At 40.6% G+C, this 63,762-nt stretch overlaps 4 protein-coding genes across 4 annotated transcripts; 2 read left to right on the top strand and 2 right to left on the bottom strand.

The window, feature by feature from the left end:
* Window positions 1-20,130: 20,130 nt before the first annotated feature.
* Window positions 20,131-20,662, bottom strand: SODALDRAFT_146705 (hypothetical protein). Its single transcript, XM_028606824.1, has one exon. It carries the CDS (start codon window positions 20,457-20,459, stop codon window positions 20,187-20,189), a length of 273 nt encoding a protein of 90 aa, XP_028467935.1. The 5' UTR covers window positions 20,460-20,662; the 3' UTR covers window positions 20,131-20,186.
* A 46-nt stretch (window positions 20,663-20,708) lies between these two features.
* SODALDRAFT_339414 (UTP-glucose-1-phosphate uridylyltransferase) lies at window positions 20,709-22,838 on the top strand (the record flags this gene model as incomplete). Its single annotated transcript, XM_028612856.1, has 4 exons — window positions 20,709-20,840; window positions 21,193-21,288; window positions 21,346-21,422; window positions 21,548-22,838. 4 exons carry the CDS (start codon window positions 20,709-20,711, stop codon window positions 22,836-22,838), a joined length of 1,596 nt encoding a protein of 531 aa, XP_028467934.1.
* A 21,687-nt stretch (window positions 22,839-44,525) lies between these two features.
* On the top strand, window positions 44,526-47,455 carry SODALDRAFT_358647 (hypothetical protein; the record flags this gene model as incomplete). Its single annotated transcript, XM_028614115.1, has 4 exons — window positions 44,526-44,534; window positions 46,485-47,150; window positions 47,251-47,336; window positions 47,368-47,455. 4 exons carry the CDS (start codon window positions 44,526-44,528, stop codon window positions 47,453-47,455), a joined length of 849 nt encoding a protein of 282 aa, XP_028467933.1.
* A 138-nt stretch (window positions 47,456-47,593) lies between these two features.
* Window positions 47,594-48,463, bottom strand: SODALDRAFT_332288 (hypothetical protein). The gene has a single exon (XM_028611669.1). It carries the CDS (start codon window positions 48,439-48,441, stop codon window positions 47,773-47,775), a length of 669 nt encoding a protein of 222 aa, XP_028467932.1. The 5' UTR covers window positions 48,442-48,463; the 3' UTR covers window positions 47,594-47,772.
* Between the last annotated feature and the right edge of the window lie 15,299 nt (window positions 48,464-63,762).

The following is a 63,762-nucleotide window of genomic DNA, read 5'->3' as shown; positions in this document are numbered from 1 at the left end:
ATTATTATTATTATTATTATTATTATTATTATTATTATTATTATTATTATTATTATTATTATTATTATTATTATTATTATTATTATTATTATTATAGTTATAGTATAGCGTATCTTTTATATTTATTAAATCCCTGGTATTTCTGTTTTCAAGTTCTGTTATTTCAGCTACTATAGCTTCTATCCACTTATTTGTATGAGAGCAGTTCATAGCCTATTTATAAGTAGCTAGTTCGTATAAAGAATTTATAGTGAAGAAAAAGTGGGGATTCTCTTAAAACTTTAGATTCCTGAGTATAGTATCTTCAGTTATATATAATAAGCGCTTATTATCATCGTCGATATAAAATCGTTAGAGTGTTCCTTCGAAGATTTAGAAGGTATTTGAATTTCTAACCTGGATTTAAGAACTTTACTAACCGTGTCGGTTATAGTATTATTATTCTTATTTTCGGCTAGAATAATACTGCCCGCTGCTAGAAGACTCTTACGTCTCTATGTATTATTATTATTATTATTATTATTAATAATATCTTCTTCTTCGGTTAGATAGACCTAAACGTACGTTTAGTATTATTATAGTACTCGCCGAAGAGCCACGACTCGGGGTTAGAAACCCGTCATGCCTGCGGTATATTTAAAGTAGGAGACTTATTATTTATATAAGCAGCAGGGTTATTTTTATTAATTATAGTATCTGAAGAAGAAGTGAGAAACTGGTTTTCTAATATATAGACGTCACGATACCAGGTAGTCTTCCTGGATTAAGGGTTATATATTTTATAGTTATATTTGTTATAACCTACTAAAGCACCCTAAAGTGCACGTGGATCCAGTTTCTTAGTTTTTTGGGTCGTTGTTTTTATAATATATAACAGAACTCCAAACCCGAATATTATTTATATCAGGTTTACGATTTTCTACTAACTCATAGGGCGTTTTAAAGCCTACTACTGAATTAGGTGTTTTATTATATATATAAACGGCTAAATAAACCGTATCCCCCTAAAGGTATTTAGGAAGGCCCGAGTGGAAAAGAAAACAACGGACTTTTTCTATTATAGTCCTTATAACCCGTTCTATCGAGCCTTAAGTCTCGTGGGTATACGGGGGTTTTATATTATAATTTACACCGACGAACAGTCTTTTAAACAAGGCATTTATAAATTCTTTTCCGCCGTCAGTATTCACTTCTTTCATTTTTATATTTTATCTACTATTTTCCCCGGGGCTTTCCACTCTTTTATAGCCTTTATAACAGATATTTCTGATTTATCTACAAGCAGTTTTGCCTATAGATACCGTGTAGAACGGTCTATTATGAACAGAATCCAACGCTTTCTATTATACGTTATAGGGTCGATAGGCCCGTATAAATCCATATAAATGTTTTGAAGGTAAGAAGAATCCTTATATTTATCAATGGATTCTTTATTAACGAGCATGGCTATCTTGGCTTTTCTACAGGCTTTATAGGCCCGTATTTCTAGTATATCTTCTTTAGATATATTTATAGTATCCTTATTTATATATTTTAAAGCAGTAGGGTTAATATAACCTATCCTGGAGTGCTATAGCGTTATAATCTCTTTGTTGTGTATTTTTTTCCGACGGTTATTTCGGTCTCTTGATTCCACGACCTATGCCCGTAAAGAGTGGGTCCTTAAGTGGGTATTATCTGAGACCGTATTCTTTATGCCTGACTGTTCCTTTGGTCCTGGAATCTGTTCCTTTATTTGTTTTAGAATCTGTTTCTTTATTCCTTTTCTTTTATCTAGAACAGTCTTCTTTATTCCTAATATATTTATAGCACTATAGAGCTGCGAGGACCGTGACAACGGCTCTATTACTCCCCCGTACGTTAGGGCCCGTGCCGAAGCCCAGTAGAGCCCGTTATTTAAAACGGCTCTAGTAAAAACGTCGGTGGTGTTATTGTGGTTACTTTAGAACAGAATAAGCTGGTTATTTCCTATAAGGCCCTAGATTCTCTTTCTATCTAGGACGGAAAGGCTGATGATATTAGTACCTAGTTCGGGTATATATAAATAGTTCTGTAGTAGTAATATTCTTCCTGAATCCCTGAATTTAATATAATAGTCACCAGTACCTGTTATTTTTATTTTATTTGTATCACCCTAACTAGTAGTACTTTAAGTAGTTTTATACGTGGAAAGGAGCGTTTTATTTGCTACTACGTGTGCTATAGCACCGCTATGAATATAAAAATTCAAATTCAATTTTATGTCTAAAATCCTATTAGTCTTTTCCACTACCCGTCCTATATTTATATTAGTAGGGGTTTTATTTATTTATAGTTTATTTTAAAGGATAAGTACCTGTTCTATATCTATCAGGTCTTCCGTGTGGGGGTCCGGGCGACGTGAGCGTTTAGGTATAAGAGGAACGTCTTAAAAAAGGACTTTGTTATACGAGTCTTCTTCTTCTTCCTGATCCTCTTTTTCCACTTTTTCTTCTTCTGATTCTTGTTCTGATTCTTCTTCTTCTTCTAAAAAATACTCCTCTATAGGAGGTAAATCCGAGATTAAATTTTCAGTCGCGTCGTTGCTTATTTTCCCTGGGAGCTTTTATTGCTCGCAGTAACGGAAGAAATTAAGTATTTTAGTCTCTCGTAATAATAGCTTCGACGGTTCCGTCTTCTTCATCGGAGGCTCTTTTTTATTTATTTACCCGATTTTAGGTATTTTTCCTCGAACCTAATTTTCCCTAAACTGCTTAACCTATAGGGGCTTTTTTAGGATATAAAAAGTAATAGTTCGTCGGTCGATATCCAGGCCTTTTAAAGATACTATGGAAGACGTTCTTCTAACCGCTATTAGACTATTTTCTCTAATTTTTCTATGCTTTTATAAGTAGGGCCTTCGAGGTAGAAGAGACGATTTTCCTCGACGCGTTTATTAGTTCCGTAACGATTTTATCAAACGTATAACTATCGATATTATGCCGAAAAGCCTGCGCGGTCTATATATGACTATGTCGTAACGCTTATATAGGCGGTTTAGAGTCTAGGTAAAAACCACCTTATTAGGTACAATAATATCCTTTTTTTAAAGGATAATTAGTCTTTATTAGACCTTATATAGAAAGGCCTCGAGAGTAGGGAATTCTAAGATATCTAGGTTAAAAAACGACGTAAGGACGTCGTAGTCTGCTTAGAACCACTTTTTCTTATATGGAGATTTTAGCTTTTCCAAGATTACTAAAGCAAAATCGAGGTCCTAAACCTACGTTAGGGGCCCGTCCTATAAAGCGGAGAGTAAATCTCTAGTAGTCTTTAAATCTTCTTTTTTTCCCTTATTAAAGGTATCTAGAGGCAGGGGTTTTATAAGCTTTTCTAGAAGCTTTCCCTTACGTGCAAAGTAGGTATATATAGCTATCGTCCAGGTCTAGTAGTCTTAACTACCCTTAAGCTTTTTCACGTTAATATCTTTAAGGTTTGCCTAAGCGGGTATCTTAAGAGCTTCTAAACGGTATTTACTTTGTTTATTTTGGATAAGAACTAGCGAAGTTATAATATAAATAAGGAGAACAGTCCTTATTTTTATTCTTTTCTTTATTCTTTACACGCGTGGTCACTATAGCGATACTCTTATTCGTGGGGGTCTATAATAGAGCCGGTATATAGTTCTTTATTCTAACAGAGGAAAAACAGCTTCGTAGATAAAGAAAACGATACTCGTATATACGGATAACAGACTTCCTTTATTTCTAAAGATAGTATTCCTTTGTTCCAATAGGTCTAAAGTGGAGCCGGTATAATTCCTTTATTCGCGAGGATTCTAAAGTGGGTCTTCGCGGAATAAATGGATTCACGGTCGCGTAGAAAACACGATATTTATATAGAATTCCACGGTCGGAAAACACATAGGTATAGAAGTCTCGGGTAGAACCAAAGACTTATAAGCAACGAAAAGTATCCTAGTAATAAAACTAGTATAGCCCTCGTAGTGTAGTAGTTATAGTATTCGTACGTAAATAATACAGAGTGCCCCTATTCAATTCACGTAATCGTAGCTTTTATAATTTTTCTGATTTTGTTGATTTATAAGTGTATAACTAAGCCGACCGATCGTTCGAACCGTAGGATCGTAGATATAGGTATATAGGTGTATAGGTCGGTAAGGAGGTAGGTAGGTAGTATTAGTAGTACGTGGAGTAGAATGTCAGATAGGAATGGGGACTATTATTTGGAATGAGGGGATTCTCTTTTTGGCTTGCGACCGTAGGTAATTAAGGAATATATTGTTTCGAGACTTTAGTCGAGCTTTCCCGGGCTTATAACCTTTTAAAGATTGCGGACAAGTGGAAGGGACGAAAGTCACGAAAAGCAGCGGAGAAATAGATAGTAATAATAGGATTGTAATAGTAGGATTTCTGCACGCGTGTGGATTATATAAAAGCGATTAAGAAGAAGAATAAAGAAAGGAAGAACCGAACCGAGGGGACGGGTTAATATCCTTTGTTCTTTCTTTCTTTGTAAAGGGATTAAGATCGTAATAATAACGTAATCCTTTGTCTAAGACGTAATCCTTTATCTGACTCGAAAGAGAACGGTCTAGGCTTACAGGGAGTATATCTATTATTCGAGTACGAAGGTACTCGAAGGATATTATTAGTAATATCAATAGTTAGTTTTGTAGTACGTAGTTCGGCTGACTCTTAGAGGCTAGAGGTGACTTATACTATTTCTTTGGACATATTTATATATATTAAGGAATCTAGAATTTTGCGTAGTAGAGATATATTAGATTATCTATCTAGAAAGGGTTTAAGTAGACCCGGAAGACCGAATAGAGGGTGGTGGAAGACCGGTGCTCTTAATTACACCTCTACAGGGCTTAGAAACATTAGCTCGAGACTAGCGCTATACCCAGCTTAATTACTGGATTATACTACTAATCCGTACCTTTACACCTATTTTATATAGGTATGTATAAAGAAAAATATTGCTATTAGCCTAATATTAGGCTAATTAAAGCTATTATTAGATTTATTAAGTGGCTAGATATTCCGACTATACTATTTGGATATTCCGACTATAGTTCTAATATAGACCTATAAATCACCTCTTTTGGAATACTACGTATACTGTACTACGTATAATCGTTAATTACTATAATAGCTTTTTTAACGTTTTTAACGTTAAATTAATTTCATCCCTCGAATTAAGTAAAGGAAGTAGTTAATATAATTTTGGTGACTTGGCTTAAGACCGCTGGTTCGTTCTTTACTACTATCTAAGGTCTCCTTATAGAATCTCGGTCCTTATACCTTATCTCTTAATATATCTAATCTATTATTATCACTGCCCCTGCTGTCCTTACTATTATAAATAACACTCCTCTAGGTTCTATTTAGAGGCACCTAGAGTATACGCGCTTTAGCTCTATCTCTATAAATTACGACTAGGAGGGATTGGCGAGGGATTAACACTACTAGGATATCTTCGGGCGTAAGATAGGGCCGACCACAGCCTATAATTACAATAAAAGGGTTAATAATCCGCCGTATATCGTTCTCGTGATACTAACTATACCTAAAATACTAGTAAGGGTAGAAATGAGTATAAAAAAAGGGGGTATTACCTGATTCCCGTGTTATAATTTTCTACTAGTAAAGAACGCTAGACTACTATCTAAACTACCCGGTATACGGCGTTACTAGCGTTCGTGATTTAGCTACGATAATAGCGTAGTAGAACTATTGTAGTAAAAGCTTGAAAATAACCTTGCTAGTGTATTACCTTATATTACCTATCTAATTCCGTGTACGATAATCCTTAATCTAACGCTAGGCTTAATTTAACTCTATCCTTTTATACTCCGTCTTATTATTAGTAAATATTAACTTAATCCGCTTAGTAAGGAACTTAATATCCATACAGGAATTAAGTAGATATGCTTTAATTAAGCTATAGTTTACCTCGGATTAAGCCGTTATATAATAGCCCTAATTCTTATTCTTTGTAATCTAGTAAGTTATAAATTACGTTAGCAAAGGTAGCCACGTCTAAAGGATATACTAAATAATATTATCTTATTTAGGAAATTACTTAAGAAGATATAGCCACGCTTACTTACAATCCTCTTTAGTCTTCGCATAGATAACTATCTTCTATATTACTAGAAGACTATAAGGGTTATATATAATATCTGCTAATCTTAGGATAGTAATGCACTAAGCTTCCTCTTAGTCTATAAGGGTAAGTTCGGTAAAAAGAGGTGCCTCGCAAGACTCGAACTTTTACCGTTACTATTACTATTTTTAGTAATCGCCTTCCTATTAGTATTATCCTTAACTTTACTAGTAACGTTCTTATTAACATGCTATACATAGATCTATTACTCTATATTATCCTAAATACCCCCGATAGCGTTCTAGTAACTATATGCACGTTTCTTCGTCTTTCTTATTCACCAAGGTGAAACCAATATTAAATATAGACCCGATATTCGAGACTCTATAATATCTATTAGCGGTATCTTAAATTGGTGTATTTCATATATATTATCTATAAAGAGAACCTCAGGGTTATGTTTCTATATCTCTTTACACTATAGTATCGTCTAGATTAACCTTATAGCGCCGCTGTCTAATTACCAGATAAAGTGCTTAATCCCGCGGTCGCGGAACTCTAGAATAAGAACTTATATAGACGTATACTCTATAAGAGATTTATTACGAGCTTTAGGAATTTTATTACGAATATCGTTACGTACCTAGGCCTAGTAAGGGTATGTCTCTCGTATAAACGCTATAATATCACGGGAGGAGGTCAGGCTTATCTTAAGATATTAACAGATCTTTTCGGTTTATTCGGGAGTCTAAGGTTATTTATAATAGATCGGATAGAAGGATATATTAAAGGTAGCATTATAGCTAGAATTAGGGTTCATAATATCTATAAACGAGCGGTTATCCTTAAAAGTTACTATAATCGTAAAAGAATACTTAACCCTTGTAGAGGAGGTATTTAGCCAAGCGCTAGTAGCTTATAAAGTATGCTCGTTTCCGCCGTTATCATAATAGAGCTCCTTTCGACGATATTAGCCGCTTTTATCTTTATTAGAGGAGCGTTAGACTATAATAGCGTATACGTAATCCTTTACGTGGTCGTTCGCGGTAGCTAATGGATCGTTAAAGTACTTATAGACTGAGGTAAAGATAATACGTGGTAAAAGCGCTATCACGGTTATATTAACTTAATAAGATTAAGCTGAATTAATACTATAAAGGTGGTTAAATTAACGATCTATATCAAGGTAGTTAAATTAACGGGTGGTATGGTAAAGAGCGTGACTAGATACTGAATTTTGATTAGTTGGAAAAGTGGGTCCGAGGGGAACTATAGTCGGAATATCCAAATAGTATAGTCTGAATTGTTGATAGTATTATTATTACTAATAATATCCTTAATATCCTTTGAGTATATCCTTCGTACTCGAATAAAGGATATATTCCCCGCAAGCCTAGACGGTTCTCTTTCGAGTTAGTTTATCTAATAGGAGTTAGATAAAGGATATAATAGATTACGATAGTATTACGATATCGATTCTTTTACGAAGAAGAAAGGATATCTAAAGGATATTAACCCGTTCCCTCGGTTCGGTTCCTTCCTTTCTTTATTCTTTATTCTTAATCCTTTATCTTCATCCCTTCTTCGATCCGAAGAAGATATAATACGCGCGCAGAGATCCTACCTTATAATCCTATTATTACCTTTTTATTTTCCCACTACGTTTCGTGAGTTTTGTCCCTTCCGCTTATCTGATACCGTTAAAGATCTTTAAAAGGTTATAAGCCCGGGAAAGTTCGACTAAAGTCTTAAAATAACGCATTCCTTAATTACCTACGGTCGCAAGCTATTAAGAGCATCCCCCGATTCCAAATAATAGGCCCTATTCCTATCCGATATTCCTCTTTATATACTATCGACACTACTTATCTACCTACTTACCGACCTACCTACCTACCGACCTACCTGCCTATATACCTATATACCTCTATCTACGATCCTATGGTTCGAATGATCGGTCGGCTTAGTCGTACGCTTATAAATGTATAAAATCAGAAAAATTATACAAGCCTACGATTACGTGAATTAAACGGATGTATTATTCTTTACGTAAGGATATAATAACTACGATACTACAAGAGCTATTCTAGTTATTAATACTAGGATATCTTTTATTCCTTATAAGTCTTTAGACCCTAGATTTCTATACCTATATATTTCCGACCGTGGAATCCTATATAAGTATCGTGTTTTCTACGCCACCGTGAATCCCCTCGCTCCGCGAAGACCTATTTTAGGATCCTCGCGAATAAAGGAATTTAACCGGCCTTACTTTATATCCACCGCAATAAAGGAATACTATCTTTAGAAATAAAGGAATTCTATTACCCGTATATACGGGTATCGTTTTCTTTATCTATAAAGCTATTTTTTCCTTTTTTAGAATAAAGAACTATATACCGGTTCCACTTTAGACCCGCACGAATAAAGGTATCACTATAGTAACCACGTCTATACTTAAAATAAAGAAAATAATAAAGAAAAGGACTATTTTCCTTACTTATAGTATAGCTTCGTTAGTTCTTATCTAAAATAAATAAAATAAATACCGTTTAGGAGCTCTAAAGATATCCGTATAGGCTACACTGAAGGAAATTAGCGTAAACAAGCTAAAGGGTAGTTAGGACTACTAAACCTAGACGATAGCTATACCTGCTTACGTTGTACGTAAAGGAAAGCTTCTAAAAGAGCTTATAAAACCCCTGCCTAAAGATACCCTTAATAAGGTAAAAGAAGAAGATTTAAAGACTACTAGAGATCTACTCTCCGCTCTATAAGATAGGCCCCTAAGACAGGTTTAGGGCCTTAATTTTACTTTAGAAATCTAGGAAAAGCTAAAATCCCTATACGAGAAAAAGGGTTTTTGAGCAGACTACGACGTCCATACGTCGTTTTTCAACCTAGATATCTTAGAATTCCCCACGCTTAAGGACTTTCTATATAAAGTCTAAGAAAGGTTGATTATCCTTCGAGGAAGGGATATTATTCTACCTAATAAGGTGGTTTTTGCCTGGACTCTAAACCGTCTAGACGAGTGTTATAACGTAGTTACCTTATAGATCACGCTGGCTCTTCGGCCCTTATCGATAGCTATATATTCGATAAAGTCTTTACTAAACTAATAGATATATCGAGGAAAATCGGTTCTTCCACCTCGAAGGCCTTACTTATAAAAGCATAGAAAGATCAGAAAAATCAGAAAGAATAGTTAAACGGAGGCCTATAGCAGAAGAACCTCTTCTATAGTAACTACAAAAGATCTAGGTATCTACCGACGAACTATTTCTTTTTATACCCTCTGAAAGCCCCTATAGGCTAGGTAGTTAGGGGAAATTTAGGATCGAGAAAAAATGCCTAAAATTGGGTAAATGAGAATAAAAAGCCCCCGAAAAAGAAGACGGAACCGTCGAAGCTATCGTTAGGAGAGATAGAAATACTTAATTTCTTCCGTTAGTACGAGTAATAAAAGCTCCTAGGGAAAATAAGTACCGACGAAACTATTAATTTAGTTTCTGATTGACCACCTATAGAGGAGCCTTTTTCGGAAGCTAATACCGACGATAAAGGTAAAGATCAGCAGCACGAAGAAGAAGAATCAGAAAAAGAAAAAGAAAAAGAAGATTAGGAAGAAGAAGAAGAAGACTTGGATAACGAGGTTCTTTTTTAAAATATTCCTATTATACCTAAGCCTTCACGTCTCCCGGACCACTGCGCGGAAGACCTAATAGATATTGAACAGGTATTTATCCTTTAAATTAATAAAACCCCTCAAAATACTAATATAAATATAGGACGGGTAGTGGAAAAGGTTAACAGGATTTCAGATAGTTGAATTATATTAGATTTAAATGTTTATACTAATAGTAGTGCTATAGCACAGGTTATAGTAAGTAAAACGCTCTTTTCTATATATAAAACTACTAAAAGCACTGCTAGTTAGGGTAATATAAATAAAGTAAAAATAATAGGTACTAGTGACTATTATATTAAATTCATGGATTCAGGAAAAGTAATACTACTTTAGAACTGTTTATATATTCCCGAAATAGGTATAAATATTATTAGCCTTCCCGTCCTAGATAAAAAGGAAATCTACAGCCTTACAGGAAATAACCAGCTTATTCTATTCTAAAATAACTAAAATAAAACCACTAATATTCATACTAGAGCTACTTTACATAACGGCCTCTACTAGGCTTCGGCACGGGCCTTAACGTACGGGGGGGTAATAGGGTCGTCGTCACGGTCCTTAAAGCCCTATAGTGCTATAAATATAACAGGAATAAAGAAGACTATTTCAGACAAAGGAAAAGAAATAAAAGAATACTCTGAAAAGACCCACTTAAAGACCCACTCTTCAGGGGCATAAAGGAATATTCAGGTCGTAGAATAAAGAAAAGAATAACCGGTAGAATAAAGAATAGAATAAAGAGACCGAAATAACCGTCGGAAAACAATAAATAATAAAAAGAACATAATACTATAGCACTACAGAATAGGTTATATTAACCCTACTGCTGTAAAATATATAAATAAAGATACTATAAATATATCTAAAGAAGATATGCAAGAAATACAGAGCTGTGAAGCCTGTAGAAAAAGTAAGTCAGCCACGCCTATAAATAAAGAATCCATTATTAAATATAAGGATTTTTCCTACCTTAAAAAGGTATATATGGATTTATACGGGCCTATCAACCCTATAACGTATAATAGAAAGCGTTAGATTCTATTTATAATAGACCGTTCTACACGGTATCTATACGTAGAACTGCTTATAGATAAATCAGAAATATCTATTGTAAATGCTATAAAAGAGTGGAAAATCCCCGTTAAAAATAATATATATAATATAAAAATAAAAGAAGTAGATACCGACGGCGGGAAAGAATTCACGAATACCTCGTTTAAAAGACTATTCGTCGGAATGAATCATAACATAAAACCCCCGTATACCTATAAGACTTAAGGTTTAATAGAACGGATTATAAGGACTATAATAGAAAAAGTCAGGTATTTTCTCTTCCACTCAGGCCTACCTAAATACCTTTAGGGGGATACGGTTTATTTAGCCGTTTATACATATAATAGAATACCTAATTCAACAGTAGGCTTTATAACGCCTTACGAATTAGTAAAAAATCGTAAACCTAATATAAATACTATTCGGGTTTAGGGTTCTGTTATATACTATAGAAATAACGACCCGAACATACAGAAACTAGATCCACGAGCACTTTAGGGTGCTTTAATGGGTTATAACAATTATAACTATAAAATATATAATCCTCGATCTAGGAAGACTACCTAGTATCGTGACGTTTATATTCTAGAAAATCAGTTTCTGACTTCTTCTTCAGATACTATAATTAATAAAAATAACTCTATAACCTATATAAATAATAATAATAAGTCTCCTACTATAAATATACCGTAGGTAGAACCGGTTTCCGACCCTGAGTCTTATCTACTCGGCGAGTACTATAATAATACTAAACGTATATTTAGGTCTATCTAAACCGAAGAAGAAGATAAGGATAAAAATAAAAGACGAAACGGTCTTCGAGCAGCGGGCGGTATTATTCCAGCCGAAAATACTAGTAAGGATAATATAACCGACCCGGTTAATAACGGCCTTAATAAATCCAAGTTAGAAATTTAAATCCCTTCTCAATCTTCGAAAGAAAACGATAACGATTATATATCGTACGATAATAATAAGTGCTTATTATATATAACTAAAGATACTATACTCGGGAACCTATAGTTTTAAGAAGATCCCCACTTTCTTTTAGCTATAAATTCTTTATATGAACTAGCTACTTATAAATAGGCTATAAACTGCTCTAATAAAGATAAGTGGATAAAAGCTAGGAATATTTTATAGATATTTACTAGATATACGTGGCGGTAAAGGCCGTTAGTAGCACGGGTATCGCTGCTATAGGTATTCCCCTTTAGTGCCGTGGCGGTTCTACGCTAATAAGTTATAGGCTAAGGAGCGCCTAAGGACGGCATCCCGGTCTTTTAGCCGGGCCCTAAACCGGGCGTTACCTTCTAGTCGCGGTCGCGGCGGTACTATATCGGTAAAGGTATAGGAATTATCTTATTAGATAAGGCGTTTAGAGGGTAAGATAGACCTTATCCTGGAATAGTTTATAAGTGGCTCCCCCCCGGTCCCGCTATGGCTTTTTAGCGGTATTAGCTAATTAGCCTAATAGGGTCTTAAGTATATTAAGAGTAGTATTAGTGCCTTTAAGGGAGGTAATAACGATAAGAGCTAATCGGTATCGTGATAATACCGCGTTAATACCGTTAAGGCCCCGGCTTATAAGGCCCTTATCCTAATACTTAATTAGTCGTCGTGCCACCTTATCCCCGATCCGGTCCCCTTTTAGTATCGCGGGTGTTTTCGTAGGCCTCTATAACTTCTAGGGCGAGGCGGAAGTCCTTAAGCCTTTCTGTTATAGGAACCACCTTATAACTACCCCGCCTTCCGTGTTATAGTTTAGTGCGTTATATAAATCCCCTTTAATCGTGAGTAGTCTCCCTATAGCACCGAAAAGCTCCCTACGCTCTTCCCCGGTTATATCCTAGTATTAGAGTATTACATGCTCCGTTATTTCTGCCCCCCCGTCGTTATAGGGGCACCGCGTTATTAGAAACCCCGGTACCCTCGCTTTTACTAAGAAGGCTTATAGGCTTAGCTTTTCTATTCTGATTTAGGTAAGTACGGCGCTTTATAGCTTTATCAGTCCCCTATATTTCCGGAGGGAGCGTTATATTAGGGGGCGGCTTAGTGCTATTACGGCGTAGGTGTATAGCCTCTATAACTCTGCCTAGGTTCGACCCTAGTCCCTTATAAGGGTTTTCCTCGGGGCCGCGTTTCCGGCCTAGGTTATTAGGGCGTTAAGTTAGGCTATCCATATAAGGGCCGTGTAAGTCCTATAATACCGATTTGGTGCCGCTAAGGCTCTCGCCGCGGCGTATACTCCGGCTAATATCTTATCTTCGGTTCCCTCCTTTTATATCCGGCGGACCTTCCGGGCACTTAGGCTTATAAGGTATAGGTTAGGGGGGGGATAAAGGTCTCTTTTTCGAGGACCCTAACCGGTATAGCTTTATAGGCTCCGGATACTAATCGGAGACACTAGTTCTATACCGTTATAAGTGCCGCTATAGGGCCTTACCGGGGGCCAGCCCCTATCTTATAGACGGTTAAAGCGTAGTAGGTAATTATTAGTCGTATTACTATAAGGTATAATCTTTTTATACCCGCGAAGCTATACCCCCACGCTACCGCGCTAAGCCTTAAGAGGGCGTATATCTAGGTAGTTAGGCGGCTTTTTACATTTTTAGTATTTTATTAAAAGTTAAGCTTCTTATTAAGCTAAACGCCTAAGAACTTTATCGCCTCCGCCGCCGGCACCGAAATAGTATTAAGGGGAAGCGGGGTAGGTAAGGGTTAGCGTGACTTTATAAAGGGAATATTGATACACTTAGCTGGTTTAAACTATAGTCCGCTTTTAGTCTCCTGTTCTAAGTATATCCTTTACACGGCGGTAAAGGCGGTACCGCGTCTATACCTTTATCCTGCCGAAGGCGATAATATTTATATTATCAGTAAAACCTACTACTATTATTTTAGGGACCCTTTCTAGCTTTTCGTATAGAGTAGAGATATAGAGGATAAAGAGGATAGGGGAGATCGGGGAGCCTTACAGTATACCCCTGCGGAGGTGCCGCGGGGGGGCTATTTTGTTATTAAGTAATAGCTAGGCTATATAGTCCCGGAGGAAGCTACTAATTAGGGTATTAAGCTACCGGGGGTAGCCTTTCCTTTTAAGTACCTCGATAAGGCGGGAATAGGAGATAGTATTAAAGGCGCCTTTAATATCTAGTTAGAGTAATAAAGTAATACCGTTATAGGCCTAGCTTACCCTTATAGCCTCCGTGGTTCTTTATACTACCGTCTGTATACTTCGCCCTATCTGGTTACCTATTTATCCCCCCGGGAGGAGCCGGTACTCCTCCGCTACGGTCACGATCCGGTCGGTAAGTATCCCCTTAAGGACCTTACCTATCGTGTTAAGGAGTAATATCGGTCGCTAGCCCTTTACTATCCCGTAGTTAGCCGGCGGCTAACCTTCCTTCTTAAGGACTACCACGATAGCGTAGCGGCACCTTTCTGGGTAGTAGCTCGCTATAAGGCACGCTATAAAGATAGAGCTAAGTCTTTAGTATAGGGGGGGTCTATATACTTTTAGGAGCCCTATTAGGAGTTTATCGGGGCCTAGTACCACCTAGAGTTTTATCTTTTTAAGGCGCCCCTATATGTCCGCTACGGTGATATCTTAGCGGACGTCCTACCCCGGGGGGGACTCCGCGCCTAAGGGCCTAAGGATAGTGGGGAGGGGGGGGGGGAAGAACTTCCGGTTTAGGACCTCGGCCTTTTCTGCGTGTATAGTTATCGGGTAAGCGTTATCGTCTTAGTATAGTAGTAGTATTAATAGGGGGTTTAGTAGTGCGTACCCTTTAGTTTATATCTATTTTTATAGCCGCTAAAGAAGGCTATCGTCCTTCCTAGTCGAGTAGAGTAGGTACCGCTAAGACGTCCGCTTCGCTACTACCACGGCCTTATCCCGGCGCCTCTCCGCTTCCTAGAATTTATCCTATTAATTCCGGGACTTCCTGGATATATATCTACGGTAGAGGCGCCTTACTTCCTAGGTAACGGTGGTTAGCTCTGTGTTTTACTAAGGGGTGGATAGGTGTTTAGGGGTGCCCTTATAGCGGCGCGGTGTAGCCTTATCGGCTATAATTATAAGATTTACTATTAGGTTATTTAGTGCTAAGTCGATATCTTCTAGTAATATAAGGGGGCCGGTCTATTATAGCCGCGTGGTAGCGAGCTAGGGGACCTATAAGGGGTTAAAGTCTTTCTAGACCTAGTAAGGCTTAGGTAAGTCCCGCGGTGGTATCGTTATAGTAGTTAGTAAGGCGTCCGTCTTTATAAGGATTCGGATTATTTATAAGTAGTGGTTAGACCCGATAATAGTCTTATCCGGGCCGCTAAAATCGTAGCGGAGCCCTTTCGTTATCTATATAAGGTCGATAGTGCTAGCACGCCGGCCCGGGCGGTACTATATAGTTATTCCGGGGGGGGTTACTAGGTTAAGGTTCTACCGGGTCGTAAGGGTAAATAGGGTATCGGCTTAGGGGTAGTACCGCGGTGGCTATAACTGTAAGGGGTAGTATAGGTTAAAGTTCCCTATAAGGACGTATCGGCCCTATAGCGGTGCCGTGTCGAATATATCTTATAGGGGCGTATTCTAGGGGATCCTAGCCGACTAATAATTCTCTAAGTAAATCGACTAGATTATAAGGGTATCGTCTCCGGTCCCGAATATAACCGTAGAGGTATCACGGTAGGCCTGCTATATCCACGTATATAGTGGGTATCACTTATAAATATATAGGAGGGCGCGGCCTCCTCCTTAGATTAGCCGATATACCCCTTAGGAGGGGTATACGGGGCTTTTCGTAAAGCGGTTAAGGCCAGGTTCCTAAATTACTATCACGTCGTACTCGGCGCGGCACTAAAGCGGTAGCTCCCACCGCGCTTAACTCCTCCCTATATTCTATAAAAGGACGTGGATTTCTATTAATTAAAAGGGAGGGGGGGGGGGGTTAAGATACCGTACCCGGTATAACCGGGGTCTAGCTCTAGGGTTCCTACTACGGTGCCTTATTAGCCCCACGGGGGACTATATAGGCACTTATCGGGCCTAGTATCGGGGAGCCCTTTTATCCCCTAGTTCTTTTCGGGGGCCGACCCCTGCCTTTATAGGGGGGTTAGTCCTAGTCTTAAGCGATAATAATCGGGGGAAAGATTTACGGCTACCGCGGGTATACCGCTTCGGTCTAGCGGGTAATATCGAAGTCTCTAGCTCGGTACTTATACGCTTCGCGGGTCTTCTTAGCCTTCTTTTCTAGTAGTCGGTATAAATCGGCGAAGGTATCATAGTCTCCGGTATAGGCGGCGTAGCGGTAAAGGCGCCTTAGCGCTATAGCTTTATAATATCCTAGGCCTTAGGGGTGCGCTAATTCGGGCTTAGTATAGTAGCGGTATACCCTCTCCGCTATAAGGTAGCCGTTCGCTCGGTGGCTAAAGTATAGATATTTATAGCATCTTAGGGGGCTATGGTCGGGGTCGTATAGTTTATAGATATAGCTGCCCCCCTTAAAGAGGAGGGTATTCCGGATAAGGCTTACTGCCCCTTCTCGCAAAGCCGATTCGATAAGGAGGAGCACTATCCTGCCGGTGCCGTAGCGGGGTACCCGTTATTATACTCGGATATTTTTTACCTTAGGGTTTATATCCCGTAGAGATACTAATAGGTCTTCTTCGGATAGGGCGTTAAGGACCTCCTGGGGGATGGCCTTAGCTAGTATAGGGTAGGTGTATACGGCTAGGGTGGCTTCTTTACTAAAGGCCTTCTTAATCTATTATTCCTTATAGGTGGCCTACTACTATACCCTTTCGGTAAAGCTAAGGTAGATATCTCCGCTTAGTGGCTTCTATACCGCTACGGTATTATATCGGGTAATCGTGGTATTTATAGCTTAGATAATCTCCTTTAGGGTCCTATCCTTAAGGGGCTAGTCTTCGGGGAGGGTTTTTTAGCGGATCATTAGTTCCCCGTAATACCTAGCGGGGATTATTTTAAGGGGTACGGGGTCCCGCGGCGGTATCGCTACGGGAGCCCGGGCTACGATATTAGCCTAGGTCTCTTTTATACCGTTTATCCCTTTTCGGAGTTCCTCTCGGATAACGTGACGAATGGTAGCGTATAGGTATATTAGCGGTATCGTACTAGCGTCCTAACAGGTACTACGTATCGTGATTAGTTCCTCTACTAGCTCTATAACCTAGTTAATCGTGTTCCTATTAGCTAGTAAGGCCTGAATTTCTGCCCTAATCTTAGTTACTCTCGGTTCCGGGGGGCGCGATGGTCCCCTTTTAGTCTTATATCGGTTCCGCGCTATATCCTGCTATAGGCGGGGGGGGGGAGCGCTTATATTATAAGAAGTGGGTTTATTACGAATTCTGCATAGTTAAGGCCGGGGCGATGCTATCCCACGACTCTTCCGGCTATACCGTAGCGCCGGTATTACGGTACCGCTATAATAGTATCCCGGGAGGGAGGTAGTAGTTATAGTCTTTATCCCGATAGTTTTATCGATTTTGCTCTTATTACGCGCCCGTGGTTACTAGGCGTGTTAAATAATTATTGAATAAATTAGTTTATAAACTAAATAAAGCTTTGTATAGTTTAAAATAAAACCCTAGGCTTTAGTATAATTTCCTAGTAAAGATACTCCGCGATATCGGCTGCCTAGTCTATAACTTCGATAACGGTATATTTACTTTTTATAAGAATAAAACAGACCGTGCTATACTAATATACCACGTAGACGATATAGTAATACTAAGTCCTTCCACTATAACGATATAGTAATACTAAGTCCTTCCACTATAACGATATAGTATTTATTTACTGAAATATCGAAGAAATTTCGCTTAAAGAACTGGGTGAACTTTACACGGCCACGAAATTACTATAAATAAATCAAATAAGACCCTTTCTATAAATTAGTTATCTTATACGAATAAGATCCTCGATAAGTATAATAAACGAAGCCTTAAACGCGTTGATACCCCCTATATAAATAAAAAGGTCCTTATACCAAATCAAGAATAGGCGTTAAAAGCCGGTATTAAAGTATACTAATAAGAAATCGGTGCTTTATTATATTTAGCACTACACTTAAGACCGGATATAGCCTACGCTATTAATAAGTACGCTCGATATATAAGTAATCCGTCTTCAGAGCACTCTATAGCCTTAAATCGAGTCTAGGCTTATATAAACACCTTTCCTAATATCGGGCTTTTATATAACTATTCTAATAAAAAAGACCTTAATATTTACGGTTACTCTAATACTAGTTTTTCAGATATAATCGAAGACAGGACTTCTACGTTAGGCTATATCTATTATATAGGTATCAATAATTTAATAAGCTAGACTTCTACTAAATAAAAAGTCGTTACTTTATTAATAACAGAATCAGAATATATAGCTTTAACCGAAGCTTCTAAAGAAGGAATCTATATATATAATATATATATATAGACCTAGTAGATAACCTCAGGCTATTTACTAATATAAACTTCGGTTTATATAATAATAATACTACTAATACGAATAATATACACATTCATCCTATATTAATAGACAGCAAAAGCGTAAAGAAGCTTTATGAAAATCCTGAATTTCATAAACGTGTAAAGTATATAGATCGTCAGTATCACTACTGCCGATAACAGCTTTAAAATAATAAAATAAAGGTAGTTTATATAAATACTAAATTTAATATAGCCGATATAATAGCTAAAGGTCTAACTAAAGACCTATATTATACACTATGCGGCTATATAAATTTAGGCTATAAAGACGATACGTTACCTGACTACGATATACCACCTTATACCCGAATTCAAGAATTAAAATACTAACGTCTATAACTAGGTCTTTTATCTTCGGAATTTCCTAGATATAAATACTTAGGTTTTTTACCCACGGGTTTCCTAAAATACTATAGCTAGGTTTTTTACCTACGGGTTTTTCTAGTATCATAAAAAGGGTTTTCCAATTTTCCCTTTAGAAGAAATTAAGGGTTTTTATGGTTTTCCCTTAAAGGTTTTATTTTATTTTTCCTCTTATAATTAGTCCTAGTTAGTTAACTAGGGTTTCTACGTTATAACTCTATAATATATATACTCGTTTTTAAGCTGCTCCTTCTTATATAAGAATCAGCTTACGGGGGGGGGTGTTAATGTTATTATTATTACTAATAATATCCTTAATATCCTTCGAGTAAGTCCTTTATACTCGAATAAAGGATATCTTCCTCGCAAGCCTAGACCGTTCTCTTTCGAGTCTGTTCATCTAATACGAGTCAGACAAGGGATATAATGGATTACGATATTATTACGATATCGATCCTTTTACGAAGAATAAAGGATATCTAAAGGATATTAACCCGTTCCCTTGGTTCGGTTCCTTCCTTTCTTCATTCTTTATTCTTAATCCTTTATCTTAATCCCTTTTTCGATCCGAAAAAGACATACTACGCGCGCAGAGATCCTACCTTACAATCCTATTATTACCTTCTTATTTTTCCACTGCTTTTCGTGACTTTCGTCCCTTCCGCTTATCTGATATCGTCAAAGATCTTCAAAACGAATATCCAGCCTCTTTATTAAAAGAAGCTCTTTTTAATATACCCTCTAATACTACCCTGCCTCCCCTGCGCATTCCTTAGGATAGTGTTAATAGGAGCTTTTTAGAGCCTTTAGCTTTTACGATGCCCTAATTACCGCTTGCGTTAGTATAAGGTATTAAGAGAGACAGCTATAGATAATACTGATTTTGATAGTGTGAAAGATATTGTTAAGGGAATTGAATTTTTTATATGGGTATAGGTACTTGAGAAATAGGCAAAGGTGTTATGTGTTTGGTTGTACTGTTACCTGCAGGGTCCCCTGTTATCCCAGCCAGTCATATCAGATTGTATACGAGCTAACGTTTCTCTAATCCCCGTAGAGGTGTACCGTGTATTGAGTATTTCGTCGCACCGGGGCCCTTGTTTCCTAGGTAGTGCTTCGTGTATTATGGATACACGAGGTGTCAAGTGTCAGGCCAAGTGAGCACGAACCAAACGAAAAATGGACCCTGTAACTACGTTGTACAGATACCTAACTGGCAAATAAAGCACCAGGTAGGTACCCAGTGATGTACGAAGTTATTACCCGTAATGCTGAACAGAGTACCTTACAGATACGGATAGATGTGCAACTCTCCAAGGTAAAGGCAGGTTACCCACCCAGCCACGCCATTCTTCGTTGTGCCTAGACTGTAATAATTACAAGTAGCCCGACTCGTAAACTTCTCTCTTCCCTCCTCGGAGGTCTCCTTTCTCGCAATAACACCAACTCTCCCAAGTGCATCAACACATTACGACCATCATCTAAAAGCGACGTGTAGCAGGTATGGATTGACCGATTCCCACCCACCTCTCTTCTCCTCCGCCTCCGCCTCCGCCTCCGCCTCGTCCTCCTCTCCTCCCGTTCTCTGTTTCTCTAAACGAAGCAGGAGAAAAAAAAAGGGGGGGAGGGACCAAACGAGCTTCGCGTTCCATCCTGGGTTAATGCTGCCCAGGTTGGTGTGAAGGCGGTTGGATGAATGGTACGGAGCGGTACTCAGGGGCAAAAATGCAAGTCCAAGTACTGTAAACATTAAGCTCACTGCCCAATTACGTCAGAGAAGGCATCCAACCACTCAGTTGACTGCGTCAGCTCCACGCCCCTGGAGCTCTTTTGAACCCCGCCCTCCCTTCGTATTCAGTCAACCTGCCACGATCCGAATCTGCCATCTTTCAACCACCCTACCGACCTTGCTAAAGACGTACCACGCAGAGGGCCTCGACGACTCTTGATCATTCTACTCTTCGCATAACGAATCCCGTCAGCACACCATTTCCTCAACATGGCGTCTGCGATCAAAAGCGCATTGCCTTCGCACCTAAAGCAGTCGTCCCCCCTGGGCGGCGGCCATGGCAACGGCAAGGACGACGCAGAGTTTGCCTCGCGTCATCATGGCAAGACGAGATCGCACATGGTGAGGCGCCTACCCCTTTAACCCCATGCCCAAGCCAATCTGGGCTTGCCATATTTTCCATTCGACTTATCGCGTCGTTCTCCATTTTGCGCGTGTTGAGCGAGAAGTATCAAATTCGTTGGTGCGTGTAGAGGGAATTACGACGGCGGTCATACACACCCTGATTGCGCAGTGTTACCGCAGTCCTGCCATATTATTGCCAGCTTTGTTACGCTCCCCAGCCGTCCATTTACGTCCCGTGGTCACCCTTTAGCGGGCCTCGGGTCGACGAAGTGAAGTTGCGGCCAGTGGCACGGTTTTTTCTCCAGCAGACAGGATCGATAAATTCAAATAGTTAACCGTTCGAATGCAGGCCTTCGAGAATACTTCGACCAATGTCGCTGCTGCCCAGATGCGGAACGCCCTTACGCAGCTCGCCGAGACGGTCGAGGACCCCCAAGAGAAGAAGGCGAGTCTCTCCCATACCCCATTTCCTTGACAGTGGTGTCTGACAGCTTTTCTACAGCTTTTCGAGACTGAAATGGACAACTTCTTCGCTTTGTTTCGCCGCTACTTGAATGACAAGGCCAAGGGCAATGCTGTGTACGTTTCTAGTCCTCTGCCTGCTCTGCCTGCTCTCTTCCTTTATTTTTCCCTTTTTCCCCTTTCCCCGTTTCCTTTTTTTTTTCATTTGGCCAAGAGAGATCTAACATCTCATCCGGATACAGGGACTGGGATCGCATTGCCCCTCCCGCACAGGGGCAGGTTGTCGACTACGAAGATCTCTCCAACTCGGAGGCTGTCCAATTCCTCAGCAAGCTTGCCGTCCTTAAGCTAAATGGCGGTCTCGGTACCTCCATGGGCTGCGTCGGCCCCAAGTCCGTGATCGAAGTCCGTGACGGCATGTCCTTCCTGGATCTCTCCGTTCGCCAGGTCGAGTACCTGAATCGAACATACAATGTCAACGTGCCTTTCCTCCTGATGAACTCGTTCAACACCAATGACGACACGGCGTCCATCATCAAGAAATACGAGGGCCATAACGTCGATATCCTCACCTTCAACCAGTCGCGCTACCCCAGAATTCTCAAGGATTCGCTCCTGCCCGTGCCCAAAACCTTCCAATCTCCCATTTCCGATTGGTACCCACCTGGCCACGGTGATGTGTTCGAGTCGCTCTATAATTCGGGCATTCTCGAGAAGCTCCTTGATCGCGGCATTGAGATCATCTTCCTCTCCAATGTCGATAACCTTGGAGCTGTTGTCGATCTCCGCATCCTCCAGCACATGGTCGAGACCGAGGCCGAATACATCATGGAGCTGACCAACAAGACCAAGGCCGATGTGAAGGGTGGCACCATTATCGACTACGAGGGGTCCGTTCGCCTCCTTGAGATCGCCCAGGTGCCCAAGGAGCATGTCAACGAATTCAAGTCGATCAAGAAATTCAAGTACTTCAACACGAACAACATCTGGCTGAACCTCAAGGCCATCAAACGGGTTGTGGAGAATGACGAACTCGAGATGGAGATCATCCCGAACGGCAAGACTATACCCGGTGACAAGAAGGGCGAGTCGGACATTTCCATTATCCAGCTCGAGACGGCGGTTGGCGCTGCTATTCGCCACTTCAGTAACGCCCACGGAGTCAATGTTCCCCGCAGGCGTTTCTTGCCCGTCAAGACATGCTCTGATCTGATGCTCGTCAAATCGGACCTTTACCAGGTTAAGCACGGTCAACTCCAAATGAGCACCTCCCGCTTTGGCGACGCCCCCCTCATCAAGCTGGGCAGCGACTTTAAGAAGGTGTCCGACTTCCAGAAGCGCATTCCGTCCATCCCCAAGATGATCGAACTGGATCATCTGACCATCACGGGTGCTGTGAATCTCGGTCGCGGTGTGACTTTAAAGGGCACTGTCATTATTGTCGCCACCGAGGGCAGCACCATCGACATCCCTCCAGGCTCCCTTCTCGAAAACGTTGTTGTGCAGGGCAGTTTGCGTCTCCTGGAGCACTAAATTCTCTGCAGAGATTTGAAGTGAGCCGTTTTTAGATGTTCAGAAGTCTAATTGAACAGGTGAATGGATCGTCAAGTTTCGGAGGGCACTGGCTCGCTCAGACGGGTCGTCGAGGACTTTTGTAATGCGACGGATAATAGAGCCATAGTTGCATTTCCTTCTACACCAATGCGGAACGGAGTCTCCTGCATGCCAACCTCGACCAGTAAACAGTTTAATAGTAGGCAACTTCAGCGCTCTACATCTAGACAATATCTTGAGAACGGTTCCTTCACAAAATTGGATATATTAGTGTGCACATGCGTACTGCGAGAGGACGGGCAGAATCGGCAACGTAGTAATTACTTCTGCTTCTTCCTTGTATTTTGCTCTTCTCTTCCACTTCTTCTTTTTCTTCTTTTCTTTAAAAAAAAAAAAAAAAAAAAAAGGGAAAGAAAAACCGGAAAAAAAAGGACTCACTCAATAGGGAGACCTTGTCAAATAAGTCAGACCACCCCCCACCCGCCCAACCCCCCCTAACCGCCCCCCAAACCACACCAAAAAACGGGATTTCACACCCCTGTTATTTTACTAACCGTAAAAGGAAGCTCTATAAAATTAAGACGGTATATATATAGTTATACGATTATTATATATATCAGTTTACTTTTTCTATATACTAAAGCTATCAGCTAGAATTAGACCTAGAAGTCACGTGTTAGTGCTGTCAAATATTTTCTTAGTAAACCTTAACAGAATAGAAAAGTCTATAATAAATGAACGGGACTAAAATACTACAGTTACTATATCTTAAAAATCTTACAAAATTCGATATAGCTATAGAATAGAGAGGATAGCGTTGTTATAGTGCCGCTATTAAATATAAGGTAGATAAGGCTACCGCTAATTAAAAGGCTAAGAAGGCCGGCGAGCCTAACTATATAGTAGGAGGAAGAACCTTACGAAAGCGTAAGTACAGGTATATATAGAGGATTAGATAAGTAATATCTTAAGTATATAGCCGATAAAGATAGTAAGGGGACGGTATATACGGAGGAACTAGAGCTAAGAGGATCCCTAACTAGATATACGTGGAAGACGCGGTAATTAGAGGAATAAGTGTATACAATAGCTCTTTGCTTAGTTTATTTACTTATATCTGCATATTTTTAGGAGTTATCTACGCTACGAGGGCGTAAATAAGATAACTAGGGCCGTGTTATAACTATATAGATACGGCTTTAGTATAGTATTAGTAGTCGGTTATATAACCCCCCTTTTACGGCTACTAGATCTACCTCCTATATATGTATTTCTATTTAACGCCTTAGCAGAACCCAGTGAATACTGGGACCGCGCCTCCTATTAGAGTATCTAGCGTTGCGGATTCTATGTATATATGCTAAGACTATATAGTGCTAAGCGCTTAACTCTATAACCTTTTTCCACCTAAATATGATAAATACCACACTATAGTATTAAATATATGTATAAGATATAACGCTAGTGAAATAATAAAGGAAATCTCATTATCTCGCTATATGCCCGCGAGGGCCTTTATACTATTCCTCCTCAGCGCCCGTTACCTATCGGCTAATTCCTATTAGGTTATAGGTACACCCCTCCTTAAGGGTAATAGGTATATCCTATCCAGGAAGCCTATTATATTGTTAAAGGCGGTGAAAGCCGCCCCGTTTATAAGGATCTCTATAAGGGTCTCCTCGGGGTTAAATCTACGGGTCCGATCCCCGTTCTTATCGTAGTGCTATAGCTAGGATAGCTACTTACGGGAGTTTCTAACCTTACGATAGTGGGCGAAGTGCTCCCGGGTCTTTTTATAACTATAGCTATAGTCCGTGACGTAGTCCTTATAATACAACCGCTTATAGTATTTATCGAAATCTCTATACCTAGTACGTGCCTATAGTAGTCGTATTAGCGTCCTACGAGGTACCCGGAGATCCTTTAGTTTTTTCCTGCTAAAGCCTAGTCTCTTCTATAGCGCTATCGAGTATCCGCGGGGGCGGTTACTAGCGTGCTATTTTTAAAGCCTAGCTCTATAGCGTTCTATAGCCTATACCTTAACGCTTACCTAGGTCGGCCTCTTATTCTCTAGTAGTATCCCCTATATACTTTCTATATTATAAAGTTTATCTGCCCTCTTATTACCCGGAATCCCTATATAACCCGGTGCCTAGCGTAGCTAGGCCTTATTAACGGAGGCTAGGCGTTACTACCTTAGAAATTCGTGTTTCGACGACCGCGGGGCGGTCCTAGTAAGCCCCCTTAAAACGGCTTAATTATCGATATAGCACGTTATATCGTTTATATTAGGTAGTCGTAGTGCTGCTGCTAGACCTTTAGTGGCTCCTATTACCTCCCTATTAAAGACCTTTATATTACGCAGATAGCCGCGACTAGAGGTAATCTCTCTGCCGCCGCACTAGATAGAGAAGGCCTAGGTTATATTCCGGCCTTTCTATAACCTATCCGAGAATATAAGGGTATAGTCCGGGGTAGGGAGCCTAACCACGTTATAAACGCGGTGGCTACTTTATCCTTAGGTCGTTTATTAAACGGCTCCTCTTTCTATACCCTTCCGGTGAATCGGGGGCGTATAAGGATATACCGTAGGGGGTTCGTATACACTAGTTCTTTAGTCCAAAGGATTCTTAATCTCCGAATTGGTACTTTAGTTTTCCGGGCATCGCCGCGTATAACCGGGGAGACGGACTATGCTATAGGGTAATCCTTATCTAAACCTATAACCCGTATAGCGTATCGTTAGCGGAGGTATTTGGCGTACTCTTCTACGGAGGGTATACTAGATTCCCGGTATAAGACTATTATAGGGACTATTTTCTAGGTTAGCAGAACCGCTCGTATTATAGTTATCTATACGCGGGTTATAGTCCTTAGCCGTGGCAGGTAGCCTAACGGTAATCTGCACTACTTCTTACTAATTATATTAGTAGGACCCTAGGCTAGGGCTATACGTCCTTCCTACTAGATTTCCGTAGTATAATGCGTGACTATTAGGATGCACGCTAGTACGGCTCTTCTAAGCAGGGCTAGGTTCGGGCCGTATAAGGCCCCGGCGAGGCCTCTAATATAGTTAGCGACCTTAAGCCCTTTCTTTGCCCACGTCTCTACGTAGGTATCGAATTCAAGCTTCCTATCTATATAGATACTAAGCTATCTTATCGGGGCCGGGTAAAAACGGCCCTAGTAGTCTACGGTGTAGGCTACTATAACCTCGTAGTCGAATCGGGGAACCGATATAGTAGGGAATTAGGAGATCTTCTATCGTAAGAAGAGTTAGGCCTCGGCTTTATCGAAGTCTAATTCTACGCTATTTTCTATATACTACTAAAGCTACTATTCTAGTAGTTCGGTCGCTAGCTTTACTACTCTATTAAGGTCTATATAGGTTGCGATAATATAAGAGTCGTCTACGTAGCCGAAGCGGTTACCCTTATTAGGCAGTTTATATATATCTGCGATACTAAGGGCATACTTAATCGGGGAGGCTAAAGATCCTTATAGTAAACCTATAGGGTTTAGCGGGGTATACTCGTGCAGGTAGGAGGCCCCGAAAATTATATAAGCGCTTCTTTAAGAGGCGAAGCTCTCCCATCACTTCACCGTGGCTAGGTCCTACCCTTATTTTCTCAGCCTATATACGAACTATCTATACAGGACTAAGTCGAACGCTCCCTTTATATCGTTAGTTATAGTAATAACCTGCTTCCCCTATACTAGCTATAACTTAACCTTATATATAAGGACTGCCGTGAGGTCGATTATCGACTATCCTAGTAGGGCTCCGATATACTATAGGTTTAGGATACCGGCGACTATAGCCCTATAAGCTATCCTCCTTACTATAATACGTTCTAGGCCCTTACCTAGTACGCTTAGTAGTTAAATCGGCCTATGGCTAGCTATCGTCCCGGTATCCTTCCCCGGCTTATCGATTATCACTATATCTCCTCTTCGGGAGGGTTATAGGTAGTATCCTATAAGCCTATAAGCCTCGAAGAGTTCCGTCACTTCTTCTTCGACCTCTAGCTATACTAAACGCAGAAGCGGTACACTAACGTTATCCCCGCTTAGGGTAGTCGTGTCTACGTTAATCGTGTAGTGTCTTACCTTATCCCTTAGGATAGGTGAGTCTATCGGTATATATCGGTCGGGGGGATCTATTAGGTGATTCTAAGGGTCCGCTAGGTCCGGTATATTCGGTTTCCTCGCGAGCTTTATCCTCCGTAGTAGCTCGCCCTTTTAGGCGTCCTTGAAGTAGCCTAGACCGTCGTGGAATATCGGGGGCGTTAAGAGCCCGTCGCCGAGTTTATACTAGCCTACAATCTTATACAGCTCCTTAGCGTTCTTTACTTCTCCTAGGCTCTTATTCTAGTAATCCCTGCTAACCCGTTATATAATCTTACGAAAGGCGTCGCGTGCCTCGGTATTATCAGAGTCTTAATATCTACGGCGAATAGCCTCGTTATAGGCCTATCTATATTCGTCGTTCTACTAGGGCTTTCTATTACTAGCTAGCCCCTAGTATTTTATCCCGAACCGGCGGAGGGGACCCATTACTATATCGATTAGTTACTACGCCTACTAGTCGATTACGTTTAGGTTCTTATTCGGTGGTTATATAAGGAGTCGGAGGTTATTAGCTACCTCTCTCCATATCGCGGCCTTCTTCTCCTCGTCCTCGGGGAGTTTAAAGCGGTTAGGTCTAGTAAGGGCGTTTACTAGGGCGGTATATACGGTGCTAATTATACCAGATAGTAGGTGGTAATAGGCCGGGGCTCCGGCCTCTAGTACCACTCTAATATCCACGAAGGGCGCCGTTAAGAAGACTAAGTCGATAACTATATAGGCTCCTCCTCTACTATAAGTTATCCTACTAGGGGTATTATAGAGTATTAAACCGTAAAGACCTATCTATTCCGCGATATTATCCCCGTTACCGGTAGTCTAGGTAACCCCGGTTCCTAGTCCTTATACCGGGCGTTAAAGTCTCCTCCGATAGTTATATTCGCTAGGGGAGTCTACTAGGCGCGCTTAAGGTCGTCCTAGGTGTCTTCCTCTAGAGATAACCCTCTATAGATATTAAGGAAGTATATACTATTTACCCGGATTAGGAGTAGGTCCCTAGACCCGGGTATTAGTGACTAGAGTTATTACGAGTTAAAGTCGGCCCTTACGTAGGTAACTATCCTCGGTTTATTCCTTAGTTCCGGCTATAACCGGATAGGGGAAAATTTCTTATAGCCGGGAAGGTTAGGCAGGGTACGGAGCCATACCTCTCCTTTTAGCGGCTCTTAATATATTAGCACGTCTAGTCTGCGTTTCTAGGCGATAGCCAGCGCTGCCTTTAGCAGGCTACGGTTTTTATCCACGTTCTATTATACGTAGGTCAGATCCTTCCGGGATTTAGGCCCCCGGTAGCCCCGCTACCTATTACTAGGGGTTATTAGACTCTCCTATATTAGCTAGCGTAAAGCCCCTATATAGTGACTCTAGTCGGAACGACTCTAGTCGGTCCTTATTATCCGGTTAGGCGCTAGCTTATCTTAGCCACACTTATATTATTATAGGCTTTTTCGTCTATATTAACTATAAGGACGTTAGCGTTCTATTATCTCTAGTTCTTTTAGGGGTTCTGGCTTAGTAGGCACTAGGCCTAGTGGAGTCGACCTCTATCTTAACCCCGTTCTAGGTCTCCCCGCTATTGCTAGTATCGGTATTATTACCGGCGTCGGAGATAGTTACCCCGTTCCCAGTAATACCGGGGTCGGTAGACTCTAGGTCGGTAGCTTCCCCGCTCTCTCCCGCTCTCCCCGGGTTCTATAGCTTCGCGTAGAGGGCTATGCCCTTTACTCGGATCTTACTAAGTTCGGTCTTTATAGGAGGAATAATCTTACTTTTTACCCTCCTCGGTCTCGCCGGGTATTTAGTATTATCCACGGCGTAGGGTCTATAGCAGTTAATATATCGTACTTTATAGGTATAGTCCGTTGACAAGGAACTATATACCTTATACCTCACTTTACCGTTATAGGTATATCGGGGGTAGTATTCTTAGCACTTATCGTACTAGGCTATTACTTTTTTAGCGTCTTTAGGTTTCGCTAGCAGGGATATCTTAAATAGCCGGAACCGTTTCTTCGGTGCCGTTTAGAAGGAGACGTGCTAGCTGGATAGGCCTTAGTTATTTTTATTACTATGTTTCGATACACGGACTAGCTTTAGCCTAATCTATTTTAATACTTTTTCTTCGATAAGGGCCTCCGTGACCTCTTAGTCGTCGATAAAATCGATAACCTTATAAACCACGAAGGTATACTAAATCTCTGCTCCCTATATATAGAGAGCTCCCGTAGCGGTCCGGATCTCTGCCTCGGCTTTAAGTATCTTTATCCTGGCCTAGGAATTCTTCGGGTGTATCGCCGCTCCGGTACGGGTTCGTTCCACCGCTATAATATCTTAATTATCCACCTTACCGGTCTCTAGAACCGCGCGGCGGATAATCGTTATAGCCTTTTATCGCTCTAGCTATAGTATAGTCTCTGCTAGGAAACGAAGGAAAACCCTACTATCTTTCTTTTAGGGATCGCTCCCCTAGGGGCGACTCTCTCGGGCAGGCGCCGCGCCGTTCTTCTTCCCCTTCTTCTTAATAATAGTCTAATCCTATTACTTAGGGGCTTAGGGCTACTAGCCTACGGCCGGCGGGGGAGTTTTCGGAGGCCCTATCGGTTTTATAGGGGGTGTATTAGCGGGCGTAGGGCTAGGATTAATTATATCGGCTAGTGCTATACCGGACGGCTAGGGTTAGGAGTTACCTCCCGGCGCTCTAAACGGGTCTAACCCGGTTACTAGGACCGGGACTCTTATCTTAATTAGGCCGATAAATTCGTTACTAAGCTATCCTGCGAGAGCGGTATTAGCTTTAGGCGTATCCCTCGCTTTAGATATACCGTGCTTAATAGCCTGGATTAGGATATCGATAGCGCGGGCTTTCTGCTATAGGGATTAGACGAGGTCTTCTATTATCTGCTATACTTACTTTCGGGCTCTCACAGTAAAGGATGTATTATTCGAGGTCTTATCGTTCGGGGCTAACGTATTTATTAGCACGGCGGTGCCCTTATCCTAGGCTACGGCCTAGGCTAAGGTCCTATTAGTTAGCGGGGGAGGCGCTTAGGCCTTCTTCCGTTAAGGTATAATAGGTCCGGGCGAAAAGATTTTCCGTGGCTCTTCGAGGTATAGGTGGTATTATAGGAGTCCTTCTAAGGCTCCTACAGGGCTACGCGCCACGCCCGCCTGGCTACACCTAATACCGCTAGCTAGAGCGGGGAGTTATCTTCCTAGTAATACCCGTTTTATCCGTTTTAGCCGCGATACGCCGGTTTACACCGAGCCCAAAGGCTAGGGTGGTTCCTAGGAGTAGGGCGGCTATTAAGGTTTTTGGTGTGTTACCCCTGCCCGCACTAACAATAGTGGGGGGGCTGTTATGGGTTAAAGGAAGGATGATTCTAAGATCTACCTCCTATATATATATTAAGAATAGGCTTAGGATATCCCTATCAAGGGACTATTATTTAATTATTATCCTCTTTTATAATTGCTTATTCTACGTTTAAGGTATCTTTCTAGTTTAACTTACGGTACCTTAATCAGAATAGTAACTATAGATCTACTTCTTCGCCAAAGGTTATAGTCGTGTTAGTTATATTTTGGTTATATATCGTGGTTTAGCTGGACTTATTAAATAAAGCGTAGTCGAAATCGTTATAAAATAGGTTACAATTAATTAAGGCAATTGTCTATAATTGAAACTATGTTAGACCGTTAGGGGAACGCTACCACCGTATTTTATATAGTGCAGATTCTGCAAGCGTCTACCCGGATTATACCCTTGGCAATCCGGCCCGTTACCTAACCGAAAAGACTATGGTCTATTCGACAGGACTAACCTTATTATCTGATTTGTATCTTAACGATCTAGTACTACAATGTCTATATCTAGTTACACTAATACTTATTCTAACTTAGTAATATAGTCGCGTTATAATAGCTAAATCCGGCTCATGACACGATCGCGAATAATCTTAATACTATGGAACCACTATAAAGGTCTACCCCTTTATAGGCTATAATACCGTTTAAGGTTATTAATAGCACGCTGTATTTTACCCTTATACTAGTCCTTATATATAATAACGATATCGTTAATATAGAAGAATAGGCTAATACCGCGCCGTAGAAAATAACACGGTTCCTACGGCACTATTATAAAACTATCCTCGAGGAGTACTTTAGTATTATACTTCTACTATAGCAGAGGAGATTCTTTAAAGCTATACAGGGCCTTTTTTAGTAGTAAGTACCTCTTCGAATCTCTATAACCCGGTCGTCCTCTTATAAAGATATTATAGGAAAAGGGGGCGTGAATAAACGCGTTAATAATATCGTATTTTATTAGGGAAAGGTTAAAACGGGGCGTAATCGCTATTAACGCCCGGAATAAGCATCCCGTAAGTATAGCCGCGTAATTTTGTGTAGGCGCACGGACCATAACGTGGTCCCTAGGGGATCTATGCCTGACTAAGCGCTTCGGATCTTAGAGACCTCGGGTATCAGGATCTAATAAGGACGGATACCGGAAAAGACCGGATAGGATCTAAATAATATAATACCTATAATAGAGTCTTCACTACCTAAATTAAGGGTATAAAAGACTTATATAGATATAACTTAATATAATATATAAAGTCGAGATTCCTGCTTTACTAAGCTAATTATATAAGTGCTATTGTAACGTACGATAGTTATAAGCCTGGTGTATAACGCCTAACAATAGATATAAATAAGGCTACCTCTATTCTACTATAAAAGTAATTACATTTTATAAGCATCTTTAAATAACTACTATTAACCTAATTAAAGTAATTAAGCAATTAAGTAACCTACCGACCTACCTATTAATTAATTAATTAACCGATAAGGAAGTAAAGATATCTTCTAATATATTTAACGCCGAATAGAAGGTAGCCGCTATTACCCTTATTAACTAGAGGGATTAGGCGATATAAGAGCACGCCCTACGCGGTAAATCTACCTCCTACTAGGATAACTATCTTAATCTAAAGCTAAGCGATAAGAAGGCTAACGCCTACCTCCTCCTTCAGCCTATACCGCCTAATATCCATAAATATAAAGCCTCTATTAACCCTAACACGACGGAGGAGGCTATAGCCACTTCGTTTTCCACTATCACAGCTACTCCGACTTTTACTATTATACTAAAGGGCGATAAGGCCACCGATACCACGGACGCTATAGCTACTACCGCCGGTACTATTAACGGTTATAGCTACTATGGCCGCTAGAAAGAAGAAGACGGCTACTCGCCGGAAGGCTACAGCCGTAAAAAAAAAGCCACCGATAAGGACGCCTATATCTATCGATAACCTCTCCGAAAAGGGGCGTACGCGTTACCTATAAGGTCGCCGCGTATACCGTAAGAAAAGAGTAGACTATAAAGCGTAGTAGAAGGAATTTAATAAGCTATGCTTGTATATCAAGGGGACCGTTCATACTATAATATATATCCTCCTCGCCTAGCTATAGGATAATACCGTAAATAACCTATAAACCTAGATTACTCTCCTTTATGCGTATATTAGACTAACCCCTATAAACCTTTATAAGAAAGCCCTAGTCCTATATCGACGATATACTATGTCTATAAAGGCTATACCTAAGGATATAGACGGCTAGGTTATAAGCTAGAAAATAGTAATAATATACTATAAATATATAGGCGTTTTAGAGCTATTAAGCATAGACCGTTAGGCGGAAGACGCGTTAAAAGCTATTAGACCTATCGCCCAGGAATAGAGTAATAATTACCTAGTAAATAACTACGATAAGATTACGGAAAATAAGCTAACGATTAACGACTTTGTAAAAGCTCTAACGGCGGTTCTTAGTAATATAAAAAGCCTATAATCCTCCGCTATAAAGCCTAGAGTCAGGAGAGGCACTTTTAGTACCCTAGGGAACCTCCCCGATACTAAGAATACTATTACTGCTAATAATAAAGATAATAAGAAGCGTCCTCGTAGCGATACGTCCGTAAAGGCTATTCCTCCCGTAATAAGGAGGCCTTATAGGATATACGAGAACACCTATACTACCGCTGCCTATTAGTATATAAGGACTGATCTAAGACCCTATAGCTAGCGTAGCCGTGAAGATATTAGGAAGGTTATAGAAAAGAAGATACGTAACTATAGGTTTAAAAGCCGCGTGGACACCACGATACCGAAAAGGCGGGAAGGCTTAGGGGCTACTACCACTAGTAAGATAAACGAGGTCTAGGAAGATTAACGCTATAATACTACGCCTATTATAACTAGTATACTATATAATCGACGGGTTACTAAGCCGGCCGTAACTATAGTTTTAAAAGTCCTATCTGTTACCGCGACAGGGTAACTAGGCGTCCACCCCTCCTAATAAGGGGGGGTAGCGCGCCCTTATACGACGACACAATTAAGATTATAATAAGGGGTATCCCTCTTTATTAACTAAGCTAAAAAGCTACTACACTACGCGATGCTAGACTTAGGATGGTTAACCCACATCTTTAATAATTAAGGCCGTTTTACAGCTATTAGACTACCCACTAATACTTTATCTTTATCCTCTAAGTAGGTACCTATAAGGCACCTTTGCTCGGGTATGGAGATATTAAGCTATATATATAATCCCTATCCAGCACGATAAGGCTATTACGGCTACGCGATACCGTATACTATAAGGAGTTTATCACTAATATCGTCTTAGAATACTAGCTACACCTATAAGACTACTGCTAGAATACTATAAATAACACTATTGTTAGCTTTACTAATAACCGGCCTATCTATAAGCTACTAGATATTCATGGCTAGTATATAATTAAGCGTGAGGAAGACACGGCTACCGTTACCGCGTTGACGGTTTCGGCTCGGCACCTACACGATAACCCGTATGGAAGATTACGATAACCGTGGTAACCGTAGAAGACTACCGCGTAAAGGTAGGACGAATACCTCGGCTATTACGGAACCGATACCCTTATAAGAATCGTTAACTCTACCTAGGGGGTAAGGAATACGCGGCGGTGAACCGTAAAGTATAACGCGTATAGCTAATTATAAGTGCCTGCGTAGATTAGGCGTATACTTTCGCTTTACTCGTTAAAGCCTGGAGAGGCCCTAGTTATTAATTTTCACGATCTAAAAAAGTCGAAATCGCTAAGCGGCCTATATAAGTCTATTATATTCGTTTCAGATATATATATAGATTATATAGAGAATTATTATCTATAGAAGGGAGACTAAGGCCTTATCCTTTATACATTATAAGACGCTTTTACCCTATTTAAGACTTAATTCGATATTAGGCTATATATCCTATAGGCCAATTCAGAGATATTTTAGCACGTAGATATTATTACTTTCCTCGCTGCTAAGAGGGTAGAAGGCTAGCCGTCGGCACTATGTTTATAGGATTAAAACGGTATCGTATAGTAGATTAGAGTTGTATTAAGAGAAGGGCGAGGGCTATAAGAATTAGAGCTAATCTGTCCATATCTATCCAGCCTAAGGTCTTTAAGACTACCGTGTATCTATATAATAGAACCCTATAATATATGAATAATTAGAAAGCGCTATATAAAGGCCTACGCGGTCATTAACCTTATCATATATACCTACGGGTATATAGCTATAAAGTCTTTATAAAAACGCGTAATATATAAGCTTAAAGAAACCACTGATAAAGCCTAGAACCAAAGGTATAGATCGGTTATTATATTGGATACTACTCCCCGAATAGCTTCCGCGTATAGCTATTATACCTAACGGATATTATTACTATAAGGGACGTGATCTTTAACAAAGATAAGATCTTTAGTCGCAGAATTAAAACGCTATAAGCTATAGCTTCGGCTAAGGAAATTAGGGAACGCCTATAATCTATCCGTATTACCTAATATAATAAGATAGCGAATAGGCTACTAGTAAGGGGTATAGCCGTAGACGTATTAGATCTTAAGTCGGAAGACTCTAACGCTACCGCTATTCCTACGGATAAAGGTAAGGCTATGGCTATTACTATAAGAGAGGCTACCGTTATTATTACGGATATTACTATTACTATAGAAAAAGACTACGCTACCGCTATTACTACGAGTAAAAGCGATACTACTATTATTATTACGGGTATGGACGAGGCTACTGCTGTTACTACGGAAGAGGCTCTTATTATTACTATAGATTATACCGCTATTACTACGGATACCGCCATTACTACAGATACTCTACGCTTTACTATTACAACGTTTAAACTATTTCCCACGCCTCTATTATCCCCGGAAGATCCTACGCACGCGTTCTGCATAGCGTTAGCGGTATTCTGGGGCGTAAAGGCAGAAGAAGACAATAACTGTTAACGGGCACTGCCTGTAGATACCCCTAGGGAGTGCCTAGCAGCCGCACGCCTATTAGCCGCGCGGCTACTTATCGCGAGAACTATCATAAGCCTTTATATAACTAAGAAAGTATAGAACGATAATACCCAGAAGACGTTCTTTAACGCTAGAAGAACTTATAACCCTATACATATAAGGAAGTAAGCTATTAACAAAAGCGATATTAGTGTGTGTGTGTGTGTGTGTATTTATTTAACGCCTTGGTATAGTACTAGTGAGTACTGGGTATACGCTCCTCCTAGAGTCTCGGGCGGTGCGATCTCTATATATCTATACTAAGAGATTATAGTGCTAATCGGTTAACTTTATAACTTTTGCCCACGAAAATAGATAAAACCTATACTATACTATGGTTAGTAGTGTATAAGATATATAAGAATAACAATATCCGTGTTTAGCGGTACGCCCTCGGGGGCCTCCTTACTGCTTTCCTATCCCGCTATCCTATTTCTAGGGTAGTACTCCTTATCTTGATCGCGAGGATAATAGGTATATCTGTTCTAGATATCCTGTTACGTCGTTTAGCGCAGCGAAAGCCGCTCCGTTTATTAGGATCTCTATAAGAGTCTTTTATAGGTTATACCATTAGTTATGTCTATACTAGAGTTAAGCTAGCTATTTACTATCCCTAATACCCCTAACCTTCTAATAGTGGGCGATATACTCCCTTGTTTTCGTGTGCCTATAGCTATAGTCCGCCACGAAATCTTTATACCTAAAGCGCTTATAGTAATCTATAAAATCACTATACCTAGTATGTGCCTGCAGGAGACGTATTAGTATCCTACGTAGTAGACTAAGTTTCTTTGGCTTACGCTAGCTAAATTCTAGTCAATGCTATAAGGCCTTATCGTACCCGTTTAGTCGGAATACGGCGTGCTATTTTCTAGGCCTAGTCCTAGAGTAAGTCTCTAATTAAGCCTTTACCCCGGTCTAGGTTAGCCTCTTAGTTTCTAGTAGTTGTGAATGACTGGTTATAGGTCGTGGCACTAAGCGAGGTCGTAATAATAGATTATCTAGAACTAAGGAAGGAAGAAGGAAAAGGAGAAAAGTCCATAGCGCTAGGCTAGCTATAAGGTGGCGATAACTAGGCGATATAGGTCCGTTAACTAAGCGCGTAGTTAGGAAGATCCGGAGTATAGCCGGATCCTTTATATCGGGGTTAACCTGTAACACTATCCCCCCCTCTCCCTCCGGGGGTTAGGTAACCGCGCGTCCCTATTATAGCTTAGCTCCCCCTTATATCGCAGTGATAAAAGAATAATCGCGTCCCTTTATCTTACCTCGCCCTTTCCTGATTATTAAAGAAATCTTAGGTCGCCTACTAACCTTTATTCACGTGCCCGAAATAGTAACGTAGGCCTCCCTCGCGTAGATACGATCCGTAACTATATTAGCCCTATTCTCCTCGTAGGCTCTCTCTTCCTCCGTTCCCCTCCCTACCTTTAATAATAATAATAATAGTAATAGCGGTTCCGTATATATTCGTTCTTCCTTATAGCGACGATTTCTCTAACTTTTCCTATCCTTAGATAATATTAGTAATACTCGGTTAGTTTAAGAGTTCCCCGTCTAAGGTAAGCCGTCTCTCGATCGCGATCTTTTTATAAGGAACCCTCCGCTAACTTATATCGTTTCGTAGATAGCGTTAGCCCCCGGCGATAATAAGGGTAATAATAGTAATAAGCGTGCCGCCGATAACGATATAGGTATAATACTCCTATACCTTAAGGCGATATTAACTATATAATAGCTTAGGTTATCGCCGCCGCCTAAGAAGAAGAAATCGGCGGGTAATCGGCCTCTTAAGCACCCTCCTAGTAGTATTTATACTAAGCCGTGCCTCCCTTATACGCGCGATATCACCGATAAGAAGTATAAGCGTCTTTATCGTAGCTAGACTAATTAGGGGAAGAAATACTATATATACTTTACGAAGATATACCGGTATACTCCTCTCCTAGTATACCTTAACGGCTACGCGTAGAGGTTATTTAAGACGGCTATCTTTCTCCTCCTTAGGAGGTCTAAAAAAAGGTAATACTATAGTTAGCCTTATTACCTCTTACTAAGGTTATTAATAAGGTAATTAAATTAGCCTTACTTTCTCCGGTAATAGAGGTTATTAATAAGGTGGTTATACTAGTCTTTTCTCCTCCCTTAAAGGTTATAGAAAAGATAATACTAGGACTAAATATATCGCTTCCGGAGGAGGTTATTATTAGGGCGGAATAGCTAGCCTTATCTCCTTTTTACGAGGTTATAGGCGAGGTAATAGTTTCGGGCCTAATCCCTCCTAATATTATAGCAGAAAAGAACGCTTATCCTACTACACCTACTCCCTTATTAGGGTTAACATTATCGGATAAAGACTTTAAGCGCCTTAGTCTTATAGAGCTAAGGTAGTATACCCGGCTACTTATGGAGATACTTATACTCGGTCGCGCTAATATTATGATTTCCGAATTCTAATAATACGCGGAGTATAAGCGGGCTTTTACGTCTATAAGTGCGATTCTCGCTAACACGGTTATAATCCCCGATAATAGCGATAACGAAGACGATAATAAAGTTAAGGAGATAGACTCCGACTTATAATAGGGCGATAAGGGTAAGACTTTTACGGAAGTCGATAATCCTAAGGATAGCGATTTTAAGGCTAAGAATATTAATCTAGGCTTATATTAAGTATAGCTAGGGTGCGGGGCCTATCCGGCCTAAACTAAATCTAACTCTTACTCCTTTCCGATTATCGTGATATAATTATTTATATATCGGCTCCTATATCGTAATAGCGCGAAGATATTTAATAGGCTATTATTTAGTATTACGGAGCCGAATTTCCTTTTAAACTTAGTAATTACCCGCGTTTACGCTAATAATTCTAATAGTTCTTATATAGGCTTATAGTATCCTACCTATTATACTAGTACCTTATATCTTAATCCCCTGCCTCGCCTTTTTATCCTCGCGTAGAGGATTTCCTCGACTTCCTATTCTTTACTATTAGTTACCTCTTAAATAGGCGGTGGTTAAGGGTTATCAACTACTTATCCCGGAAAGGGTTATCGCCCGCGCGATATAATCAGTCTATATATAATCAGGGGTAAATTTACGATAACACGGTAAGCTCGACTATATATAGGCTAATTACCTTTATAACTTAGTATTTACGGTAAAGCTAATTAAGCTTACGGGATAATCGCAGAGTTAAGTAATTAGCTAATAATAGCTAGACTAAGTTATTAACCTTAAAACGTTCGGCCGGTATACGATATTAGTTGGTAGACTCTTTATTCTGGAGCTATATCGATCCGATTATAGGCTATGTAAACTTAGTCGCTTCCTATAAGCGTCGTAGTAGGTTATAGGCCGCTAATACTCTAGGTTTCGTAAAGGGCTCCTCGGTTATTTAGATCGGGTCGATATAGTAGCTATATTCTAAGAAAAAAGAACTAAACCCTATTATAAAGCTCTCGCAGTTATTCAGGGCTAATTATATCATAGTAAGTAGGCGATCCTAGTTATTTTAGGTATAACAGATAAAAGCTTATAAATAGGCTTATACTTCTTAGTTTATACGCTTTATTACTCTATTAGTCTAGGGGTAGTATACTATACTAAGCTTACGCGATATTCGTGTAAGCTTATAGAAATACTTCTAGAACCTACTTATTTAATTTAAACCTTAATTATTAATAATCGGCCTAAGTATTCTATAAAACCGGAAATAATAGTATAAGAATTATTCCGTGTAAGCTTCGGCTTTTATTATCTTTATCGCTTCTAATATTATAGCTTTAGTTAGGCGATCTATAATAGCCTAAAGGTAATACGCCTTCTGTTTACGGGCTAGTAGTAAGTCTATTATAAAGTCTATCGATAAGTCGCTCCGTATTCATTCTAGTACTAGGAGGTGGCGTAAAAGGCCTTATTTTGCGTTCCTCTATATATACCCCTTTTCGTAAACGTTATAGTTCCGGATAAATTATCGGATATCCTTATTTATCCTTAGCTAAAAGAAGCGACGCGTTACTAAGGTAATAGTGTTTTCGTGTCCGGGGTATCCTTTAATTACTAAGTTGTAAATTAACTAGACGATCCTCCCTTATAATATTAACCTTTAATACATATACATACCTAAATTCGGTCGCGGAATAGTAATAACTGGGTAATTAAGATAAAGTACTTGGCTATTTATAGCTTTAATTCTAATAATAGTAGGAACTACTATTCTTCTTTAATAACCACGGGTAAGGCTCCTTAATACTATTTATCGGTTATAAGCGTCTTATTCTATAATCCTCATAGCTTTTAATCCGCCTCGAAGATTATTTAACTGCTATTAATATAGCGAATACTAAGTAGAATCGTGGTATTAGGGATTAATTAAATATAATAAGATTACTCCTATTCGTCCATTATATCTTAAGACTTATCGTATTATTAACGCGAGAGGGTATCCGTTATTATATTATCCTTTCCTTTCCGATACTTAAGTATAAAGTCGAACTATATCAGCTTACCGGCCTATTAGCTTTATTATTTCATAAGCGTTCGCTTTATTATAAAGTACTTAAAGGCCGTATAGTCGGAGAGGACTATAAACTACTTATAGCTAATACGCTTAGCCCGCTACATTACTAGATAACTTATAATCGCTAATATTTCTTTATTATAGATTATGTAGTTATTTTCTACTCTATTAAGTTTATAAGAGTAGTATACGACTATATAATAATTTCCGTCCGTGTTTTCTTATATTAGGCTACCCTTAAGGGCGAACCCTAAATAGTCTGTTTGGATAAATATCATATTTACTAAGTCCTACTATTATAGTATTAGTCCTTTTTAAAACATTATTTTTAGCTCGCAAAAGGCTATTCTTTCCTCGGGACCCTATTAAAAGGTATAGTCTTTCTTAGTAAATATTATTAATAAGGCGGAGGTCCCCGAAAAGTCCTTAATAAAGATCCGGTAATAATTTATAAACCCTAGGAAGCTTCGTACTCCCTTAACTATTATAGGCGTTTCTTACTCGCGGATAACTTATAACTTCTCTAGGTTATAAGATACGCTTTTCCCTATCATAACTATAAATCCTAGGTACTTTACTATCTTCACACTAAACTTATACTTTAACGGATTTAGGTTTAGACTAGCGTCCGCGAGCGGGCGGAGTACCTATTTTACCTTCGCCTTATAATTAGCCTAACTCCCGCTAAAATAGACTAGGATATTATTAATATAAGCGGTAATAAAGTCGTCTAGGAAGCGTTATAGTATCTTATTAATATATTGCTAGAAAGTCGCGGGGGCTTTATTTAGGCCGAATAAGTAGATAAGCTATTCGAAAAGCCTAAACCGAGTTCGGAATATAGTCTTATATTTATATCCGAAGGCTATCCTAATCTTATAAAAAATAACGACTATATCGAGTTTCGTAAACTATTTCGTTTAGCTTAGGTTTTAAAGTATCTTAGCGATTAAAAGGAGTAAGTAATAGTCTTACTTAGTAATGGCGTTTAACGCTTAATAGTCGTAATAAAAATAAAGTCCTCCGCCTAGCTTCCTTATAAAAAGGATAGGAGCCACGGCTTTTAAACTACTAGCACGGATAAATCCCTTATCTATTAGGTCGGTACGTATTTTCCGTAATACTAGGAGTTCTTCTCTTAATATATTATAAAGCGATCCTTAGGGGAGCGATAATTCCTTACTATTATTTCCGGGTAAAAGGTTTACCTTATAGTTAACTCCTAGTCGGTATAGCGGTACTTAATTAGCCTTATTAGGCGTAAATAGATCGCCGAATTCTCGTAATAGCTCTTTAGGTATAAAGTCTTCTAAGTCCGCTAATTACTTCTTATATAACGCTTTTTCGATATCCCTTAAGCTTACTCTCTAGACTAAGACTTCTTCGCCCTTTTATCGTAATTATCGGATAATACTCGTGAATACGGATCTAGTAACTAAATAACCGTTATAGATAGCTTATACTCTAGTAGATTCTTTATCGTGATAAAGTCGTATATTTAATTTAGCTACTCCGTAGTAAAGCCGTTTATCCTTAGCGTAGTATATCACGTTATTTTATTCTATCCAGGGCTTCCTAAGGAATATATCTTAATTAAGCCCGGGTACTATATATCCGAATATCATTTACGGGTAGCCGTTAATCTTAAGCTTTAGATAGTAATCCCCGCGCTACTAATAGTCCTAGTAGCTTCTAAGAAGCTATTTAGTAGTCGATTCGTTTTATCGACTAATAGTAATTAGAGTCTTTAGGTAAACTATTTACCTATAGCGGTACAATAATTATAACTAGTATTAATAAGAGCGAGGATATGCTATTTATTTACTCTAGCTATTATAAATACCGGGTTATTATTAGCACGCACTTTAAACGCCTTTTACTCCCGCTATATTATAGCTATCGGCTTTAACGACTATTTTCGTATTAAAGCTATTCTTTTTCCGAGTTATCCTCGCTAATCGACTTATCTCCGCTCTTATTACGATCCTTTACACGAGTCTTTTAAACCTTCCGGGCTATATCCTAGTTTTCCTTTAGCTTTTTATAGTTCCGCGCGATATACCCTTTCTTATTATAGTTATAGTATATCCGAGTCTCTTACTTCGCCTTCCCGTCGCTAACATGGTTTACTCCATCTATCTTTATATCGTTATCGGTATCCTTCTTCGTAGTTATATAGTCTTAAACTTATTTATCGTAGTTCTATTCGAACTAATAACCTTTAAGTTTCCCGGCGATCTCTTATACCCTATTAACCTATATAGTATAGTGGTTAGTAAGGATACGGGCGGAGATAAGCTTATCCCTAAGTTACGAGGTAATCGCTCCTTTAAGGAATACGATCTACATAGTAGCCTCTTATTTAGTACCGCCTATAAGGGTAATCTATCTTTTAAAACGGGGTAGAAAGGCGGTAAATAACTTATCGAATTATTAACGAATCGTGTGTAAGGCTTAGGTAGCTTATAATTATTCTATAGAGTTAAGGTAAGTACGATTAAGATACGCTATAAAGTTATTAGGGTTTATAAGCTTACCCGGTCCGTTACTTTATTAGAAGGCCGATATAACCTGTTATACTTCGGGCCCTAAGTAATTATAGATTATATACTAAGCTTATATATTATTCTAGAATAGGTCGCTATCGAATATAAGCTTCTACCTTATCGTATAGGCCTATACGCTATGGTATACTTATTTCCCCGAGCACTTTATAGGGCTATTAATAGTCTTACGGGGTGTCGCCGTTAAGGTCGGGGCGGCTATTATTATTATTAGCTATAGTGCTAGCGATAGAACCGGTAATATGGTAGATTCTACTAGTATAAGGATTATCGGGGTCTATAAAGGAGCCGGAATACTTAAGTTAGGCGGTATTAGATCTTATAGAGTAAGCGATCCTAGGAGCCGGGCTACGAGCTATTTAACTAATAGGCGTTATCGCTTATTAGCTTCTTGTCTAGCGCGTTATCGTTCTATAAACTAGCGTATTTCCGAGTAATACTCTTATATCGGAGTAAGCCTTACGTTAATATCAGTACATTATTTATAAAGAGGGCCTGGCCTTATATTTAGGACTCGGTTATTTTCTTCGAACTGTTAGTTCGCCCACTCCGCGACCTATTTAATTCTAATAGGTCGCTAGGTAGTAGTATTAGGATCCTGATCTATTACTAGCATAGCGCGTAGGTATCGCTAAGTTCTAGATATATAAACGACTAGTTATAGATCGTGGTACTAAGTAAGGTCGTAATAATAGATTATCTAAAACTAAGGAAGGAAGAAGGAAAAGGAGAAAAGTCTATAGCGCTAGGCTAGCTATAAGGTAGCGATGACTAGGCGATATAGGTCCGTTAACTAAGCGCGTAGTCAGGAAGATCCGGAGTATAGCCGGATCCTTTATATCGGGGTTAACCCGTAATAGTAGTATAACGTATATATCGTCCTTAGAGTAAAGCTTATTGGCTCTTTTATTACCTGGTATTTGTATATACTCCGGGCACTACTTAAGGTCGGTAAAGACTTTACTCGTTAGTCTTTACTATTATAGAAATTCGTATCTTAACGATCTAGGGACTATACTAGCTAGTCCCTTAAGTACTGCTTAGTTATCGATATAGCAGGAGACCTAGTCTATTTCCGGTAGCCGTAGTACTATGGTAAAGCCGCGCGATACTCCTATAACCTCCCTATTACATACTACCGTAGTATAGAGGTACCCGCGCCCTAAGGTAATTTCTCGCCCGCCGCGTTAGACGGAGAATACCTAGGTTATATTTTACTTTTTCTCTAATTCGTCGGAGTAAACTATTATATACTCTAGGGGTAGTCTATCCACCTATTCGTTTAAAGCCTTCGCGGATTTTTCCTTTAGGCGGTTATTAAGTAGCTTATTATAGTGTTATATTCCAGCAAACGGGAGCCGTATAAACGGGTTCATTAGTAGGTTTATTTGTATAAGCTCGCGAGTCCGTAGGACCCGTAACCTCTGGGTAGGGGTCTTAGTCTTCCTGGCCTCTCCTCTATTAATCGCGATTACCGCTTATCCGATAGGGTACTCTATTTCTAGTCCTATAAGTCGTATTATATACCTTTATCGGAGGTACTCGGTATATTCTTTTACGGAAGGCACGCCGGCTTCTCGGTATAGGGCTACTCTAGGTATTATCCTCCACGTAGGTAGTATAGCTCTAAGTATCGTTATCTATACTCGATATATTATAGGGGTTCGGGGGAGGTGCCCGTCTAAAGACCGGCACTATTTCTAATAAATTATATCGAAGCGTCCCTAGACTAAGGCCTTCCTTCCTTCTTACTAGATCTCTCCTATGTGGTGTATAATAGTCGGCATATATATAAGTATCGCACGTCAAAATAGCACTTGTATAATTAACTTAATAGAGCAGAAACCTCCTATATATGTATTATATTAAGTTATATCCGTGTAAGTCTTTTATGGCCTTAATTTAGGTGGTGAAGACTCTATTATGGGTACTATATTATTTAGATCCTATTCGGTCTTTTCTGGTATCCTCCTTTATTATATTATAATACCCGAGGTCCCCGAGGTCCGAAGCCCTTAGTTAGATATAGATCCCCTAGGGACCACGACATGGTCCGTGTGCTTATACGATACACCCCCTTATTTAAGGTGGGTTTTCCTAGGTTAACTAACAAATTAGAGGCTTTGGTTTAAACTGAAAGCTCTCAGCTTTTCTATTATAAAAGTAATAGTTAAGGGAAAACGCCCTTATAAAAAGGATCTAAATACGCCATATTTAAGCATTTAATTTAAATCTATCTTAACTAGTTCCTTAATTCTAATGAGCCGGATCTACTTAATTGGATCTACCTCTATCGATCTACTATACCCTTCGGGGCCTTTATCGTCGCTATGACCACGGATTTAGCGCGTTTAATCTCTTTATGCAGTTACTTTAAATACTCGATACGATCCCTATAGCATAATAGTTACCGCGTTTTCCTTAGTCTTTAAGTCTAGTCTCGATATATTATTAACTAAGGGTATAAAGATCCTCGGGCTAGACTACTTCCTTATCTAAGAGGCCTCTCTCGGCTTCGGTCTAGTTACGCCTAGCTATCCCGCGTATACTTCTAAAGAAGTTTACGACCTAGATATACGTTATAGGCATCGATTTAACCTCTTTCAGGTCCTTTAACAGCTCCTGCTATCTTAATAACCACTTCTATAGTCTTTTAAGACTATTTGGAGTAGTACAAATGTGTTCGTTATATTCTTTGTCGGTATTCATGCAGCGCGTAGCTAAATAGTAAGCGGTATCGCGTTAAATAGCTTCGTATACCTCTTATAGTATAGCGTTACGTAGAAGTATCTTACGGCTTTTATCGATAGTATTAGTCTACCACGTTAGCACGACATTAATACCTTTAGCGTATTTAACGTAGTTATCCCCCTATATCTTCTAACGCTATATCGTAGATTTATAGGCACGCTATCCGCCGCGTATTAGCTGTAATAGCGATGTAAGCGTAGCGCCTACTTATATAATAGCGTTCGACGCTTAGAAGGCGTTATAGGAAGGCAGAGCAGGCCTTTAAGGAGGGGGAATAGGATTATTAGGCCGTAGATAATCCTATACGTTATTATTAACGGCCGTAGCTTCGTAATAGCTACGCTAGAGCTCCTAATCACGATAGGTTTTATATTTAACTAGCTTATATTCCGATATTTTATTTATTAATAGACACGCTAGATCGGCGTAGGTAGATAGCTGTTTTATTAGTAGTAGTAAGGATAAAGGGTAGAGTTTCACTTAGTAAGTAAGACTCTTAATTATCAGATAAGCATAGTCGAAATCGTTATAAAAGAAGTCAAAATTAATTAAGGTAATTATATATAATCATAACTCTATAAGCGCGTCAGGGAAGCGCTGCCACCCTATTTTATATAGTGCAGATTTTGCAGGTGTCCACCCGGAGTGGCCGAGATTACAATCTCGGGCAAATCCAGTGCGTTACGTAACCGTAAAACTACGGTCTTTTCGGTAGATAGAGGTCTGTGCGCCATTTCTTACCTAAGGTAGCGCTACCTTATCGTACGCTTAAAGTATATACAGTTCGTATAATAGTGGTTATAGATAAACTGATATTAAAGACTATGGCTAAGCTAATAGTAGATATAGGTCCGAGTAGGGTGAAAAGTTCAGCTAAGGATTGCTATAGGGCTATTTATTAAGATTATATAACTAAATATCTTAGGTAACCACCCTTATAATAGGTAGGAGAAAAACACTCTTCGTGATAATATAAAACTTCCTTTTAGTAATAATAGAAAAGCACTTTTTACGATAGATAATATAAGAACCCTTAATAGAAATGCTCCTTATAATATATTTAACGCGATTACGAAATAGTTCGACTAATTAATTAAAAGCGTATTAGGAAAAGAGGAGGGAAAACACGTTAACGTGTTACGACACGACTCGTAAAGCTAGGAGAAACGTTTCCCCAGGGTGACTAATCAGAAAGCAGACCTATAGTAACCCTCAGCTTAACTTTTCGCCCCACTCGGACCCACACCTACCCTCAGCTTAGCCACGGTCTTCAATATCAAGTATCTGTAGTCTCGTACGACATCCCCCGCATCGCCCTATTTCCCGCCCTGCCCCCTTTTCGCCCTCTGTTCCCCAGCGGCTACAGGATGGGTTGTTCTACGGATAATATCGATGCCGGCCCTATCCCTGCACTGCCGTACTGGCAAGTTAATGTGCCCCCAGAAGAGAGGTCGGACGAGTGCCCCGAAGCGTTGCAGCATCTCAGTGCCAAGGACGTGGGTATTCTCAGCACTCCGGATGATGCATACAATTCACAAACATGGCCAGAGGTGAGGCAGCTCGTGGCGGAAAACCGGCTCGATTTGTTTCAGCGTGTGCCGTCCGAGTTGAGGCGGTACAGGATTTTCGTCCACGAAGTGATGGAGGAGCATGGGAGCGTGATGAACTTTATCCTTGGACAGCGGCTGCACTGGACGCAACCATTACAGGCGAACGGGAGATATTTCCAGGACCCAGGTGATGTCAAGATTCTATTCAACGACTGGCCCTACGGGATCGATGAGCGAATCAAGCACTTGGTTGTGTGGACTAAGTTTGTCTTGGAGGACGATCCTCTGACTGGAGACCTCAAGGAGTCGACTAGGGCGGAAGTGGGTCGGTTTGTTGGCGAGACGTTTCGAAAACAATTGCCCAAAGACACGGTAAGATAGGTCATGTAAAGGGCGGTAGGAGATGGATGCTCTTTCTCATGTGGAGGTGGGAATGGCTAACCTTACCATCATAACCGATGGGGATGGGTAGGTCATTTCGTTCAGGAACTGCAGCAGCCTGAAGTCTGTCCACGCCGTCGAACACTTCCATGTCATGCTCTTCGACCCTCCTTCGGAGTTCCTTCGGCACATCACCAATGACGACAAGCCCCTCTGCGATAAGCTCAGAGGGCGATACCAGAATGCCAGCAACCCTCGATACAGTTTCTGCTTACAAGCCGCAGCTCAAAGTTTGAGGACGATACTTCTGCCACTAAGAGTTACATTATTCTTTTCTGGATGGGGTGCTTCAAGGACCGTCCGAGCTCGTTCTGTACTCAACCCGTGCAGCTTGAGCCATGGGTACAGCTGTTGGCTTCTCCAGGCCAATCTTGAGATGCCAACATCTTGGGACACATGGCTCGCTCCTCAGTTGAGTTGCAAGGTCGGCGGCAATGGCAATGGCAAGTGCCTCGAGTGTCTCGAAGGAAGACGCCTCCATAGTCTGAAAAACGGACGGACGGTGGAACGAGTCACCTCATTAGCTGGGGTTGCGTCGTGCTGGTTAAAGGAATCACTCCGGGGGGGAAGGAGGGGGGGGGTTGAAAGCGACGAAGTTGATAGTTACCTTGATCACTGTAGCCTCCAGACTCGTGTACATGTCCCCATCATTGTCAAACATGTCGACGTCGATGTCCGCGATGACGACTTGTTTCCTTTCCCTCTCATTGTCGTTCACCCCGATGAGCGTGGGTACACGAAGCCTGTGAAGACTCAAGCAAATTCCCCAGCTATATGCAGGGGAGTCTGGTGGGAAAGAGAAGTGTTTGGAAAGACTGACGCCTTCCCCCAGGAGGGATGCCTTGGGCAGGGTGAGCGTGATACTAGCGGAGCGCAACTTCTTAGGGTCGACCAAGATGCATTGCCTCACGCTTGTTGGAGCGGAGGAAGAAGCCGGGTACGTCACATCGCCAATGAGGTGCTCGAGAGCCTGACGAAGAGTGACATGAGACGTGCCCATGTGCGCCTCGAGGCTGCCGAGACTGGCCAGGATGCCCTTGGCAAGAATACCATAGTGGACCGTATCATCGCTGACACGGTCGGTAGAGGCCGCTGCGTGGAAACGGTCGGCCAGGGACAGATTGGCCGACACGAGGAGCGGCTGTTCTTTCCCTGTTCGGCCCCAGGCGTCGACACCGGCCCGGGCATGGGCTTGGAGGTCACGGACGTGAATGGAGGCCATCGGCTCGCCTGCCTCTGCCTTGACCCCCCAAGACGTCCGCAGTGTCCAATCGCTGAGGGACATTATCGACCGACAAGACCAGTCTCGGAAGAAGATTAATTGTAGGGCGAGTAGTTCGGCAAGACAAATAAACTAATAAACTCAAAAAGTACGTAGTTGTATTATACCTAGCGCAATGTTCTTGATTGTACCAGGTAATTATTCGTCTGTTGCGCGATATTACCTGAGAGACCATCGTGACTCTGAAGTCATGGGCCCTACTCAGGCGCCAGTACAGAATGCTATTTTGCCAGTAAAGTAGTGGGTCCCGCCAAGCATACAAAGCTACCTAAGTACTGTCAGATAAAGCGTAGTCGAAATCGTCACAAAATAGGTCAAAATCAATTAAGGCAATTATGTACAATTATAACCATGTCCGACCGTCAGGGAACCGCTACTACCGTATTTTATATAGCGTAGATTCTATACACGTTTACCCGGATTATAATCTGGGTAATCCCGCCTGTTATATAACTAAAAAGACTATAGTCTATTTATTATACCCCCTAATCGCCCTAAATATCGGTTACGCGATTAAAGCTATTCGTAACCGGCAGATATAATAGGTATATAACCTATATAATCTCTTCATTATAGCCGGCCTTAAATTTATCCTCTACACCCTCTAAATACTCTATCCGGACTTCCTCGAGCTATTTTTACTATAGCAGTTCCCGTATATCTACTACGCCTACCTAGGACCTAAATATCTTAAATTTCTCGCCATATAGCGCCTTTATCAGCCCGTCTACTCCTATTTCCGCGCTCGTAATATACGTTACGAGTATTTAGCCTTATTCCTTTACTTAACGTAACTAGTGGCCGTGGATATGGATGTAGAGAAGGCGCGTTATTAATATACCAATCTCTTTTTTAACTAACGGAATTATTTAGTTATTATCGTATAGGATCCTAATTCCGCATCATTAAATTCCACCCCTATCCTATATAATATGCCTTATATAAAGATACCCTCCTTTATACCTTATACTAAAGCTAATAGCTCTACTTCCGTTCTTAACGTTATAAGCCTATCTTACTTATTAGTATACTACGCGATAATTCCTCTAAGTAAGCGTATTACGAACGCTTAACTTGTCGTATAGACACACGGACCACGATATAGTCCCTAGGGAATCTATGCCTAACTAAGGGCTTCGGATCTCGGGGACCTCGGGCATCAGGATATAATAAGGGAGGATACCGGAAAAGACCGGATAGGATCCAAATAACATGGTATCTATAACAGAGTCTTTACCACCTAAATTAAGGGTATAAGAGACTTATATAGATATAACATAATATAAGATATATACACGAGATTTTTGCTCAATTAAGTTGATTATATAAGTGCTATTTTAATATACGATAATTATAAGTCCAGTTTATAACGCCTAAACGATAGATATTAATAAGGCTACCCCTATTCTACTATAACAGTAATCACGTTTATATAAGCACTCTTAAATAACTACTATTAACCTAATTAGAGTAATTTAGTGATTAATGAACCTACTAACCTACCTATTAATTAATTAATTAACCGATAAGTAAGTAAAGATATCTTCTAACGTATCTAACGCCGAATAAAAGGTAGCCGTTCTTACTCTTATTAACTAGAGGGATTAGGCGATATAGAGGCACGCTATACGCGATAAATCTACCTCCTACTAGTATAACTACCTTAATCTAGAGCTAAGCGATAACGAGGCTAATACCTACCTACTCCTTAAGTCTATACGATCTAATATCCGTAAATACAAAGCCCTTATTAACCCTAACGCAATACAGGAGGCCACGGCTACTGTATCTGCCATTATCACGTTAAAGAGCGATAAGGCTACCGATACTATAGACGCCGCCGCTACTACGGCTATTACGGTTACTACGGCCGCCGGTAAGAAGAAGACGGCCGCTCGCCGGAAGGCTACGGTCGTATTAAAAGAACCACTCATAAGGACGCCCACGTCTATTAACGACCTCCCCGAAAAGGGGCGTATGCGCTACCTATATGATTATCGTGCATACAACGAGGAAAAAGCCAACTACGAAGTGTAGTAGAAGGAGTTTAATAAGGTACGCTTATATATTAAAGGGACCGTTTATACTATGTTATATAATCTCCTCGCCTAGGTATAGAATAATACCATAAATAACCTATAAGTCTAGATTACTCTCCTCTACGCGTATATAGGACTAACCCCTATAGACCTCTATAAGGAAGCCCTAGTCCTATACCGATAATATACTATGGCTATAAAGGCTATACCTAAGGATATAGACGGGTAGGTTATAAGCTAGAGAATAACGATAATATATTATAAATATATAGGCGTTTTAGAGCTATTAAGCGCGGATTATTAGGCGGAAGACGCGTTAAAAGCTAGTCGACCTATTATCTGGGAATAGAGTAATAACTACCTAGTTAATAACTACGATAAGATTACGGAAAATAAGCTAATAATTAACGACTTCGTAAAGGCTTTAAAGGCGGTTCTTAGTAGTATAAGGAGTCTATAATCCTCCGCTATAAAGCCTAGAATTAGGAGAGGCACCTTTAATACCCTTAAGAACCTTCCCGATACTAAGGATACTGCTAATAATAAAGATAATAAAAAGCGTCCTGGTAGTAATATATCCGTAAAGGCTATCCCTCCCGTAATAAGGAGGCTCTATAAGATATATAAGAATACCTATACCACCGCCGCCTATTAGTACGTAAGGCCGGATATACTTCCTTATACCTAGCGTGGCCGTGAAGATATTATAATGCTTATAGAAAAGAAGATATGTAACTATAGTTTTAAAAGCCGCGTGGATACCGTGATATAGAAAAGGCGGGAAGCCTTAAGGGCTACTACCGCTAATAAGATAGAGGAAGTCTTGGAAGATTAACTCTATAATACTACGCGTATTATAACTACTACACTATAAAATCAGGGGGTTACTACGCCGCCCGTAAGTATAGTCTTAAAAGACCTTTCCGTTACCACGAGTATACGGCTAGGCGTCCACCCCCCCTAAGAAGGGGGGGTAGCGCGCCCTTATTCGACGATACTATTAAGATTATAATAGAGAGCGTCGCTCTTTATTAACTAACCTAAAGTATTACTGCACTACGCGATCCTCGACTTAGGATCGTTAATCCACGTCTTTAATAATTAAGGCCGTTTTACGGCCATTAGACTACCCACTAATACCTTATCTTTATCTCTCTAAGTGGGTACCTATAAGGCACCTATCCTAGGGTACGGAGATATTAAGCTACGTGTATAATCCCTATCCGGTATAAATAGGCTATTACGCCTATACGATATCGTATACTATAAAGAGTTTATTACTAATATCGTCTCGGAATACTAGCTATGCCTATAAGGCTATTATTAGGATACTATAAAGAATACTATTATTAGCTCTGCCGATAACCGGCCTATCCATAAGCTACTAGTTATCTACGGCTAGTATATAATCGAGCGTGTGGAAGATACGGCTACCATTACCGCGTTTACGGTTTTAGCTTAGCACCCACACGATAACTCGTATAAAAGATTACGATAACTGCGGTAACCGTAGAAGACTACCGCGTAAAGGTGGTATAAACGCCTCGGCTATTTTAGTACCGATACCCTTATAAGAATTATCGACACTACTTAGGGGGTAAGGATTAAAGGGCTATAAACCGTAGAGTATAACGCGTATAGATAATCGTAAATACCTATATAGATTAGACGTATACTATCCCTCTACCTATTAAGGCCCGGCAAAGCCCTGGCTGTCGATATTTATGATTTAGAAGAGTCAGAATCGCTAGGCGGCCTATATAAGTCTATTATATTCGTTATAGACGTTTTTATAGAATATATATAGGCTTATTACCTATAAAAAAGAGACTAAGGCTTTATCCTTAATACGTTAAAAGACGTTTTTACCCTGCTTAAGACTTAATTCGATGTTAGGCTACGTATCCTATAAGCCGATTCCGAGATATTTTAGCACCTAGAAGTTATTACTTTCCTCGCTACTAAGGGGGTAGAAGGCAAGCTATCGGTATTATATTTATAGGATTAAAACGGTGTAGTAGAACGGATTAAAGATATCGTTAGGAGAAGCGCGAGGGCTATAAGGATTAAAGCTAATCTGCCTATATCCATCTAGCCTAAGATCTTTAAGACTACCGTATATCTATATAATAAAACCCTATACTATATTAACGATTAGAAGACGCTATATAAAGGCCTACGCGGCCGTTATCCTAACCTTACACACCTATAAGTATATGGCTATAAAGTCTTAATAAAAACGCGCGATACCTAAGCTAAAAGGAACCGCCTATAAAGGCTACAACCGAAGGTATAGATCGGTTATTATATTAGTTACTATTCCTTAAATAGCTTCCGTATATAGCTACTATACCTAGCGGATATTATTACTATAAGCGACGTGATCTTTAACGAAGATAAGATCTTTAACGATAGGATTAAAACATTATAAGCCATAGCTTCCGCTAAGGAAATCGGGGAATATCTATAATCTATTCGTATTACCTAATCTAATAATATAGTGAATAGGCTACTATTAAGGCGTATAGCTGTAGACGTATTAGATCTAGAGTCGGAAGACTCTAACGCTACCGCTATTACTGCGGATAAAGGCGAGGCTATTATTATAGTACGAGAAAGGCCACTGCTATTATTATAGGCACCGCTATTACTACGGATACCGCTATCGCTATGGATACTCCGCGGTTTACTATTATAAGGTTTAAACCGTTTCCCACGCCTCTAGTATCCCCGGAAGATCCTGCGCACGCGTTCCTTATTGCGTTAGCGGTGTTCCGGGGCGTAACGGTAGAAAAAGACGATAACTATTAACGGGTAGCCGGGGATACAGCTAGGGGGTGCTTATCGGCCGCACGTCTATCGGCCGCACGCTTATTAGCCGCGCGCCTATTACCCGCGCGCCCGTTTATTGTAAGCCTCTATATAATCAAGAAGGTATAAAACGATAATGCCTAAAACGCATTCTTTAACGCCGGAAGAAATTATAACCCTACGCGCGCGAGGAAGTAAGCTAGTAATAACGGTGATATCGTTCGTATAGATCCCTTTTTCATTAATATTTCTTAGCCGCTATCGCGTCTAACCCGCGAGGATCTCCCGCCTCCACTAAACCACCGCCGCGATATACGCCTCTACCCGTTATAGGAGCGGTGGTTATAGGCTAAGGGGGAATACCTTAAGGGCCACCGATAGATAGGCTGGTAGTACCACGTAGGCCGTGATTAGGCTAATAAGTAATATGTCCTCGCTTATAGATAGGTATAAACTTATAAACTTAATAAGGAGGGTACCCTCCTTAAGTATAAGGCACGCCTTATAGTATAAATGGATTAATAAAAACGGTTAGAGACTAAAGATAACTATGCCGCTACGCTAGCCTCACGGTCTTTCTATATACTAATAGCTATCGCCGTCCGATTTAACCTAGAAATAAGGCAGTTCGATGCTATTAACGCGTTCGTTAACACTAGCCTTAAAGAGGAAGCATTTATAAAGATACCATAAGGCTATAAAGTGCTAGGTAAGGTACTGCTACTACGGAAAGCCCTCTTCGGTTTAAGGGTATTGCCACTATTATAGTAAGAGGAATTTAGCGATACGCTATACCAGATAGTATTCACGGCCGTGCCTAATAACGCCTTTATTATAATCCGCGATAGTTTAATCCTATTCTTCTACGTTAATAATATTGGACTTATCTACTATAGAGATCGTAAGACTAACGCCGATAACCCTAAGGCTACCCTTAAACGAAGCTATATATTATCGGGAGGCGATAAAACCCGGTAGTTCCTAGGAATTAAGGTTCTAAGGGATAGAGCTAGACGTAGGTTATAGCTATTATAATCCTCGTACGTAGAGAAGATCGTGATTAAATACTACGCAGATATCCTCTACTAAAAACCACTAAAGGTCCTATTATTAACTATAATGCCGTTAATACCACCGCGATAGTATACACGCGTTAATTCCCGAGGTCCGCTAGTATTAGGGTATAATAGGTTTAATCCTATATACGCTATTACAATAAGACCCGATATCGCGTTCGCCTATTGAAATCTTTCCTAATATAACATTAACCCCTCCTCTAACCACCTTAAGAGGGCTTATTAAGTGCTACTATTCTTATATTATATAAGGCACCAATACCTAGAATTCGGTGGGGATAGACTCTTCCTAAGTATAAAGGACGCGTCCTTCGGGGATAATCTAGACTATAAGAGCTCCTAAGGATACGCGATAAAGCTCTTCGGCGGCACTATTAACTACAAGGCGGGTAAGTAATCGATAGTTACGATATAGTTAATAGAGTCGGAACTACTCGCTCTTATAAAGGCCTCTAAGGAGACGTTATTTATTAGTCGGATATTAATGGATCTAAAGGTTTAGTTAGATTAATAATAACTATAGCTATACTACAATAATTAGCAGACTATTAACCTTATTAATAAGAAGGTATAATGCCTATAAATAAGACTACAGCACGTTAATATTAATAACTAGTGGTCGTACTAATTAGCATAGTAGGGTCTTTTTAAGGTCACGTACGTTAATATAAAGGATATAATCGCAGACGGCTTAACGAAGGCATTACCGAAGGTAGAGATTAAAAGACTATAGTAACAGCTTAATTTAACGGATTAAAAGGATCGTATAAAGTGGTCGAAGTAACTACACGAATAGATTAAACACGCTAAAGCCGCGGTTATAGCGATAACGAAGGCTCCTAAGGGCATAGTATATCCGATGGATATAAATCCGATCAAGCAGATCGGCCTAATCAGGATAAAGAAACAAATTAATATAGAATTAAATTACACCATTAAATAGAGCGAATATAGATCCCTTTTACAAGGGCGTTTTCCCTTAACTATTAATTTTCGCGCAAACGCTCTAAACCACCCAAAACCTATATCAATCGATAGCTCTTTTCAAAGCTCTATATGCCTATCTATAGCCCTATATCGCGCAGGTGCTAGTTTAGGCGTCTTTTAAGTGCGAAAATGCCTGGAACAGGTCTACGGCTCCCCCGCGTGCGGGGGAAAAGTCTATTATAGCCCGTGCGGCCACGCTAACAAAGCAGTAGGCCTAGCCGCGCAGAGCCGCACCCCCGACCTCCACCTAACCATAACGCCATAAACATCAACCTACTAGCCATAACGCTAGCTATAACAACGCCCCTAGCGCTCCGAACGGCCCTAACACCCCTAACGCCCCTAACGCCCCTAACGCTCCTATAACTATAGAGGGCTTAGGGAAGGTGGATATAGGTAATACCGCTAATATAGAGGATTTAACCCTCGCTACGCCCCTAAATTCGAAAAGGCACCTTAGCCCTTCTGTACCTACCCCTAGATGTTTTTCTAGGACCCGAATCGAATCCCCCTCGGACTCGGAAGCCGAAGGCGCTTTTAAAACGACCTCTAGGGCCCCCCCTGCTTCTAGGGCCCCCCCTACTAAAAGACCGAGCCTTTTAGGCTCTAAATAGGCTAAAAGGGCGCCTGGAATAGCTAAAGCCCCTAGAGAAACCTCGGCTAAGCCCTAGAAGTCGACTAGTTCGGCTAGTAAGGCACAGGCTAAGGAACTACTCCAACAGGCCCTTTAGCTACTTTAATAGGCCTATACCCTCGACCCTGCCCCCTAGATTAAAGCCCTATCCGTAGGGCTTAAATCTACTATTAACGGAACCCCGAGCCCCTAGCCTCCTAGACTCGAACAGAAGGTCAACGAACTAGCTTAGGCAGTTCGTAGGCGTATAGAATAGTAGCCTAAACCCCTTTATAGCGAGGCTTTAAAGGGAACAAAAGGCCCTACGCAGGCCCCTACTTCAGGGACTTTAGCAGCTTTAATACTATCAGCCTCTCTCCCTCTAGCACCCCCCCTAATAGACCCTAAAAAGGTCTATAAGGTTATTCTATAGCCTACGACAGGGGCAGCGATTCCTAGGGATAACTTCGACCCCCTCGCGCTTCGGAACAAAATTAATAATGCCATAAAAACCCCTATAGTTGCGGCTATTAGCCGGTCGACTAACAGGAACCTTATTTTAACCCCGGGGCTGAAGTACAGCGTTTAATAGCCCGTAGACCCGCAAAATTAGTGGTTTAAAGAGCTAAACCTCCCTCTCCAGACCCCCTAGCCTATAAGCGACTAGTTTAAGCTTATCATTACATAGGTGCCTTCTAAAGCCTTTAGGGGTGGCGATACCCCTCCACCTAACCCTTCCGAGTAGCCGTAAAAGGCCCTAAACCGAAGTCTATAATAGGGCCTAGGTCTACAGGACCTAGCCACCGAAATCGGCACCTTTAACCCTATTAGGGTAGTAGGGAAACCTCGGTGGCTAGAGACTCTAAACGCGTGTTACGGTATAGTGGTTATTTCTATGCCCTCCACTAAAGAATAGAAGTACTGCCTGAAATAGGGGCTTTAGATAGCTGGCTAGCGGCTAAAGGTCTATAAATATCGGCCTATACCCCCTAGAACCTAGTGCTCTAACTACTAGAAATTCGGGTATACCCCGGGGACCTATAAAGGCTTACTTACCTGCCCTATCTACGCCGTTAAAGCCTATAGGGAGGACTACTACTACTATAACGAGTATAAAGAATACGGAGACTACGAGTATAAGACCTATAAGTGCTATAACTACGAGGGAGATTACCCCCGCTTTACCAGGGACTACGAGGCCTTTCAAGGTATAAAACCCTAAATTCTATAAATAAAGGGCCCTTTAGTTTAAAGGATATCCGGTTTATTTAATATAACATCGATAAACAAGCCCCGGCGTAAAAGGCTATCCTAGAATAGGCTTTAGAGGCTTCTGCTAATATAGTCCTTATTTAGGAACTAGCCTACGTCTCGATACTAGAAGGGTGGTTTATTCGGAACCCCCCTGCTTTCTATACCGTTACGCCTATATCCTAAAAAACCTCGTTCTTCCCTATTAAGCCTAGGGTCCTTACTTATATAAGAAAGGGCTCTAGTATCGAGGTTTCACACCGCTATAGCCTTTTAGACGATATACACGCGTATATTATGGAGGTTTATTATCTATAGACCTTTTATATTCTATACGTCTATAATTAGATAGAATATGACCCCCAAATAATAGGCTAAGGACGGCCCCTTAGCCCTACCCTTTCTACCTCTTCCACTTCTTCTTTTTCTTTCCCCTCTTTATTAGGCCTTGAAAGCCGGCCCTAGACCGACGATCGAGTGGTATAGGGCCTATAGGTCCCTAAGCCTACCCTTATTATAGGGGACTTTAATACAAACCACTAATATTGGAACGGAGCTGCTACTAACCAGGCATTTATTAGGGCCTAGGCTCTGGTAGACTAGTTAGATAGCCTCGGAGCTACCTGTTTAGTGGATTCTAAAGAAGTTAACCTAAATAGGGGGATCTTTTTTAGGTCTAATCTTCGTTAAGAGTCGGTTATAGACCTAGCCTTTTATACGCCCGGCTTCGATAGTCTCCGTTTCGATAAGTAGAAATATATCGAAAACACTACCTCTCTATACCGCGCTATCGTCCTATCGGCTACTATTTTAGGCTTTAAAGGTCGTATAAATAGATCCCTCCCGCTAGGTCATAACTATAAGCTAGTAAATTGGGACCTATTTTCTAGTAGCCTAAAGAACCTAGAACCTAGTCTCGACTAGGATATTTAATAGACTATTAATGCCTCGGAGTAGGATTCTTTAGGCCGCTGCCTTTCGGATACTATTACCCTAGCGTTTAATGCTTTAGTGCCTAAGCTATGGGTAGTAGGGCGTTCGAAACCATTGTAGACTAAAGAGCTAAAGGCCCTGCGAAAATCAGCTAATAGGGCCTTTAAGGCTTTTCGAAAGGTAAAAAAGGGGGTCTCGGCTACTTAGGCGCCTTTAGAAGCCTCCTGGAAAGAAGCTCGAAACGCCTACTATCGGGCAGTTAATATAGCAAAAAACGACTACTAGGAGGCTTTCCTAGCCTACGCCGAAGCCCCTAAAATCTTTAAGGCCTATAACTATACGAAAAACGGCCTTAACGCGAAAGTCCCACCGATTTAAACGCCTATAAAGCAGAAGGCCTACGCCTTCGAAGATAAATACAACGCCTTACTTCACACCCTTTTTCCAGCACCTTCTTCTTCTTCTTCTTCTTCTTCGTCTCCCGCCACCGACGCCCCTAAAGCCCCTCTATCTATAGGCCCTTTAGGGGGCCTAGGCCCCTCCTACACTTCGCACAGTCCCTAGAGCCTAACTAGATCACGTAGTAAGGGCCTTAGAAGACCGTGGGAGTGGCCTAGCCTTTAGGCTACGAACCTATAGCGCGCTATATTCGGAGCTGCTAAGGGGAAAGCCCTAGAGCCTAATAGGATTAGTCTAAAACTAATCCAGTAGGTCTATAAGGTTAGCCCCGGGTCCTTTTTATAAGCCTATTTAGCCCTGCTTTTAGCAGGCCACTACCCTACCTACTAGAAGAAAGCCCTAGGGGTCGTTTTACCGAAGTCAGGGAAGAAGGACTATTCTAATACTAAGTCCTATAGGATTATAGCCCTCCTAAACTGCTTAGGTGAAGTCTTTAAGAGGGTTATAGCTATTAGGCTTAGCTTTATAGCTAATACACGCGACGACCTTCTACACCCTAGTTAAATAGGGGGTAGAAAATAACACTCTGCTATTAATACGGCCCTTCTCCTCCTCCACTATATTAAAAAGTAGCGTAACTCACGTTAGAATCCTGTAATTTCTACGCTGTTTTTAGATATTAAGGGAGCCTTCGATCACGTCGCCCGTCCCCAGCTACTTAGGACCCTTTAAGAACTATAACTACCCCCGAACCTAGTTAAATAGGTAGCCTCTTTTACAGAAAACAGGCGTATCTAACTAGCCTTCGACGGGCAGGTTTAGCAGCCTACCCCTCTAAATATAGGAGTCCTATAAGGCTCCCCGGTTTCCTCTATCTTATTCCTGATTTATATTAGGAAGGTTATAGCGGGACCGGATTTTTAGAACCTTTAGCTATCCTATATCGACGATCTCTAGCTATCTATAGTATCTACGTCGATTAGAAAAACCTATAGAACCCTAGAAATAGGAGCAGCCTCCCTTTTCGACGCCGTAAAAATTAACTAAGTCCTCTTTAACGCTGAAAAAACAGAGCTTATTCACTTCCACCAAAGACGCTCTAAAGAAGACACTCCAGTTACTATAGGGGGGCACCTAGTTAAACCCGCGCTAGGTGCTATAAGGTGGCGAGGGGTCTAGTTTAATCCTAAGCTATCCTTTAAACCCCACGTCGAAAAACGCCTAAACTCACTATTAGGGGCCCTAAACACGTTATATAGGCTAGCTAGCTCGTAGAGGGGCCTTTCTTTTAAGGCCCTACGCCATCTATATATAGCCTGTATAGCCTTTTTAGCTTACTTTGGCTTATAGCTCTAGTAGGACCCTAAATCACCGAAAAAAACACCTCGTGGGCCGTCTAGAACGTCTATAATACGTCGCTCTAGTTAGGGCCCTAGGTGCTTTTAGAGGGGCCCCCTTCCGGCCTTTAGAACTCGAAGCAGTAGTTCCCCCGGTAGCGGTTCGGTTAACTAGGTCTAATAGACTATATATCTTTAGGACCTTAAACCTCCTACCGAATCACCTTATTAAACGCCAGCTTCTCGCTAGCGTTTAGGACGAAAACTAAAACCTCGCCCTTCTTCAGAACCTATAGCCTACTATATAGCTATATAGGCTAGGCCTAGAAACAGTGGCTTTAGTAGGTTAGTCTTAGAATATCGAGGGTCCGTCGACTAGGTGAGAGGCCCCTAGGCCTCAGAGCCTAGAGCGGACTTAAGACCCTTTTCCCCCCTTAAAGACCGGCCTATAATAGATACCGGCCCCCATATACCCGATCAGAAAACAGCCCACCTCGAAGCCCTCGCTAAAATTCAATAAGGCCTAGAGGAATAGGCTACTATTTTCTATATCGACGGCTCTTTAGGCTACCCCACTAGGCCCCCTATAGGGCCTTCCCAGGCTATAGCCACTATAATATAGTAGACTAAAACTGGAAGGCCTTATAAAGCTATAGGCTTTAATCTAGGAGCTGCTGCCGAAGTCGTGGACGCTGAATTAGACGCTATTCCCTAGGCCCCTAGAGTGCTATATTTTTAGTGATTTCTAGGCGGCTATTTAGAAGCTTTAGCACACCTTATAGTAGGCTATAGAAGCTAAAGACCTTATTTCACAGCTTAAATAACTAGGCGCTTCGGTCTCTATTTAGTGGTGCCCCTTGCACGTAGGGATAGAAGGGAATAGACTAGCGGATAAGGTGGCTAAAAGGGCGTTAAACCCCGGAAAAGCTACTAAATCCGTTAGCTTAGTTACTCTTAGCCACACAAGACGCCGGGTCAATAAAGCCCTTATTGAAGACTAGAAAACTCTATAGTATCACGAAGAAGAGGAGGAGAAAAGAGGTAAATCGGTTCGATTAGACCGCCTGTATAGGCGCTTAGTCCGCGATAACCTCCGATTCTCCCGAAAACCACTACTAATATAAGGCCCTAGGTGGGTAAAGTCGGCTTTTACGTAGTTAAAAACCGGCTTCGGATACCTAAAAACCCACTAAAAAAGGGCCTAAAACTACGCTAACATCAGCTATTCCTGTCTCGGCTCCCCTATACAGGATACAGGATACCTGATTCTTTCCTGGCCTTTTGATAAAAATGAACCAAGAGCCCTACAGGAAGCCCTGGCAGGCTTACCGCTATCTCTACCGCTATTATTCGGTATTAAAAGAGGTTTATAGGCCCTATAAGCCTATGTTTTAGCTACTAAAATAGCTTCGGCGGAGTGGTATAGGACGGAAACCTCGGATTCTACGGTCTAGTTATTTTACTTTAGTTTTTACCTATTAGGTTTATTAGGCAGATTATTACAGAGGATTTCCTTTGTTTTTTTTACTACTACGCTTTACTATACCTAGCTTCTAATAGCCTTTAGCCCTTAGGGCGATAGGCGCCGCATTATAGCTTTAGGGCTGTATGCGCTTAATGAATAAAAATAAAAACAGAAGTAAAAACCTATTAATTTTATAATAGAAACGTTCAGAGCTTTTAGTTTAAATAGAAGCCTCTAATTAGTTACTTAACCTATGAAGACCCACCTTAACTAAGGGGGTGTATTGTATAGGTATACGGACCACGATATAGTCCATAGGAATCTATGCCTAACTAAGGGCTTCGGATCTCGGGGACCTCGGGCATTAGGATATAATAAGGGATAATACCGGAAAAGACCGGATAGGATCCAAATAATATAGTATCTATAACAGAGTCTTTACCACCTAAATTAAGGGTATAAAAGACTCACACAGATATAAGTTAATATAAGATATATACACGAGATTTTTGCTTTTTTAAGTTAATTATATAAGTGCTATTTTGATGTGCGATATAGCTGGTCTTACGATTAAGGGTATTATCGGTAAAGAAGTGGTTAGTATAGATTTTAATAGTATCGTTACCCCCTAATTTTAATGTAAATAATTAGCTATTAATTAGATAAAGGATTAGATAATCGGCGGCCTTATAGTGTATTAGCCCTAGATTAATATTAAAACGGTATAGCCTTAATACTATAAACGCGATGGTAGACGGTGATATTATAGCGGCGTATAGTATAGATCCTATCTTCCGTTAATAGCTTTTGGTATTAGTCGAGGTCCCTAAATAGGGTAGTAGTTCTGCTGCCTTAATTAGGTATCTTAGGCGATAGTTTCTACTATACTTATTATTCGGCTTTAATAGACATTCTAACTTAGTAATATACTCGTGCTACGATAGCTAGATTTTACGTTCGACACGATTACGAATAACCTTAATACTAAGGAACAATTATAGAGGATTACTACCTTATAGGTTATAATAGCGTTATAGGTTACTAATAGCCTTCCCTATCTAAGCTTTATATTGTTCTTTATAAGTAATAACGATATCGTTAACGTAGAAAAACAGGTTTAAACCACGACGCAGAAAGTAACCCGGTTCCTACGGCGCTATGTAAAAGCCGTCCGCTAATAGGATAGTCCAGAAATACGTTTACTAAGGTAATAGGGACTCCTTAAGACTATATAACGCCTTTCTTAGGTATAAACGACTCCTAGGGGCCGGAAACCCTATCGGCGGGGATATAAAGATATTATAGGGAAGGAGAGCGTGTATAAACGAGTTTATATTATCGAATTATAATAACGTAAGGTTAAAATAGACGGCGATACCTTTTAGCACGCGGAATAACTATCCGGCTAAAATAGCTACGTACGCCTCCTTAAAAGAGAATTAATACTACTAATCTGCTCGTATTATAAGCCTTATCTTATATGTATAAAGAAAACCGTGCTTGTTAAACTTATATATTATAACCTATATCGAGTTAAGAACCTGATTTCTATCTACTACGGACGCTGGTACCCTTATCCATAACCCTATCTCCTCGTGGCTCCGTAAGTAGTCTTCCTATACTTATGGGAATAGGTAGCCGTAAGGGTATAAGGGAATATCGCGAGGGTTTTTCGGAGGATGAGGGAGGTCTTTACATTAAATCTTCGAGGCCGCCGGGGCTATACTTTCCGAGGCTACTAGGGCTATAGTCGCTAGAGCCGTAGACTAAGTAGTAGTCCCCGGGGCGATGGAATTAAGTAGAGCTGATAAATGCCGTTATAGTGTTGTAGACCTTTTTAACCGTAGTTTAGTTAGCGGAGTCCTATTTAATATTTATATCTCCGGGGCATAGCAGCTAGCATTAAACGCTACCACCTAGTAGTCTCTTTTCTAGCTATTGCCTTACTGGCTAGGGAGCGCTCCTTTATCCTCGAGGAGCCCTATAGCTATAACTATAGGGAAATTGCGATATTGTGTTTCTTTATCCACGAGGAAGCCTACAACCATAGGGACTTCACGACCTAGAAGCACGGCTACTATTAGCGCTATACCCGATTGCGGGGTTTCTGGTAGAGTAGGAAGCTATAAACTAAGTGACTATAAACAGGGATTAAGCGTTATACTAGCTAAATCGCATAGTTTATAATCTAAATCTTATCTATTTAGACTTAAGATAGCCTCCTGTACCCCCTTACGGCTAAGCATTACGGACTATAACCTTAGCGATACCAAGGAAGGGGATCCGGGGGGGGTTTACCCCGGTAAAGAATTAAGTTTATGATAAGTAGTTATATAAAGAGCGGGGGGGG

Source organism: Sodiomyces alkalinus (genome assembly GCF_003711515.1).
Source record: "Sodiomyces alkalinus F11 unplaced genomic scaffold SODALscaffold_3, whole genome shotgun sequence".
Classification (NCBI taxonomy): Eukaryota; Fungi; Ascomycota; class Sordariomycetes; order Glomerellales; family Plectosphaerellaceae; genus Sodiomyces; species Sodiomyces alkalinus.
Note: the sequence above shows the minus strand (reverse complement) of the source record. Positions and strands in the feature narration are given on the sequence as shown.

Bases quoted from the DNA above. Each gene is read 5' to 3' on its own strand.
- SODALDRAFT_146705 (XM_028606824.1), bottom strand. From the start codon at position 20,459: ATGTTTACAGTACTTGGACTTGCATTTTTGCCCCTGAGTACCGCTCCG.
- SODALDRAFT_332288 (XM_028611669.1), bottom strand. From the start codon at position 48,441: ATGGCCTCCATTCACGTCCGTGACCTCCAAGCCCATGCCCGGGCCGGT.